The sequence below is a fragment of the Syzygium oleosum genome, unplaced genomic scaffold (genome assembly GCF_021117445.2).
Source record: "Syzygium oleosum isolate NSW1041296 unplaced genomic scaffold, Sole_v2.1 Sole_v2.01, whole genome shotgun sequence".
NCBI classification, from domain to species: domain Eukaryota; kingdom Viridiplantae; phylum Streptophyta; class Magnoliopsida; order Myrtales; family Myrtaceae; genus Syzygium; species Syzygium oleosum.
The window spans coordinates 9,390,210-9,461,079 of NW_026607485.1; the positions used below are offsets into that span (position 1 = coordinate 9,390,210).

General features: G+C 42.8%; 6 protein-coding genes and 1 pseudogene across 11 annotated transcripts; 3 read left to right on the forward strand and 4 right to left on the reverse strand.

The window, feature by feature from the left end:
* The first annotated feature begins 4,343 nt into the window (after positions 1-4,343).
* On the forward strand, positions 4,344-6,880 carry LOC115677671 (auxin-responsive protein IAA14-like). Its single transcript, XM_030600857.2, has 5 exons — positions 4,344-5,023; positions 5,337-5,566; positions 5,693-5,828; positions 6,259-6,320; positions 6,450-6,880. The coding sequence occupies exons 1-5, from the start codon at positions 4,755-4,757 to the stop codon at positions 6,485-6,487; spliced, it is 735 nt and encodes a 244-aa protein (XP_030456717.1). The 5' UTR covers positions 4,344-4,754; the 3' UTR covers positions 6,488-6,880.
* A 5,687-nt stretch (positions 6,881-12,567) lies between these two features.
* Positions 12,568-16,343, forward strand: LOC115677675 (protein transport protein SEC23 G). Its single transcript, XM_030600859.2, has 2 exons — positions 12,568-13,840; positions 14,432-16,343. The coding sequence occupies exons 1-2, from the start codon at positions 12,971-12,973 to the stop codon at positions 16,088-16,090; spliced, it is 2,529 nt and encodes an 842-aa protein (XP_030456719.1). The 5' UTR covers positions 12,568-12,970; the 3' UTR covers positions 16,091-16,343.
* Positions 16,344-17,506: 1,163 nt separating this feature from the next.
* On the reverse strand, positions 17,507-17,941 carry LOC130139056 (pentatricopeptide repeat-containing protein At2g33760-like). The gene has a single exon (XM_056315271.1). The coding sequence runs from the start codon at positions 17,939-17,941 to the stop codon at positions 17,507-17,509; it is 435 nt and encodes a 144-aa protein (XP_056171246.1).
* Positions 17,808-20,287, reverse strand: LOC115677676 (pentatricopeptide repeat-containing protein At3g12770-like; annotated as a pseudogene).
* Positions 20,288-20,411: 124 nt separating this feature from the next.
* On the reverse strand, positions 20,412-23,914 carry LOC115677691 (DNA-directed RNA polymerase V subunit 7-like). 5 transcript variants are annotated; one of them, XM_056309568.1, is made up of 3 exons: positions 23,854-23,914; positions 23,600-23,690; positions 20,412-21,207 (listed from the first exon to the last, which is right to left on the reverse strand). In XM_056309568.1, exon 3 carries the CDS (start codon positions 21,192-21,194, stop codon positions 20,664-20,666), a length of 531 nt encoding a protein of 176 aa, XP_056165543.1. In that variant the 5' UTR covers positions 21,195-21,207; positions 23,600-23,690; positions 23,854-23,914; the 3' UTR covers positions 20,412-20,663. The 5 variants fall into 5 exon arrangements, with proteins under 5 accessions (XP_056165543.1, XP_030456747.1, XP_056165534.1 ...); XM_030600887.2 differs by lacking the exon at positions 23,854-23,914 and adding an exon at positions 23,259-23,417 and having other exon boundaries at positions 23,600-23,783; XM_056309559.1 differs by lacking the exon at positions 23,854-23,914 and adding an exon at positions 23,259-23,436 and having other exon boundaries at positions 23,600-23,783.
* A 405-nt stretch (positions 23,915-24,319) lies between these two features.
* LOC115677690 (DNA-directed RNA polymerase IV subunit 7-like) lies at positions 24,320-27,960 on the reverse strand. The gene is made up of 2 exons (XM_030600884.2): positions 27,803-27,960; positions 24,320-25,216 (listed from the first exon to the last, which is right to left on the reverse strand). The coding sequence occupies exon 2, from the start codon at positions 25,126-25,128 to the stop codon at positions 24,568-24,570; it is 561 nt and encodes a 186-aa protein (XP_030456744.1). The 5' UTR covers positions 25,129-25,216; positions 27,803-27,960; the 3' UTR covers positions 24,320-24,567.
* Positions 27,961-45,614: 17,654 nt separating this feature from the next.
* On the forward strand, positions 45,615-49,865 carry LOC115677720 (protein SIEVE ELEMENT OCCLUSION B-like). Of its 2 annotated transcripts, none has more exons than XM_056318045.1 (7): positions 45,615-45,923; positions 46,302-46,418; positions 46,690-47,120; positions 47,315-47,409; positions 47,553-47,683; positions 47,874-48,344; positions 48,823-49,865. In XM_056318045.1, the coding sequence occupies exons 1-7, from the start codon at positions 45,723-45,725 to the stop codon at positions 49,537-49,539; spliced, it is 2,163 nt and encodes a 720-aa protein (XP_056174020.1). In that variant the 5' UTR covers positions 45,615-45,722; the 3' UTR covers positions 49,540-49,865. The 2 variants fall into 2 exon arrangements, with proteins under 2 accessions (XP_056174020.1, XP_030456795.1); XM_030600935.2 differs by having other exon boundaries at positions 46,329-46,418.
* Positions 49,866-70,870: the final 21,005 nt, after the last annotated feature.

Consider the following 70,870-nt stretch of genomic DNA (forward strand, 5'->3'; position numbering starts at 1 on the left):
AGAAGATGAGCTTAATGTTGTGTCTAGTGTTCTATCTAGTGTAGTCCCTATCTTGCTAATGACCACCATGACCTTCCCATGCATGGAAAGTCACTTGTGGTTTGATCTAAAAGGATTTTAATTTGTGTAATTTTCTATCATATGAAACTTTGCTTGTTATGGACTAAGGATGTGTGTTGGTTTTGGAGAACAAGTTTTAGCTTAACTTCTGCCGATTCTTTTAAAAAAACCAAGGGTTGATCTCACTATAAAACATAAATTTTTCCTCGTGGGACACCAATATCCCAAACTTATTTTTTTCGTCTCACCAATACCTCCAAACTTGTACCAGTAAGTCAAAGTAACATCTCACATAGCGTTGTCTACCCATGTTGTCACGTCGGATTCTTAACGCCCATTATGGACTAAACCGTGATCGAAGGTATTTACGGGTCAGTGGTTCAATTTTGGTGATATAGACGGGACGAAAAAATTTGAGGGTATTAATGTCCTTCCGAGATTATAAAAAAAAAAGGTTCGGATTTTTTTATGGATTTATGTGCATTCATCATTAGAGGAGTGCCATGTGTGCTAGAAGTTAGCTTTGTAACTGAAATCTTTCAGATGTCAATCTTCTAACGGTGAATGCGTAAACTATTTTTTACATCAAATAATGTGAACCTCATGAAAATCCTTTAATATATATTTCTTCTATCTGATAATTTTTGTTTTCCCCTCATTATTTTAATTACAGTCTATATTAAATAGAAACGACAAATCTTTCTTAAATTTCAGTTTCCTTTCGTTTTCAATTTTCAAAAAAGTTTTCAGTTTCTGGAAAATATGAAAACAAGGGTGACCTAACCAGCGCATTTCTTGGTCAATGTTTCCCAAATGGGAGGATTTTCAATAATGAAATGCATCCTAACTTTTTTGAGAGACCTCAGCCCACAGGTTGTGCATCCATTAATAGTATCATGTGCAACCTAATTTTAAAGTGAATTATATATATATATACACACACACACACACACACACACACACACATTGTATTAGCACATCAAGTACTTTTAACTTTCTTTCTTTTCTTTTATTTATTTTCTCAACTTTTGATTACTGACGATCATATCTGAATTTTAAAGTCCTGTAAATCCCATGAATGCACGCAAGCCATTTCATCCATTCGTATTGGCCGGCTCGCAGAGTTACTTGTGATGGGAGATCCGGTGATTATATCTAAAATCTTTCGCATTTAAACCCTAGACCATTGTCCATAGAAACCCACACATATTATTTGTACTTTGATATGCTCGATAATTTGTTTATTACACATTGTAGCATGCTTTCAACTTTCTCTCTGGTATGCATGTGAATATAAGTTCCATACATTGTTAGGTCAGATATCTTAAAGTGATATAAACCTAATCGAGCCCCTTTATTTAGGACCACTTATTTTTTGGTCAATATTTAGGACCACTTACAAGCCTCATAAGTCACTCCATCTCCAAGTAGATGTAGCCTAAAAGCTAACTAGGAAAGGAAGGGAGTCAATTTTCCTTTCTCTAGACAACAACAGCGCTAGGAACAAAAGTAAAATAAAAGGGTTTCTTGTATCCTTATATGACATTGACACAACCAAGCCTAAAAGGCCCAAAAGAGTTTGAAACAAATGCATATCTAAACTATATTTCTCTTTCCGATTTAGAAAGTCCTTTTGGACCGTTGCTATATGAGAATTTTAGGATATGTGGCTAGGACAGAGAGAGGGGGAGACAAGGGGATTATTATGGCAAAAGTTAGGTTAGAAAGAACCAATATAGCGTATTCGATTTGAATGCTGCCAATTATTCATGAATCGCGATGTCTCCCATTCAAAATAAGGAGTAACATTGCGGGTCACACTTGTTATTCTATGGATGGAGCTGAAAATTCAAATACCCAGTAATATTATCGAAAAAACATATAATGGGGAAAAACACAAAAACCTAGAAAGAAACAAGGCAAAGAAATTGGAAGGGGGGGTCTTTATGGGGGCGATGTTGATGGACCAAAGGGCACATCTAGGGTTAGGGATGTTTCTTTCTCCAAGGGGACGTGACCTGTCTTGAAGCCACCACCATACGGTCTTAAACAAAGGCCTCACAAAAACTGGTGATGCTGATAACTCCTGCGCATCAACACTGGCTCAAAAAAAAAAAAAAACACTGACTCATATTATGCTCAGGAGAGAATCCCAAGATCTGTTTACATTGCAATCTCCTTCAAATGGGACTTATCCTTGGTTGCTCCATCCACTTCAGTATTAATGGCGCAACGTATACGTCGCAGATAATCCCGCTTTACCCCTCCGAACTCGATGAGGACAAGAAGTTTGTCGTCATATCACTCCCTTGGGTTACGTCCTTATCCCAGACCGGCCAAGATATACTCTCAAGTCGTTTTTCGAAGATTACGTTCGTATCTTCTCATATATGACCTTACCTTTCTTGGGTTTTGTAAATGGGGGATGGTGAGTACATCGATAAGCTTCCATGCTGACACATTTGTGTCTTCAGTTAAGAGAGAGCCACTGCAGGAAGTGAAAAGGAACTGTATGAGGTTGGAAGAAATTTCACAACATTAGGAGTTTTATACGATACAATAATTGATTTCGAGACAAATTATAGTTTCGCGAGAGAAGATGCAACCTCGCCAGAGATACTATCTCTAATGTATACTCTCATCTCGTGAAAGGAACCTATGATAATCTATCCAAAAGTGGGCTTTTTCTTAACAAACTTTCATCATATGAGGACTAGCAATACAATTAGGAGAAAAAGGATGGCCATACGTGTAGCTCTCTGGGCGATATATAAGACCGGTTTGATATATATCAAGCTAACTAACAAGAGCTAATTAATGCGAAACCAGGACGGAGGAAATCATAATCCTTCAACAAACACGGATACGACAAAACACATAAAATTGCACGTGCACACGCATAATCACCGGGTTGAGCACATCGATCAAGCTTCTCTGCGAATGCCCTAAGAGGAACACTTTTTTGGAGCCACGGCTTGGACTCGAATTGGCAATCAACTCTTCTCATTTAGACCGGATGCTTCCACGTTTGGACCAGAAGAAGTTAGACATGGCAATGTGCACATAGTTGCAGCCATTCCTACTTGCGGTTCATGTTCACGGACATATATGTTTAATCTTAATAGGCAAAGTGTTAGGGCAGGGTCACTTTTATACCCTTGATTGGAAAAACCATCAAATGAGGGAATGCTGGTCAGAGAAATTTTAAATAGAAAGCGACATCTCAGAATTTATTGGGGTGAGAAAGTTGGTTGTCAAGTTGTGCTCTCAGGTTTGGACTTGGTCATGTATCTCCTTCTTTCATGTACAATTGTAAATAGCATTCCCAATTGATTGTTACCTAAATTATATGAGACAGGAAAGATAGACATTGAGAAGAACCGAAGTCATGTAATTATATGATATTTGTTCATTTTTCTTATTTATTGACGTTTGTTGTGGATATAGCATTTTCCTAATCAATTTTTCTGAGCTTATAAGAGAAATGTAGCAACGTAATTCTTATAAAAAAATCAATAGAAAACGCGATCTCTCGATACCGTGACATCATAATATATCACGGAGCTTTCTCAACAAGGTCGCAACGTGAACTTTTTTGAATTATGATTGTATTGATAATGATATACTTATAATATTGACTTGAGAGCTAGCCTACGTGTTAATCCACCTAGGTTTTAAATATGAAGCTCGGTTAACCCTAGTGGAGATCGTTTTCTATTACCAAGATATGTATGTCTTGATGCACGAGTTCTTCTCGTGTGGACATAATCAATTAATCTTGTGTTGGGATGCGGTGAACTTTACATGATATGATGTGTCTCGGATCTTGCAAATAATCATGCAAATCAAAGCCATTTTCCACCTCTTTTTAAGCTATTTAAACACACATAACATTTCCAATAATTTCGTGCGATAACCTTTTCACTTTAGCGCCGCTTTCCTAATCATCGATGAGCCATACCACCAGAGTTGGCAGCCGTTGGATCATTAAAGATCTAATCTCGATTAGGAGAATTTTATTGGGATAATGATAAAATGTAATCATTTCCAAAAATATCACGGAAGGGGAGGTCTTATTTATCAAAAAGTCTTGAATTAGGTCGGAAGGGAAACACGCGATTAGCATCGACAATCCCTCTAAGTATTTATCGTAGGAATCGGTTTCGTACTTGTAGTTGGGATATTCGGTTCGAGACATCAATACAAATTTTTTTTTTTTTTGGGAACGATCTACGAAAGATGGATGAGGATTTTAAAAGACTTGTTGACTCAGGCAAAAGAAGCTGTGAGGAAGGATGGAGGGGACAAGGGAGGGCAGCTCACAGCTCCCTTCTTCCTACCACCTTTATTCCCACTTGCTTAATGATCAATTCTTTAACAATGTTTCCACACGTTAATCAAGTCGGTCCGATTCTCCAGAGATCAACAGATCCCGAGCCGTCTTACGTGTCGCTGCCCGATAGGCCTGGACCCGATACCTCATACACATGCAGTTCCCTATAAACAAACCCTCACATTTATATTATTGGGTCTCTCTCTCTCTCTCTCTCTCTCTACCTCTTATTAACCCAAAAGAATAGAAGAAGAGAAGCAAACAAGAAGGAGGAGAAAAGGAGAAAAGAAGCAGATCGTGAGGCCTAGGGTTTTCCAAACAACCATCTTGATTTTGTGTCATTGCCTCTGGAGAGAAAAAAATGGTCGGCTTGCTCGGCGGCAGCGACCTGAACTACAAGGAGACAGAGCTGTGCCTCGGCTTGCCTGGCGGCAGCGGGGCGGCAGAGGTGGAGGCTCCAAGGGCCACCGGGAAGAGAGGGTTCTCTGAGACCGTGGTGGATCTCGAGCTCAACTTCCAAGCCAAGGACGGTTCGTCGGTGGTGGATCTCAAAGAGGCCATGAAGAGTAAGGTGAAGACTCTTCTTGCTGGTGCTAGCCCCGCTAAAGATCCTGCAAAGCCACCAGCCAAGTGAGTACTTTGCTCTTTTCTTTTGAGTAATCTTTCAGCTAGATTTGGTCCATGTACATCCAACTCTTTTTCACCGTATATTACATGTGCTCGCTATTTTAGAGCATACTCATCTGATAGATCAAGTATACTTATGCAACCTGTTGAATGAATCGTAATCTTTTTCATTAACCGCTCTTGTAAATTTATCTGTTAATTGTTGGCGGCTTAAAGAAAAAGTCAAAAAAATGCAAAACCTTTATCAAAATTCCGGAATTTGTTTATTTTTCTCATCCTAATTTTTCGGGTTCTTTATGAACTGGATTTCATGTAGGGCTCAGGTGGTGGGCTGGCCGCCAGTGAGGTCATACAGGAAGAACATGATGGTAGCCCAGAAGAACGCCGACCCTGAGGAGGAGAAAGAGAAGGCAGCCGCGGCCGCGGCATTCGTGAAGGTGTCCATGGATGGAGCGCCTTATCTTCGCAAGGTCGACCTCAAGAACTACAGCAGCTACAAGCAACTCTCCGATGCTCTTGGCAAGATGTTCAGCTCCTTCACCATGGGTAAGAAACATCATTCTTCACACATATATTGCGAAACCCCACAACCTTTTTTCCTGTCGTTCATGATGTGTTATCAATGTCTTATTTAAAAAACAAAAGTTTTATTTTCGGTTTTTGCTGGTGAAGGGAGCTATGGTGCTCAAGGAATGACAGACTTCATGAACGAGAGCAAGCTGAAGGACCTGCTGAACAGCTCTGATTATGTGCCGACGTACGAAGACAAGGACGGCGACTGGATGTTAGTGGGCGATGTTCCATGGGAGTATGTATTTCTCCCTCATATCCCAATTCCATATAAATAAAACCTAAAAAAATAAAAAAAGCAACCGATACAAAAGATGATGTTTACCATTTATATACCTTTTCTTTTTTCCTTATTTGGTTATCTAATAGTACATCGGATCATAGGTTCTTGCCACCTGCTAAGTTAGTTCCCAAGGAATTTAGGTATACTATTGGACTATATCTTTTGATGAATTATACTAGTGTAACCTTGGCAGATAATGTATCTTGCAGTGGTAGAGTTTATCGTTTAAAAGAACTTTATAATACGCGAGTCATCGGATCTTAGACGATCGACATGGGATTTTGGTAGTAAACTCGTAAAACGCCGGTCATAAACATCTCTTAGGAGGGATCGGTAATTCCAAAGGTTTTTCTCGTTTGAACTCAACTTTATTCCGTTTCAACAGGATGTTTGTCGACTCATGCAAGCGCCTGCGCATAATGAAAGGGTCCGAAGCAATAGGGCTCGGTACGCAGCTTTCTTGTCAATTATTTGGCTAAATTTATCATTTTTTCCCAGTTTTTTGTTTTCGCCATTTAAACGCGAGGAGGCATCTGATTATTATTGAGCTAATCACGAGATCTAAAAAATTTTCAGCACCAAGAGCAATGGAGAAGTGCAAGAGCAGAAGCTGAACACCCAAACTCTGCGCTCACCAGTTTTAGATCCTCTCGAGGCAAACACCTTTTGGCCAGAGATTCTCCATGGATCAAAGGCCATGGTGCTCCTCCTTTACCCGTCCGTCTCTGTACTTTCATTGTTTTAGCTCGTACATAGATATCAAAAGATGTGGTGATTTGTAATGGAACAAGAGGCAATAAACTTTAGCTCGTCTGATGTTTTTTTCCTTTTCTTGTCTTTCATTTTTTTTTTTCATTTTTGTCTTGTTTTCTGTTCTTGTGGGCTTCACTATAATGGCTTGCTTAAAGACATACTATTTTCCTTATTATTCTGTCCCCTACTGTCATCGCTGTCACGGTTGTTGGGTGTTTTATTCTCCAGATATATAAATATTTATTTCCACCCATGAGATTCTTGCTGCCAATTTATTTAATTAAATAATTTTGGGCACACACATATATATTTTCTTTGCTTCATCTAGTACATTATTATTTGGCCAAGAGAGGAGATATGCTGAATCCATGACCCCCCTAGTGGGGGAGGGAACAGGGCCACGTGCATGTTGATGGGCATCCATTATTTCATGGCCATTATTTTCTTATGCTAGCTCGTTTCATACAATAAAGTATTTCATTTCTTTTATATTATTATGGGGAATCGATGCTTACATAATGGAGGTTGATGATTAGTGGCACTTTGCATCTGCCTGTGCTGGTTTAAAAATGGCAATAGGGACACCTTTGTGAGATCACTTGAGTCCGAGTTAGGTCAGTGTTGTTTTCGCAACTTTCCTCACAAAGGATGGACAAATCCCTGGAAATCTGTGGGCTTGTGCATGTCTTGGATCGGGCAATGGTAGTGGCAGCTAGCGCCATGTTCTCTCTTTTGTGGAAATTATAGTTTATGGACGTGTGGGGGTTTTTGTCCATGCTTTGGGATCGATCCAAAGGAAGCGGGCAGTAATAATTTTGGCAGACAAGAAAGGTATATAAATTTGATTCATAAGGTTATAAAATTCTCGAAAACTTTGTATCAAGTTTATACATCGCAAATTTACCTCCTCCAGAAACTGCCGGGTTGAACATGAGGTTTTTGAAGAACACAAATTTGTTTACGCCCTTTTTTTCTCTTCACTTTTCTTCTCTTCAGCTTCTTCTGCCCTTCACCTCCCCGTGGCCACGACCACAGAGCACGCATAGCATAAAGGTGACCCCGCCGCTGCCACCCTGCCACTTAATGTCACTATGGGCAGCCATCGCCACCGCCACCACTGTGCTCTCTCTCTCTCTTTGAGCCTCGGCCTCGTAGTATTACTCTCTATTTGTAACGATCCGACATAGTCACGTGGGTTAATCCAAAAATTGAGTACTTTGAATAATAATACAAATTGGTGGTGACCATTTGGCAGTGGACGTACTTATGAATAACATCACAAGGCCTCAACCATCCAATGTGGCTATTGGGATGTCAGAGACTCCCCCACTTAAACCACTAACATTATGGTCAATTCGAATTTAGCGATGCTCCCGTAATTCGATTATGGTGCAATCCATCCCTTCCTCCTCTACCATCCTAGAAGAAAGCTGGAAATCGTATCTTGTCCGGATCCTTTCACCTTGAGGATCTCGCCCTTGTCAGATTAGATATGGGTTCTATTTGTCCACGAACCACACATCTACTAGAGAGATTCTTGCTCTTATAAGGTATGTAACTATTTGGCCCAACTCACGTGGGTCAAGCTCCCAAAAGAAGTACTCTAAGTAAATGTACAAAAGTTGTAACCATTACATATGGATCTTACTTATGAATGACATTATAAGGTGTTCATTGAAAATGAGATTTTACTCAAGAAGTGATAAATCTTCACCAAGAGCCGAACCTTGATTTTTTTTATGAAAGTGGGTTCTGTGATGATTCTGAATAAAAAATTGTTTTGGCTTTTAAAGTGAAAATGAAGAGACGAACACAAAAATTTAAAATATAAAGAAATAAATTTTGCACATAAATGGAAATAATGAACTCCATTGACTTGATACGTCTTGGGAACCCCCATTTACAACAAATACATATGTATTTATAACCCACTAACCACGATTACAAACAAGCAGTTGCTACTCTTAGTACAAATACTGCTGCGTTCTCCGAGATCTTTGGCATGCTTCTCGTACGTTGATGATCATTATCCACAGAGGTTATAACTTCCGAGGCCACCTGGATAACCAACCATCGCTTGGTAATGCAGCCACCTGACATTTGTGATTCAAGCATCCCCTTGATTTCCACGTCCAACACCTAGTAAAATTTGCAGTGACTGGTCACTCATAGGCTTTGTCGGTAAGTTGTCGATGGTCCTTCATTTGTTGTCGAATACCTTGACATGTAGTTGTCGATTTACCGGAGTCTTTTTCAACCAAACTCTCAATTAACCGATCAAACCTCACCATTTGTCGATTACAAGCAGTTTGTTATATTTTGGTGAACACACTTCACCAATTCAATGTGGGATTTGGGGAATCATACTAATTTCGTGCCCGAGTTGGGATGAAGGTTGGTCCTACTTGTCGCGATGCATAGTGGGGGAGGTGGGCAACTGTGGCGACGAGGTGGAGGAGCGATGAGCAACGGCTGGGCATGTGATGGTGTGGCTAACTGCGGACGCATGGGTTGGGGCCAATTTATTCTTAAACCTTTTAATTTTGCCAATTTAATTCTAAATCTTTTGACGATTGGCTAATGTAGTCCTTCAGGACAATTTTGGCCGAAAATCATTAACGTGGTCGTCAGTCGTCCAACATGGCACAGTCGGCAATGACGTGAATAATTTTTGCAATATTTTATGAAATTAATATTATTATTATTCTTTTTTATTTTTTATCTTCTTTCCTTTCATTTTTTTCAACTCTAAGCTGGCGAGGGCCGCAGTGCCCTCGCCCAAACCAGGTAGGGGTGTCGCGGCCCACGCTTGGATCTTGGCAAGGGCGCGGAGGCCCTTGCTTGTGGCCGACGAGGGCCACGGCGCCCACGCCCCAGACCAGGCGAGGGTTGCTAGCCCTTGCTTGTGGCCAACGACCTTGCAGGCCAAAGTTGGAAAATAAAAAGAAAGAAAAAAAAAAGAAAAAATTAAAAAAATTCATAAAAATTCATAAAAATTGCAAAAATTGTCCACGTTAAGATCTACTGTGCCTTATAGGATGGCTGGCCTCTATATTAGTGATTTTTGGCGAAAATTGGTTTAGAAGGACTGCATTGGTAAATTGTCAAAATGTTTAGGAATAAATTGGTCAAATTGAAATGTTTAGGATTGGACTGGCCACCGTATAGTAGATTTATGATTGTATTGGTAATTTCCCACAAACGCTTAAGCAGTGGTTCCTTACAATTGCCTGTACTAACCTATTACTAATGTAGATAATTTAAAATGGGTCCATACAATATAACATATTATTTATCTGGGAGGTACCCAAAGCCTTATATATATAGAATTATAGAAACCCAATAAGTTTATACTATGATTGGATCGATCATATGCTACAGCATTGGCATGTGCAAATCGCACATAGCTGCACTTTTAAAATATTTGCTCGAGAAAGTTCATCGTTGGAACGTCCCAACGTGAATGATTATAAAAGGCACTTACATCAATTTTTCTTTTCAATTTTGCTAAATTCACGTACTTAATTATGAACTGATTTTCAATTACTTAGAAGGAACGATTTTTATCTCTGCTGATTTTCGTATATTGAGAATTATACATGGTTAAGGATAAAGGGAACCTTGTTACAGAGTTCCAACTTCTTCTTTTTTGCCGTTGAAAAAAGTCGAACGAGTGATGATTGTTTTAACTTCTAAATGGTCGTGTTATCTTTCCGAACTCGAATTATGCTACAAACCCCTCTCTTATTTAATTATTTCAACAATGTTTTCCTTTTTTTGAGAAAAAGAAAAAAAGTAACATGGAGAGCGACAATATATAAGATGTCAATCTCAAATGGCGACTCGTGATAACTTGTATATCCAAATATGAATTTCGCTACGTAATGTCGCAAAGGGCATCTTGTGCTCTGATTCTCGAGGAGCAACTTGAACAGGGTCCATTGCCGAAGTCCGCACCAAAATAGGACTCGTAACAATGCACCCTTCAAAGGCAATTTAAATGCATCATGCAAGATGGCATATGTAATAGCATGCATCAGAAAGCAAATTTGAAGATGTGCCTCAAGAGCCAGCTTATCCAGTGTATCTCAAAAGGCGGCTCTCGGAACGTCGCTCACCAGTCGTACCCCGAGAGGCAAGCTTGTTTTCGTACGTGTCACTACCTTGGTGGTCGATGTACTTCGATTCGATTAGGGATTTCTTGGCTATTTTAAGCACGATTAGCCTTAGGTTTAGTTCCATCTTTTCTGGGTTCAAGGAGCACATTATGTGAAGCTTGATGGGCCTTTGAGGGCTTCCCGGGCTCACATGGACCTTCGAGGGACTTAATGGCAGAGGCTTAGTTGGTCCGTATCGGGCTAAATGGAGCTTAATGAGGAGCCTTTGGACTTTATTTTGGCCGCAACGAAATTGGTATTGGTCCAACATTGGATTACATGACTCATGGCCCATGATTTTTGTACGGAGTTTACTTTAGTACTAAAACTTTTCGACGGATCACTTCAGTGCCACTTTAGTAAACAAAGATTATTTAAGTGCCAACTCCGATTAAGGATTCCGAAAATGCAATGTGGCATCATTTATTATATATTGGTTGATGTGGCTTCATCGGAGAATTTCAATTAGTAACAAACGATGTCGCTTGCCCTTGTTTTTTTCCCCAAATTAACAAATTAGGGCAAAGAAGCAAACCTTAACCCTGCCCATTGAAATTACTTGTAAAATTGCAGATGATTATTTGCAAGAGAGTGAGCGAGAGCCCCAAACAAGCAGATTTGAGGTCGTTGAAGAATTGAGTGATTGACGTTCCAGTTCAAGGTGATTCTTGAAGCAGGGCAAGCAGAAAAGGTTTTATGTAAAGCGTACTGGGGTTGTTGAAGATGGAGTCGTTGGGCACGTATATTGTCCATCGGCTATGTCACGGTCTTCAAGATCTCCTCGAGGTTCTGCAAGGACGTGGTTTTTAGCCAATATGTCTTGTCGGCCTTGTCTTCATCTTCACCGCGAAGTCCTATCTTCAATCCTCCACTCATGGTCTCATCTTCACTGAAAGGCCGCCTCTTTCTCCTCCAAGCTCGAAAAACGGGTCCCTTCTTCGCCCATGCTTCGAACTTCATCGTCCCGAACTGCAGCGAACGAGAATTGGAGCATCATGAAGGCAAATTACAAATTGAGACAGTGCTCTATATATTTCTCCGTCGTGAAAACAGAGTTTTGCTCTTTTTGCTCTACACAGAGAGTGTGTGTTTCCCCAAAGAAAGCTACTTTACATTGTTCACTTTGCTAGGATGGACAAAAAAAATTTCCATCTTGAACTTCAATTACTTTCAAAATGTCGTGTCGGAGCCAATAAATAATTTAAAAAACCACATGGGAATTTCGGATAAAATTTATCACCGGAGGCACTTAAGTAATCACCATATTTTCTCCGACTTGATACTTAATTGATCCGGCGAAAAATTTTAGTATCAAAATGAACGTGATTTGAAAGTTATGGTACTTCTAATATTTTTTTCCACAAGCTTAAGCCATTGAGGATCTTTTGGACAAAGCTAAGGTCCCTTTTAAGTCTTAATGGCTCAAATAAAGCTTAAACCTTTACGCCCCTAGCGATGTTAATGAAGTAACCGGATTAACCTACCTTGAAGTAATGACTCGTGAGAGACATACTACATATGACTTTCCAACCTTAGTTTCCGACATTTTCGATGCGTCGATCAAAACGATTTATTTGATATTATGGATGACTTTATAATTAATTTCAATTGAATCGACTAATCAGATATATTTTTCTTGCTCACAGAAGTTCATCCATGTTTCTGCTTTACGGAGATGACATTTTCCGGGCATTTCTAATAATATCAAGTGTTATTCCTACTTGGGCGTTTCTAATTTTCGGAATTTTAGCCCCGATTAGGAAAGGACCGGAGAAACTGTCGTGTTGCATACGAGGATGTATGTATCATCATCCATGCTGTGCTCTTCGACCGGCATGCGAACGCACGCGCACGGTTGCGACGGATCTGTCACAGAAGCTCCACAGTCAAAAACCCCATCAAGGAGTTTGCTTTCTTAGCCCCCCCTCTGCTTCTTCTCTTCGCTGGCTTGCCCAGAGAGGCTATAGAAATCCATCTTCTTCCTCACTCAGAACGTTCCCTCTCCTGCACGCTTTCTTGACCATCAGGACAACCTCCTCCTCCTCCTGATCCCTCCCGTCTTCTTCCATATCGATCATTTTCAATACCCATCAATCCCAACACCGAGCTCTTCGCTGTCCTCCCGAAAAACCCATGTGAGATCACCCCCCCAAGACCCTCCCTTTCGCCACCTTCGGACTTGCCCAGATGGACTTCGTAGAGCTGGAAGTGATCGAGGGGCTTCGGTGGTCGTGGAACGCGTGGCCGACCACCAAATCCGAGGCCTCGTCCCTCGTCATCCCTCTCAGCATCATGTGCACCCCTCTCGCGCAGTTCCCCGAGCTCCCCGTCCTCACTTACGACCCCTTGATCTGCACCCGCTGCGGCGGCGTCCTGAACCCTTATGCCCGCGTCGACTACCCGTCCCGGATCTGGGTGTGCCCCTTTTGTTTCCAGAGGAACCCCTTCCCTCGTTCCTATGCCGGCATTGGAGAGAACAACCTGCCGGCGGAGCTCTTCCCGACTTACAGCGCGGTGGAGTATGCCAGCCCGAGCGCTAACTCAGGTTTGGGTATCGGTTTTAGCAATAGCGCGGTTTCCGGGTTGTCATTGAATTCGGGTTTTAATGCGAGGGCGGGGTCTAGTGCTAGTTTGAATAGGAATTGGGGTGATGGGTCGTCGCCGAGTACGGCTCGGGCAAACATGGAGCATAGGTTTAGTAAGTTGGAAGGGAAAAGCTGGGGTTCGAATCCGAATATGAACCAAGGATGGGCAAACGGATCGCCCAGGTCGATGCCTTCTGTGGCTTCAGCATCGTCCTTTTCGTCGTTGTCGGTGTCGAGTGGCGATGTGCGTGGAGTGGGGCCAGCATTTGTGTTTGTAGTGGATGTCTGTTCGAGGGAGGAGGACCTGAGGGCGCTTAAGAATGAGCTGTTGCTCGTGGTGGAGCAGTTGCCGGAGAGTGCACTGGTAGGATTGGTTACTTTTGATTCGATGGTTAGGGTTCATGATCTCGGCTTTCCGGAGTGCTCGAGGGTTGTGGTTTTTCATGGAGAACGTGAGCTCTCAGCTGATCAGGTTAGTCGGTGACTCTGTATCACCCTTAACTTTCTACTGTTTTATCAAAGTCCTCTTGTTATTTTGTTTCAATTTATAAGTAACAAAATAGAAAAGAAGAGGCGGCGGCAAGAGAATCTTCGATACTTTAGAATGTAACAAAAGTGTAGTTAGAAGAAATTGGTCATGGGATGAGAACTGTGAAGGTGAAAGTGTCTTACCACATTCTCCTGTTGAAGATAGTAGGATATTGGTTATTTATACTGTTGAGGGTTATAATTTGTGTGTTTGTTAAAGTTCTCCAGAAGATGTAGTTATAACAATCAAGTACTAAACTGTTCTCTTAGTTTTAATAATCACCGTTGAACTAAGTTGCAAGCTGCATTTGTAGACCTTCATGAGCTCGAACACTTTGTGCTTTTATATATGGCATACATGATTCCTCTGTCAGAATTTGAACAAAAGAGGATAAATAAGAAGATAGTAGATTAACGGTCGCTTGAGACTGCATGAGTTGATTTTATTAATAGAGTTATTTCACCCTTGCTAGTTGCTGGGCATGACCTGGTAAATTCTCAGGGGATGACAAGATTTCTTTTTGCTTCATCGCAGGTCCAACAATTCCTGGGTGTCTATCGCAAGAGATATCAACAACCTGGAAAGCCGCCAATTATTCAGAATCAGGGGTATTTGCTTCCAGTGTCTGAATGTGAATTTAGCATCACAACTGCTATTGAAGAGATCCATTGTTCAACAGCAGCTAGGCCTGCGTTTCGCCCTCTGAGATGTACAGGGACTGCGATATCAGTTGCACTGGGACTTGTACAAGGGTGCTTGAGCAATATGGGGTCCCGGGTCATGGTATTCACATCAGGACCTGCCACTCTTGGCCCCGGGATAGTCGTTGATCCTGATCGGAGTAATTCCATCCGAACACACAGAGATCTCATCAATGGTTATGCACCGTACTATTTGAAATCTTGCAGCTTTTACAAAAGATTATCACAGAGGTTATCTGATGCGTCCATTGTTCTTGATTTATTTGCGTGTTCCCTTGATCAAGTTGGAGCTGCAGAACTAAAAGTCCCTGTTGAGAACTCGGGTGGATTCATGATGCTGGGGGAATCTTTTGAGTCGTATGAATTCAGAAAGTGTTTGAAGAACTTCTTTAGTCGCGACGAACAAGAGAATCTGAAAATGTACTTTGATGTAACAATTGAGGTAGTGACAACACAAGATCTGAAGATTTGTGGTGCTTTAGGACCCTGTGTTTCTCTTCAGAAAAGCAATGGTTTAGTGAGCGAGAACGTGATCGGGGAAGGCGGTACTAATGTATGGAAGGTGGGCACACTCACAAATAAAACATGCATAGCTTTCTTCTTCCAAGTGGGTGACGAGCAAAAGATCCAGCCAGGAACCGCATTCTTCATTCAGTTCATAACAAGTTACCGCTATGGAAACTCGGGTATTAGGAAGAGAGTGACAACCGCTGCGAGAAGATGGGTTAGCAAGAACTCCCCTGAAACTGCCTCAGGGTTTGATCAAGAAGCAGCAGCTTCAGTTATGGCTAGACTTGCCATCCACCGCATGGAGAGCTGCTATGCTCGAGATGTGATTAGATGGTTGGATGATGCACTTATCCGTTTCGCTTCTAAGTTTGGAGACTACATACAGGAAGATCCATCTACATTTCGCTTGTCTTCAAACTTCTCACTATATCCCCAGTTCATGTACTATTTGAGGCGGTCGCAGTTTATAGATGTTTTCAATAGTTCTCCAGATGAGGCAGTTTTCTTTAGACTGATGCTTAACCGTGAGGGTGTAGTGGGATCTCTTATCATGATCCAGCCCACACTTTTCCAGTATTCGTTTGAAGGGCCCCCGGTTCCGGTTCTACTAGATGTGCGGTCCATCTCTCCCGACGTTATATTACTTTTCGATTCTTATTTTTATGTGGTTATTCATTATGGGTCTAAGATTGCCCAGTGGAGGAAGCTTGGCTATGATAAAGACCCAAACCATGAGAATCTGAGGAAGTTGTTGGAGGCACCAGAAATTGATGCGGAACAGTTGGTGGCTGAAAGAGTTCCGCCACCGAAGCTGATAAAATGCGACCAGCACGGTAGTCAGGCGAGGTTTCTTCTTGCTAAGTTGAACCCATCAGTTACTCAGAACTCCACCTACACCGACGGGTCGGATGTTATTTTGACTGATGATTTGAGCTTGCAAGTTTTTATAGAGCACTTGCAGGCTTTGGCAGTTCAGGGGTAATTTTCCCCTCCTTTTTTCCTTCCTTCCCTCTCTGGGCTATTTTTTTTGTTTTGTTTGCTTGGAGAAATGTCACTGCATACTAGTTTTGTAGGCAAATGGTGAGATCATGTATTGGTAGGCGTAGGTACAGGTTTGCATTCGCTGCGGGTATAAGGTTGTTGTACATTTTGTAAAGGTCTATAATTGTTGCTCATCTATGGTGTTACAGCTTGTTTTGTTGATGAATGAGATGAGACCTGTAGAGTTAAATCAATTTGGAGGAAACGTTTAACAGGAGAATGTCATTTCGATTTCTATAAATTTGCTGAGAATGATGTGGGTTAAACTTCAATCTGTGTTGGTTGGTGGTTAGCTGAAAAACTGTGTGTTCGGCCTTCGGACCGAGATGGATCGACTGAAAAACCATGGCTGCGCACAAGCTTTGAGCTTGAGGTGAGATCTACATTTATCGCTGCAGTTTAAAGGTGCCTTGGCAGAATAACAAAGTCACAAAAGGATAGTTGCAGGATGCTAATCGACCCCGTAGAGCAAAAGATCAAGATTAGAAAAAGCGCGAAACACTAACAGCAACATTACAAAAGGTAAATCTTTCTCAAAGTGATGCACTATTTATCAAGATCAAGGTGAATTGCGATGATCAAGTGGAGAATGGCATAGATAAAAGGAGAAGAAAGAAATCTAGGGCCAAAGTTCTTGACAAGTCTTGCTGACTGAGCGCTTTAAAGATGACCGAAAACGTTTCGCATTGGCTAATTTCATGACAGAAGCGAAGGAAGACATCATCTATGCCCAAGAAATCTGAATAAAGCATCCCCCGAAGAGGTTGGGAAGAGAATCTTCATTCTGTTATGTTAGACATCAGGTTACAATGACTTTGAGAACCCCCAATTCTGACAACTTTTTTCACTCTGTCCAGATCTTCTAATGACGGTTTCGCACAGGGCTAGAACGACCACCAGCACTCGTCTTTGTATTAAAGCTAATCAATCATCCTTCGACGTGTCGAGAAATACAATTTTGTTCTTAAAGAGTTCATTTAATCCAAACCCAGATTTCGCCCACAAAACTGGATTACCTAATGCGCTGAGAGGACAAGCTTACGCGACCCTTGGTGGCCAGAAAAAGGTGGTCAGACAAGGGTCGCCACTAGCCACCAAGATACATGCAGTAACCTTTAAATCTCTCTGACCCTTCGAATATCAACATGCTATCAAGCTCTTTGTAGAGGTCTATGTGAAGATAATGGCGCAACAGGGTCCTCAATATACCTCTCCATTAGATGAAACTTCAATCCCTCTGCATCAGCAAGAATTGGGAATCTGTCCGCTTCAGAGTAATGCATCAAAGGGATGTCTCGGAGGGGGTTCAAGGTCCATTTTTAAACAGATGAAGCATACTCAAGTTCACAGTGGTAGATCACCAGTAATCCTTGCATGAACAAGAGCCAGCTTGGAAGTGATGGAACCGGTTAGCATCTCTCACCACAATCCGCCTGTGGTATATGTCCGAAAGAAACTTGAAGGTTGAGTGACAGTCATTGCAAATGCGAAGGTTCTTGCTCACAGTAATCACTGATTCCGGATCTGTCCTCATTATTCCGAATGCAACTGCAAGCTTCTCACTATGATAATTCAGAATGTGATCCTTGTCTTCGTCTTCAACGTCATGAAGAACGCACGACCGGTCCGGCAAATACCCTCTCATCTTCATCTCAACAACCAACCGGTCCATATGCCTGTAAACTTCACCACCGTATGGATTTAACTGGTCGGCCGTATGAAATCCTATTGCCTCTCGACCAAATTCTATCACGCTAAAAGCTGCAGGTTTGCTTAGTCCTCTAGTTTTCATGTTTTCTCTCAGCTTCCCAACTTCTTGCCATCTCCTTGATGCAGCATATATATTTGACAAGAGCACATAATATCCTGGATGTTCTGGCTCAATCTGAAAGAGATTGTTTGCAGCAATCTCCCCCAATTCACTGTTCCCATGAACTCGGCAGGCTAATAGGAGTGCTCCCCAAACGCCATCATTCGGTGACGCCGACATACTTTTGATAAGATCAAAAGCTTCATCCAAGAGTCCAGCTCGCCCGAGCATGTCAACCATGCAAGCGTAATGTTTCGCCTCCGGCGTGACAGAAAGCTTTGACATATCTGCAAAACACTTTCTGCCTTCATCGATCAAGCCGGTGTGACTACATGCAGAGAGAACGGATGTGAAAGTGATGTGATTCGGCGTAACACCTTTCTCTTGCATCTGCAAGTAGAGGTTCAATGCTTCTTCTCCGCGCCCATGCATGCCATATGCTGAAATCAGCACATTCCATGAGCTAACATCCCGTTCTTTTAGATGAATTTCATAGAACATCTTACTAGCAGTTTCCAAGTTCCCACACTTAGCATACATGTCCATTAGTGCATTTTGCAGTGTTATGTCAACTTTCATCTCATTCTCGAGTATGTAGTCATGGATCTTCTTCCCAAGATGGCGGGATCCCAGGAAAGCACATGCAGATACCATAATCAATGCCGTCACGGGATTAGGTTGACACCCAGAATCCTGCATCTGCTCAAACAGCAACAGAGCTTCATTGGCCTGTCCATTCTGTACATATCCCGAAAGCATGGAGTTCCAAGAAATTTTGTCTTTGTCCTCCATCCTATCGAAAGCCATGCGCGCGAATTCCAGATTCCCGCATTTGGTGTACATTGCGACAACTGAATTCCCAACACAGACGTCCCCCAAAATCCCATTCTGGATGGAATACGCATGCACTGATTTAGCACTCGTAATATCCCCCACCTGCCCAACAGCGGAGGCAACACTAACCACAGCAACCGGATCAGGCGAAAGACTCTCCTCTCGCTGCATCCTGCAAAGTAGCATCAGTGACTCCTGAGGCTGCTCAGCCTGCTCATAGGCAGTAATCATGGTGGTCCAACAAACGAGGTCCCTCTGCGTCATTCCATCAAACACCTTGCGCGCATAACTGATTTGCCCGCGTTTCGCATATGCGTCAACCAAGGCCGCCTCCACATACATATCGGAATCAAACCCAGTTTTCACGGTCTCCCCATGAACAACTTCCCAACCGCGCGCGAGCGGCTTCGAATGGGAACCGCACGCTTTGAGGACAAAAGGGAAAGTGTAGTTATTGGGCAAGATGCCACCTCTGCGCATAAGGGCATAAAGCTCCAAGGCATCCGCGCAATGCCCATTATTGGCATACGCCCGCATCATCGTATTCCACAGGAACGAATTGGGTCTCCCGCACTTAGCAGTAATTCCGTCGAACAAGGACCGCGCATCATCTGGGTGTCCGAATTTGGAGTATTTGATGATGATCTGAGCGCTCAAGTGCGGGTCTTGCGCGACGAGGCCGCACGTGGTGAGAGAAGAGTGGATTTGCTTCAACGAGGGAGCATCGCCGCGGGAGTTCTTGAGGAGGCGATCGTAGTGGGCCGCCTCCAAGCGAGATGAAAAGGTTCTTGCTTGAAGCTTGCAGAGGAGCTCCAAGCGACGCTGCACTCGCATTCCCCTTCCTTGTCCCGCGCGAGAGGTCCTTCTCTCATTATAAAATTTGCCTATAGCCGAATAAGAGATTAGTCTCGCTAGACACCCATATAATATTTTCCCGAATTTAGAGAAAATTGACATAATTTGTTCTTCTAGTTTTTCTGTTAAAGCTGGCTAATGAATGGAATAGATCATGTGCTGGGTCACATATCTCTTGAATCGAATCGGCCACTCGGTGCTCGACCCTAATCTAATCCAAATTCATTCAAATAACTCATGATTCCAATGCATTATTAAAGAGTTGTCGACGACCGTTACCACCACCACCACCCAACTGCTATTACCACCGCCACCGCCTCCATGTCTCCACTCCACGATCTCGGTCCCGACAGAAGCATATATGATAGTAAATTGAACTCTAGAAGAGACTGGATCAAGAAGGTCGCAGCAATGAGGAGAAAAGGTAAGGAAAATGGACTTGGAGAAGCGGGCAAATAGCCGTCAGGTTCAAATCCTTGATGTTCAGACATGTTCCCCCACTACAGGTGTAAAACTGGTTCAACAGGGGAGAGGCGGTCGATGTGCTAATCTAGGAACCGTCGGTTTACCAAAACAGGTAACAACGACGAAGAAACAGGTCAGCTCCATACAACAAGCTCCTATAAAAGGAGCCACCCCTTAGTCCGCAGCAAATGCATCATCAAAGTACCTCATTAGAAAGGAAACTCATGGAAACCACAGGTGGATCACTACTGAGAAGAGAACATACAGAACATCAAGGAGGGGAATCTGAACCACCGCATATCATACAAACATCACTGTTTAACTTGCTAAAGCCAGTCAATAAACGGAGTGAATTAACGGGTCCGGTGGCATCTGACCGTAATGCTTAAAAATATTAACTAGCTAAAGCTAGTTGAACAGGTTGCGGTATGCCACTCCCTCCACAGGTCACAACCAGCAGAACCATTAGAAAATAGAAGAACCCATTCAAAGTGATTCATTTACAGAGGAAACCGCATCATAGAGACATGCCAGTTATGTGACAAGCTTACTATGAAACAGGTCCTAAGAAATCACCGTCCAAGCTGACCAATGCCTGAAACTCCCTCTCCACCTCGAGCCACTTTGTTCCGATCACCATGAATCGGACAGTCACATCTTTACCAATCTTGGAAAGCTTGTCGTTCAGGAAGACAGGATTCTCCCCAGGCACATACTTGTAGTCAGCCATCTTCAAGTTGGAGAGGTAGACATTCTCGACAGGCCCGCATCTCAAGAAGACCCCGTGCTTGAGGACCTTGTGCACGACTCCGTCCAGGATTTCTCCCCGGAAAAGCTTGAAGGTGATGCCGCTGAAGACCACGGGGAAAAGGACGTCTCCAGAATGTTGTCTCACTTTCCCTTCGCCGATGCTTTCCAGGGTCATCACAGCAAGGAAATAACCCAGGTCCTTTGTTGCCTTCTTACACGCGAAGTCGTCTAAGAGGCGTATTAGGATGGACCTTTGCAGCATTAGTCCCCTTGCGTCCAGGTTTTCTGCCGAAATGATCACGTTCCACGGCAACTGCACCTTCAGAAACATTTCCGAATGCTATCTGATGAACATTAACAGAGGGATTAGTTTAATCTGCAATGTTTTAGGAAGAGCCATTTGATGGCACAAAGTTCAAGATCATGACATGACAGTGCAAAGTTCAACAACCTAATCATTAAATGAACTGGTAATATGACGCTACCACATTCAATAAGATACCCTTGGATGCTCTCAACTTCCGATATGATTAATTCTAGACATTTGAACAAAATGTAATCAACACAACCCATGCACAGTAGTTGAGGTATTGGAGCTTTTGTCAACAAAATCCAACCAATGAGATCATCTCAAAAAGTATGGCGAGTTTTACATCACTGGATTGCTAGACCCTCATGAATCATACCTTGGGAGAGCTAGGATGTAGAATTGAAACTTGAGACAGGAGTAAAATCAAGCAATGTTGAGAAGAGAGAGAGAGAGAGAGAGAGAGACCATGTGTGTGTTCTTTGGTCCACAACTCCGATAAATATAGACCTATACAAATTTGAGGAGGAAAGGACTTGACAAAATTTAAAGAGACGGGACCAACTAAGCAAATGGAAGTCAACGACAATGCATAAATAAGCAGGAATAACATGCGATGCAATAGCATATATAAGTGGCCATGCCCCTGGTAAGGTCCACATTGGCAATGCTAGTACAAAATTTGTCGATGATAAGACAGCTCCGGTAATACAATAGATCAGGAAGATAAAAATTAGACAGCAACCATGGACACCAGAGGATCACAATTAACAGTACCATGAAGTCATCATTATCAGTATAATCATCCAAAGGAATTATCTACTTCATTTTGCTACTTTTCTTCTTATCAATTCTCCCTCCAACATCTTTTCACTTTCCCTTTGCATTCATCTAGAGATATACTTACCAATGCACGCTTGGTTGTGAAGCCTCATCAATAACTTAGAACATGGTACAGTGAAAATTATGATGACACTGGAATCATTATCATGGTAAAAGTCCACACTTCAGGACAGAACAGATAATAATTCAGGGCATACCTTCCAGCATACCACTTCTACTCAAAAACAAGTTGCACACGGTTTTGAGTACGCAATTGAAGCATATATACGTAAAAGTGTACAGAAAGTGAGAAAGCAAACCTGATAATATGACTGGATGAAATGCATAAATTTTGAAAGATTAAAAAAATAAACATTGCTAGCTTAGAAAGGGAATAAGTAAAAAGAAAAAAAGAAATATTGAACTCAGAATAGGCAAGACTTGGAACAAGCAAAGCCATAATACTGAGAGAAATCACTGAAGCTATAGAAAAAGCCGGAGATTCTTTACTGGTTTTGCTAAATAAGACTCATCACTGCATACAGACTGACAGCCTCAAGAAAGAGATAGACTTATAGGAAAATCCACAAGGAGTACACTTATAGCCTCTCTCGCCAAACTCATTTTGCCACAGACGGGACAAGGGTTTCACTGCCTAGCTTACCTTGGCACCTGAATTCATATCATTACAAGCAATTGCTCTCAAAATGGACATAACCCAAGCAAGTCAGCCGATAAGAATGAAGCATTGTCCACTCATCCTCAATGAGCAGCAACTTAAGTAGAATCAAAATCCCACAAACCCATCATCATATTAGAAGCATTTCAATCTCTATTAAAGAAGGAACTCTCACTAATGGAGCTCATCGACAAATGCGCCGAGTTAACAGCAGTGGTGTTCGACTCCAGGGTGGGTCGGTTACCCACCCTGAAATCGGGAACCGACCCTGTCTGTCCAGGAACCGGACCGGTCAGTTAGGTCACCAGGTGGACTGGGACTGGCTGTATTTTTTTTTTTCTTCACAAAAAAACAGCCCTCCAGACTTCCAGCGTTGCAAAATGAACAGGTCACAGCTTACCAATTCTAATGAGCCAAGCAAAGAACCACTTCACCGCCACTTGATACACAAAAAACACCTTCCCTCTTTTGCCTGCGATCAACCCGCAAAACCTCAAAGCTCAGACTCATTCCCCAGATCCTCAACACCACAATCGGCCTCGCCAAAACATAAGGAAAGATAAAACCCAAAAAACCAAGAAATGCACCTCGTTCTCGCGTGCAAAGAACAGGGCTTCCTTGCGTGAGGGAAGGTGTTCTCGCGTGCACCTGTTCACTAGTGACGAGCCTGAACGGCGAGCGGCGAGAGCGAGAGAGATGAACCGAGGGCGTCCCGCTCCTGGGTCGGACCGGGACGGTGCTCTCCCCTAGTGAACAGTCGCAAAACTAAGCCATTCCATTGCCGACAAAAAGCAGCAGAACCGAAGAATAGAAAAAGGGCATGCAGAAGCCATCGCACCGGAGGAAGTAACCGACCGGACCCAAGAAAAACCACAGAACAAAAAAGCGGAACAAGAACAAAAGGAATGATTTTGAAACGTGAAACTACCTTAAAACGTCCGAATTCACCGAACCCAGCAAGAGAGCGAGAGCGAGACTGTAGCTGCGAAAGTTTGCAACGGGTTGAGAAGTGACGTGCCCTGAGAAAGAGAAAGAGAGAAAGAGATAGAGAGAGGAGGGCAGTGTATGCAAAATCTTTCAATCAAGCCGTCCAAAAGAAGAGAGAGACCTTCACCCCTTTTAGGGCAAATGCGAAGCTTTTGTGGACAACGAAAACCTTGGAAAGAAGAGACGACGGCGAACCGTAGACTGGCGCTCGCGAGGAGCAGGCGAGGACCGGGCAGCGATTTGGCTGAGGAGCAGCGGGGTAGAAGAACAAGAGGAAGAAAACGTAAACAATTAATAAGGAATAAGCTAAACTTACAAATTTCGGACAAAATTGCCCCCATTCCAATTGCCCGAGGCGAACATTTGGCCAGCTAGCACCGGCCCTTATTTGACATTAACTTGATCGGTTCAGGTCATTATTTAAAACAAAATCCACGCCGAGTTATATTTGAGAAAATGAGTTCGCTTTAGATCCTTATTTGAAAGGAAATGCACTCGAGTGTTTGTTTGGTAACCTCATAAATCTACAAGGGCCTGGAGGATTCCCTGGCCCTATACTCGTACCAAATTTCAAATAGCACATCTAATTTGCAAACAGCGAGAAATTTTGAGCGTTGTAATTTGTCCTGAAAGAAAATTCCGACATCTATCAATTCCTCTGTTCTTAAACGCCAGTACAATTAAACACCCAATGCCCGCATTAAGCAAAGCTGGGTGAGATTGTTAAAGCATGTATCCGTTATCATCCCTGACCTGAAGACATGCCATGACAAGCCTCAAACACTACAATCCCACTAAAAAGGTCAGATCTCAGAAGCTTAAAGAAAGCACAGGAATCACCATTCGACTTTTTCCGATTCCGAGATCTCAATAGAGATCACGCGAAAGCAATCCTATTTCTAAAACTATTTACAATTCGACGTCATCAGGTCGAACCAGCGGAAGAGGCCCTAGAGACTCTCCATCTATACTAGCGAGGATGGCAAACTCATTCCTTGCATCCCACCTTCTCCCTATCCATCTAACGCTGAGCACCGCAAAACGAACCACAATGCCGGCTTCTATTTTACCGAGCTTGTCATGGAGAAACGAAGGGTTTTCTCCAGGAATGAAGCTGTAACCCGGCATTTTAATAGCTGATAGATACACACATTTTATAAGTCCGCTTCTGAGGAACAAACCCATCCCGGTTACGCGGTCCACAACCCCCTGCATGATTTCTCCCCGGAAAGGCATGAAAGTGCGGCATTTGAATATCACACGGAACCACGGATACCGGAACTCCTTGACTACTTTTGAACTGATGCTTTTAATGGATGTTATGGCCAGAAAGTAGCCATGATCCTTGCTCGCCTTTTCCCGTAATAAGTACTTCAAGAGGCATGTTATTATTGACCTTCGAGAAATCAATCCATTACTGTCTGGCTCACCAGGGCAGACATACTTGACCAATTCCACTTCACAAAGCATGTCCGATATCTACTCAAAGATGATCGATAGCATACCAACAGGCAAAGTCTTGAGCATGCTCAACCAACTGGATACTTGTCAAAATGCACTGTAAATCAAGGGAATACGCAGGGTCAATTAGCCAAGAAAAAATGAAGACAAATGAAAAGTTAACAAAGGATTCAAGATAAATGCACTTAAAAGATTAGTTTAACAGGTCTGTTTTAGGAGGGCTCAACAAGCGAATTAAGTCATTACTGAACAGTCCTCATTACCTCTATAAGTTACCGTCTTCATCACCAGAAGGTCACGATGAATAAACAGAGAAACTCCAACATAGGAAACAGATTTGGAATAAACAGTTCAAACATATTTGTCTTCAACCCGCTAGAAAGGAACTTATGCTCAACCTGCTAAATATTAGTCCACTGAACTTTTAAGCCAAAGTAATCCAAGCAAGTAATTTAGATCGAGCTTTCTATGACTACAGCAGCTTGACAGAGTAATTTGGGGAATGGAAACAAGCAAGAGGCTGCAAACCAGAATCTTCCCTGATGGTCCTCAGAAGAGGCTTGGCATTAGAACACCTTCTTTGGAGAAGGCAAGTAATTGATGCATCGCATAACAATAATTTACCGATCAAGGCCCAAGCATAGAAGTTCAAGTATAAAGACTCCACAAAACATTTTCTATCTGAAAAGGATTCCAATTGAAGGAGAATATGTAAAAATTGATAAGCTTAAGAGCTACGGTAAATATCTTTAGTCTGAGTATGAAAAAAAACCATGCAGAAAATGAAAAGGAGAATCAGAGACAACCCAATTCCTCAATTGGCTGGAGCCAAATAGTTAAACTCTTGATACAGATAACTATAGTTAGGCAGGATCCAAGACCTAAGCAGCTCATGTGGTTCACCGGTTCCACAGACTAGACCATTTAATAGAAATTCATTATCAACAGAAAAAAAGCATTCTTTATTTCCATTTCCAAAAAACGAACAAGGAAGAATTAATTCAGAAGATCAAAGCCCAGCCAGAACCACACGTGCAAGTTTCCACCATAATTGTAAATATAAATGTAAATATCGCTGGAATTAGGCATTATATTCACTAGATTCTTATATGGACAACGTTTGGAGAAAGGATGACTAGAATAGATTGGTAAAGGCCTAACTCTATTTATTCCTAAGGTCAGGAATAGCAGCCTTAAAGCTTCTCCTACTATTGGCAACCTAACTGTCAGGAAATCACTTCTATCACTTCGAAAAAGATTATCATAGGCAATGATAGCAGATATCATATGATTGGTTTGAGAATAGCTAGTTCGGACAAGAGGGTTTGTACCGGTCTAGTGTTAGTGCCCCAACAGAAATCACCAAAGCTATAGAAGAAGAAGGACAATCTTTTACTGGTTTTGTGAAGTGACACAAGAAAATACATGTACAAAAATTGAATTCAAGACCAAATTAAGCTCTCAACTGGTGGTAGCCACTAGCCAGATAGTTCAATTTTTAAGTGCAGATAATTATAGTGAGACATGCTCCAAACTTATCGACAAGTAAACTTAACTGACATGTCCAACCGCATGTATATCTTACAGAGTAAAGACATTGAAAAATTAGATGGTCGAAAACCTTTATTTAATATCTAGTTCAGAACTCACATTTCTCAAAATAATTAAAAAAAAGAACAAATCAGAAATGACAAAACTCGGAAAATATGAGTCAGAGCATAGCTATGCATACAAATAAAAAGAGAGAACTTAGCAAATAATTCATTTTAAAAAGGTACATCAGTAGTGTATTATTCCTCCCTAAACTGTACTCTGTACATAGAAACAGGCCGAAGGCAAATGAGATCGAAAATAAAAAAAATTTCTTAGCACAATCTCGAGCCAGTTCATTACACGCAAACCCAAGCAAGCAACAATAGGCCACTTCTTAGAGAGCCCAGGGATTTGGCAGTGGATTTAACAAGTCACCTACCGATGCTTTACGCATTATACCCACTCATTTCAGACAACCCTTAGATTCTCTCTATTACCGTGGCCACTATGACTGAAGCAATTCAAGTCAACCATACGGGTCATTTAGAAAACAGAACTAGCAGACTCTAGAGCAGACTTGCAGTTTTTCCTTTCAAGCAAGAAGCTAACAGTTAAAGCAGCAAGTGACTTTCTAGTTTCCTTCCTTCCCATCCTCAGCAGTGGTCAGTTGAAACTAAATTAACAGAACTTAATCCTTCAGCTAGTGTTTCTTTGTGCACTGAGCCAAACACCCATCAATCTGAGCTCCACCAAACCATCTACTAGTACTCCTACGTCGCATACTTTCATCGAACAGCTACCGACTAAGCCCACATCCTGCAAATTCTACCCACGTCGCTAGAATAACCTAATTCATCATCTGATATTCCTATTTCCTTCTTTTTCCCTGTCTAGGTCATCGTAGTTCATCTCCCTCCATGAGCAAAAGGGAAAACTTTCAAATTTCAGCCAATACCCTCCATTTCTCGTCGTTAACCAACGATTATTAGAAGCAAAAAATCACACCCCACAAGCAGTTTCGCGGAATCTACGGTAACTCAAATCAGTAGGCAAAGCAAGAATCGATTCAAAAATCCCTCGACAATTGCGGAGCGATCTTGAAGGAATTGAGCTGAAGTAAATAGAACAGATCAAGTCTCGATCGACGAACCTGGTCAGCGGCGGGACGAGGATTGTTGCTCGGATCAAGAACGGGGCAGCAAATGGCGAACGAGGGTCGGTTGAACTTGTCTTTTCTTTTTCCCATTAATGGCGTGCTTCCAAAAATCTATCCTCTCTTTTTGTTTTTCCTTTTTTAATCCACATACCCTCTTTGTTTTATTTCAATCGATTACCTCAAATTTCTTTAATTCAATCGCGTACCTCGACTTTTCAAATTGAGCTCAGAAAATTTGTCCAAACAAAAAATTGAGCTCAATGTAGTACTTCCGTCAAAACGAAGGTGTCATGTCATACGATCTTTCACTAATGTAGCTTGCTTACTTTTTTCGTGACGAGTGCTCGTGATGGATCAACTTAGATTTTAGGCAACAATTAGGATCCAAACCTTAAACTCGATTTACTTAATTATCTCTTGAAATGCACATGACCATCTATCCTAAAATGTGGTTCCTTGAAGCCACTAGTTTTCACGATAACTTATAAAGCACTATCGAGATGACTTATCTTACATATTCTAATAGTTCTACATCGTTTTTGAGGCGGAATTGGAAGGAAAGAAAGATCCGGTGGTTATCAAATTAGATGAGGAAGTTGAGAGTATAGAGAAGAAGTTGGTAGCGACGTAAGCGGAAATAGAGGACCTGACCAAACAATTGAAGGTGGCTAAAGGAGAACGGCTTAAATTTGATTTTCACAAATTGAATGAAACTTAGTGGCCAAAAGGACAAGATGAAGTTGTATCAGACCAAAAACTGAACATTACATTGTGGGGTGGGCCGTGACTGGGATTAACCAAAGCTCAATTGCAAGAATGGCGATGAGCAACTTGGGCGACTGTTTTGCCCTAATTTCTCCCACAATGAAATATTTTTCACCGAAAATTGTTCTTCGACTTTTAATTAAAGGAGACCAAGGTGCTGTGCTGACTCCGGACAGGAAATATTCAGGTGAATGTGGGAATCGACAACTCTATACAGAATGGGACTGTATAGATGCAAATTGTGTCAAAATTTAATTGAGGACATAACTCGGAAAATACAGACTCGAGAATACAACCAAATGTAAACAAATTATGTTGGAATTTAATTGACGGTACATTTGAGAACACAACAGACACTATGCCGTAATTCAATTGATAACACAGCATGCGGGATAGAGATTACATGCTAGAGTTTAATCGATGGCTCGAATCGAAAAGCTACGGCTATGGAAATAAAGTGCAATGTAGGAAAATAAAGTACTGAAAGATAATAAATTTGTTTGATTTATGCAGGAGTCTTTTAGTAGACGACTAGTAGTATCTATAATGATCTAGTTGTAACTGCTTTCATACAGTTCCTAGCGTGCCTCTCAACTCCAAAAGTCTAGCGCTTGATTCCATTGATTCCATTTTTGAATGGTTATCCATGATCCCATAACTGTCCATACACCTGTTCTTGAATGATGACTGAAACTGCTCATCGGTAACTGTCCCACTATCTTGCCACTCCATGATCTTGTCTTCCAAATCATGACATGTCCCCTAATTTTATTTTCAAATGGTAACTATTCCCTCCAGACAGGTACGTACATTCATCTTCAAATCCAATTGCTCTGTTTTGTGCTTGTGCTTCTAGTCTCTTTATGCGTATCCCTTCCGATTATTCTCATGTTTCCCAATTGCTTCATCTCGAATGAGTTGCTATACACATATGCTTCTCATGCTTTCAAAGAGTTCAGATGGCATTATGTTGTCTGCCCATTGCCAATATCTATGTCGATTGTTGTTGGTATCTTGTCATCATGCATTGATAATTGACCACGTGCCACCAATGTTTATCAATACCAATCAACAAAATATCAACCTCTCGTCGACAAGATATGCGTACTCACATATTACTCATGTGACTGACCATGCTCACGTGTCAAGGACATGCTTGCTCATGTCTACGACCAAATCATTTTTTGGAGCAAACAACAACTAACTGAATCCTGGTAGCTACTTGCGTCTACTTCCACAAACCTAGCCGTGATTATATTGAGATGTCGACGGGATTATTACTGATTTACCTATTTGCTCGTTAGAGTTTTCTATTGTGTACTTTGCCTGTCTTTGCACTCATCGAAGGTTGACAAATTCAAGACAATATCATCATTGCTCAACCAATAGGACTCTTTTAATAGTGATATTTTATGATTTTAAGTGTTAATTAGTGGTTTACTAAGTTAGATAAATTAAAGGAAATCAAATCGGTTCGAAATTACTGATTTTGAAGCTTTAGATACAAATTTGTAATTTCACCAAGCTAGGGAACTAATATCCAAAAGCTGGAAATTCTGGGGGCTATTCACAGTGAAGATTGGAAGTTAGGGATAAAAAATTGTAAAATGAGAAATTTTATTGGGGGCAATTATGTAATTTTAGAAATCTGGAAATATAGGAAATTTGTTTTAATTTTGATGATCAAGGTGAATTTAATCAAGGCCTGGTCTTAGAAATGAAAGTTTCACTAATTACTCAAATTATAGAAATGTTGATTTTCTACGGAAAATTGATCTCAATGACTATGAATTTGCATAAGTATGATGATGGCATGTTGTTTAGACGATGAAGATTTATATGTTGAAGTGTACATAATTGTTTGATTGACACTGTCTATATGGAAAATGTCAATAGATTAGTCTGTTATTACTCGTAAATGTGATTATTGAAATATATGTAGCATTTGTTATGTACTAGTGATTTGCAAGTGATGATGCTACGTACCAAAGGACAGTTGTTTATGAGTGGGTTTGCGAGTGATTATAAATGGACATTTGATCTCCATTGCTGAAACGAAAAAAGGTCAATAGGTTTGTAGCATATTATTTGTAAACGGGGTTATTGAGATATACATGGTAGTCATGATGTTATTTGCATGTGAGTGATTGATGCAGGAGCATCAGGCTTTATTGATCAATTCAAGTTGAAGATGTCGATATGCAAGAATAGTTGTCAATAATCCGGAAAGTTATCGATTCGGTTGACAAGTTGTTGATTGACTATTTAGGTTTCGATACTCAAATTTGTTGTTGATTTCGAGACTCCCTTGACTATCTAATGACCAGAGGGTGTTCTTGTCACGCCCCGTACCCCACGAATGTAACAGCCTGAATTTCGATGTAATTCCGGGATCAATAAATTGACCATATTTCGCATTTCATTTTAGTAAGTCTCGCCCAGAGCTGATCACTCTCGGGATACTAACCAATGGAGTATGGCTAACTAGGAAAATGCTACGTGGACCAGGGACCCGATCGTGAATTGGGCACCGATCTCGAGAAATGACGAGAGAATATTATGAACCAGTATGGACCGATCTTAGGAAAGGTAACGGATCTGGTTTGGCCAAGGCCAACGATGTACCATCGGATCGCAGGTGATTCTGCAAGACCGAAAGTACACGTGGCCAACCAGTCTTGAACTTGAACCGAGCGATCGTGACCTCTGGAACTAATGATAATTTCTCATTCTATCAATGATCGAGACCATTACGATATGGATAGCCCTAGGTCGATACGCGTAACTCCTAAACAGCCGCCTGTTAGTGAGAGACCCTGAAATTGAAAGTTTAGCGAGTTTTGTTCACGGAATTGAGCTTGGATTTCGAGGTCGATTTTCGAAGGCTTAAGAGACTATTTTTGGAAATTTGACGTCATATTACGCTGGCCACACACGTTTGGGGTTAGTACGAGTGAAAATTGGAATTTCGGTCCGGGGGTGAGAAATTACGGTTTTGCCCCTGTGGGCACCGAGGCCGGATTCGGAGGCCGTTTGAGGTTATTTTTCGCGGCCAATGTCATTTTGGGGTGGCCATGCACATTTAGAGTGGTTTTGGCCAAAAAGTGGAATATCGACAAAAATTGGAAAAATAATATTATTTTATTCCCGAAACTTTGCAGTCAGTTTTCGAGGACTTAAAAAGTGAATTTCGCGATTCTGACGCCATATTATGTTGGCCACGCACATATGGAACGCGGGTGTGCGAAAATTGGAATTTTGACCCGGGACCGAAAAATTACCAAAATGCCCTTGGACCCATTTTTGGTAATTCCGAATTTTGGATTTAATTAGGGGACTAACCAAGGTGAGTTAGGGCTAAACCAGGTCTGGTCAGCTTGGGTTAAGGATCAATGACCATTTTACCCCTAAATAATTGGATAAGAAGGAATTATAGCCATTGGATCAAGGGCAAAATTGTCCAATAGCCCTAGATCTTGACACTTGGAATCCACTCACCCATTGTTGACTCACTTGGACCAGACCATTTCTCTCTCTCGTGAGATTCATTCGGTCATTTCCCCGGAAAATCTTCTTCTTCTCTTAGTTTAAGTTCGCAGTTCACGTTACGCATTTTACGGTGCTTGTTCACGCCGGCATACCAGGCGAGAGCTGCGGCCACCTACCACCGCACGCCCAAGCACCCTTGGACCTTCCTCTCACCTGTTCGGCCATCCATAGTCCCATTTCCAGCCCAAACAGAACAAAACCAGCAGCAAATCGCCTCCGCCGGTGTCGCCGCGGACCGCCGGCTTGCACCCGGAACGCCGCCGTCGATCCTTACCGCGCGTCGGTGATCGACCGCCCGTTCCTGTTGTCCCGAGTCGTTAATAGGCGAGTATAAACCCCTAAACCCTTAATTAGTTTAATTGTGCATTTTTAGGGGTTAATTAGGCCTAATTGAGGGTTAATTAGGTTTAATTGCGCGTGTGATGTTTTGTATGGGTCATTAGGATCTAATGAGATGTTTTAATGGTGGATTAAGGCCCAAAACAGCCCCTGTTCTGGTACTATTCACTGAGTACCGAAATTGTGTATTTTTGTCTAAGTTTTGTACTAATTGAGTTCAATGGTTAATGACTTAGAATTGGACATTTTAGGGGCTAATTAAGCTTATTTGAAGCTTAAGTAAGTGTATTTGGTAGTTGGGTGATTAGGGTATGTGATTAGGCCTTAATGTGATTGTTTAAGTGTGAACTAGTGACTAAGGCTTAATCGCCTCAGTGCTTGTTCATTAGTACCGAAATTGCACAAATTTGTCTAAGTGTGGCACTAATTGAGTTCAATGATTCAAGACTTGAAATTAGGCAATTCAAGTGTTATTTGGACTTAATTGAGGCCTAATTAAGTGTATTTGGTTGTTGGGTGATTGGAGTTTGAGATTAGAGCCTAATGAGGGTGTTTAATTGTGGTTTAGTGGACAAAATGTGTCCTCCCCTGGTACTGTTCATTGAGTACCGAATTTGTGCAATTTGTTCAAGTTGAGTACTTAGTTGAGTCATTGGTTGATGGCAAGGAATTAGGCAGTTTTAGGGGTTATTTAGGACTTATATAAATCCTATCTATTGACCCCGTACCAATGAGAATGAGGACTAAGTCTAATTTGCCAAGGCGGGCCTTAGGCGCATTACATTGAATTGTAATAAATGTGCGGAATCAATGTTGAATGGGTTGGGTGAGAACGGAAATAAATTGATTGTATTGAGGATGAGTTGAATGCGTCTAAATCGAGCATGAGTATGTTTGGTATATTAGTGTGGGAGATCGACCTTGAGTGCCTTGGCTTGTATTCATCTCTCGTGACATTGTGTGGCTGATTTTGTGGAGTGCGATTGGCCAATGATTGGTTTGAAATATGTGTTTGAATTGTGAATCGCACGTTGGGCCACACGGTATTAATTGGGCCAATTGAGCACGTGCTGTGATATTGAGTGATTGGATTTCATTGGCGCTCGTGGTGCATTGCATTGCATAACATGGACACGCATTGTGTATGCCAAGAGTGTGGCATGTGGTGAAATTGTGCGAGAATGCGTGTCTTCCATGAGCATGTGATCACCTAAAATACCCTGAAGCGTTATATGCTGGGTTCAGATAATAATAAGTTGTGTGATCACCTAAGGACCTTCGGGTCGATACCGTCCTCATGCACTTTGAAACAGGACGATGCCCGGTACGTCCGGAAGGCGACCATCCTCATGCACTTTGAAGCAGGCTCTGGTTCGCAAGGAGACAGTGTTGCGCCTCATGCACTTTGAAGCAGGCTAGAGACACTGGGCCAGATCGGTTGCTGCGCCTCATGCACTTTGAAGCAGGCTAGACGCACCGGGCCGTGAAAAATTGATGACTCGAGTCGTAATAATAATGAATTGGGCAAGTGTGCCAGTGTGGGCCAGTGGGCCGGAGAAATACGCATGACATGTCGACGATATTTGCATGCATGAACATCCATAGACTGGCATACGAAGGTGTGAGAATTAGTGCATGAGCATGTAATTGGCATACGGGTGATCATGCGTGCCACGTATGTGCCGTGATTATTATATGTTGATCTGTCTAACCTGCAGGGTCTGAGAATGGTTTGATTATTGTCGTGTTGTGATTATAAATATTTGTTTCCGGTCAGGAGATTGCATGCTAGCCTAGCCTAAGTTTAGGGGTTGAACTCGCTGAGATTCATCTCACGGTTGTGTAAACCGAAACATTTTCAGACCCCCAACCGTAGGATGCCGAGGACACCACCACTTTTTGGGATGCTGCATTTCATCCGGCGGTCGTTGAGCGTGCACCCCTGTGGAGACGGAGCAGAATGGAGAAGTGGCTGTTTGGGTTATTCCCAACTGTTGGTGTTTCCTTTTTGGTTGTCGTGAACACTGTAAAAAGAGTTTTAAAATAGTAATATAAGTATGTACATATTTTCTGCGTTGATCGTTGTTTATTGGATGGCTATCCTTGGCTCATATTGTAATTGTCTGGGTTTGTTTATTTTATACTTCCGCTTGTGCTTGATCTCTGTATGGGCGTGGGTCGGCGACGCTTCCTGGAACGTCGCAATTTATCGACCGAAGGTGGGATGCTCACGCTTCGTGGGGGTACGGGGCGTGACAACGAAACGCTAACATCCCACGCAAAGATCGATTTGATTGTGTGTGACGTCCCAGGAAGCGCCGCCGACCCAAACCCAATCAGAGAACAGACACAAGCGGAAACCACGTGTATATATATATATATATATATATATATATATATACACACACACACACCCGTACAGATAAACACCTGAGACCACAGATAAAACATCATACAAACAGGAATGTACATTTCACTACTCACTGAAAACCCCTTTTTACAACGTACTTTATACAGATCAAAAGATTTAAACGAAGACAACAACTTCTGGCAGCCACCAGATCAAAAAGGACTATGGCTGAGGAAAGGTGGGTCAACTACAGGGAAGATCGCAGTAAAAAAGGCACTAGCTTCCCTATAAAGAGTTGGGACCTAAGCTAGAGCTCCCAATTCGGATCCGACGATTCTGAGGACTCCCCTGCTGGTCTCTCTTGAGGCTCGGACTCTTCGGAATCCATATCCGTTGCTGCTGCCTCTTCGTCTTCAGTATCCGGTTCAAGCTCTGGGTCAAGATAAAGTCCTAACTCATTATCGGGTCCTATCTCTACATCCGATCCTACCTCTGCTACTTCCCCATGGTCTTCATCAGAATCTAGATCCATGTCCTCCGGTTCATCTTCTTCCTCGGTAGCTTGGTCTAGGTCTTCAGCTATCACCTGCGGCTCCTGTGGCTCCCCATCCATAGGCTCATCAACGCCATCTACATCGTAGACATCATGAGGATTGATCACCTCGCCATCCGCATATATGGGTTCCATCCATCCATCCTGACCAATTGGCACATCAAAAGTCCTAAGGGGTTGCCCTAGGTTTCTGTCGGCATCCCTCAAGCACCAAGCCACATACTCCTGAGTCTGATGAAAATATTCACCCACGTTTACAAACACCACGGACCGGTATCTTACATACGATTCCCCATTTCCTGCGGGGTATGTACTTGTATACTGATGTATCTGTATAGGTATTCCAAAAAGCGGTGGATTCGGCATCCTTACGGCTGGGGGTCTGAAAAGGTGGGTTATTACAACCGTGAGACGAATCTCAATGAGTATAACCCCTAAACCTAGGCTAGGCTAACATGCATTCTCCTGACAGGCAAAACAACATAGTATGCAAACAATGACTTGGCTCTCGGCCCAAATAGAAAATAAAAATCATTCTGCAGGTTAGGCAGTTCATTAAAATTCTCAAGGCACATGCGTGAATACATTGGTCACACGTGCACCACACGCATGCTCATGCTCACAGTATTCATCTCGCATGCCGGGTCATGTATTCTATGCATGCAATGTCAATGTCATGCCATGCTCCCATTTCGGTTCACTCTGCACACTGTCTCAATTATTGATAGTTATTATGACTCGAGTCAACACAATTCCCGGCCCGGTGCGTCTAGCCTGCTTCAAAGTGCATGAGGCGCAACACCGATCTGGCCCAGTGTCTCTTGCCTGCTTCAAAGTGCATGAGGCGCAATACTGATCTCCTCACGAACCAGAGCCCGCGTAAAACGCATCAGGATGGTCGTCTTCAGGACTAACCGGGCATCGTCCTGCTTCAAAGTGGATGAGGACGGCACACCCCGCGTAATACGCTTCAGGGCGAATTGTGATCACACATACACACACTGCCAGTTATTATTTGAACCCCGCGTAAAACGCATCAGGGAATATTATGTGATCACATGCTCATGGCAGACACGCATTCTCGCACAATTTCAATTCATGCCTCATACTCGGCATACGCAATGCGTGTCCATGTAATGCCACACCATGCACCATGAGCATCAAACAATAACTCAAGCACCCAATCAATTCAATGCCACAAACACGTGCTCAATTGGCCCATCTAATACTGTTCTGCCCAGTACACAAATCTCAATTCAGCATTCGACTCAAGCTACAATTGGCCAATCACATACTGTACAATTCAGTCACACGAGTACACAACATGGCATTTCACAATTAAGCACAATTAATCACCAATCAATCAACAGCCAATCACTCCGGGTAATCATGTCCATTCAGCTAGCAATTCTTACTGCCCGTTATAATCCGGTACATTTCCCCAAAATACGGACAGCCACTATTCCATTAATCCGAGCCCAATAATTATTTATAATAATTCCACTAAATTCCTCGAATTTTATTTCCACCAAACAATCCTCAATCCAGTCCGAATTATACACTGATACTACCTAAGCCAGTCCAAAATACACCGATAATACCTAAGTCAGTCCAGAAAAATGCACTATCAGTCATAATCCGGGTTTAGGAGGTATACTCACTTAAATTCTAGACCACGACGACGAGGAGCGGCGGCCGATCACCGATGAACAGTGAAACCGGCGGCGGTGTTCCCGGTGGACGGCGTACGGACCCCCGTACGGACCCTATACGAAACCATACGGATAGTGACGTATGGCGACGTACGGACGGCTGGTGGGTCACGGCGGCAGCAACCCGGCCGTTTGAGCTCCGGCGAAGCTCCGGCGTTCCTTGGCCGGAACGGGAAAGAACGAGAGAGAGAAAGAGAAGGAAGAGGGGATGGTGGCGGTGGCGATACAAGGTCAGGCGGGGCAGCAGCACCGGCGGACGGCAGCGGTCCGGCGAGCTCCGGCGTCCTTGGCTCACGGACGGCGGGAGGAGGAGAAAACGTGGAGGGGGCTGTTCTGGGGTGTCTTGGCCGAATGGGGGGGGAGAGGAGAGAGAAACTGGTCTGATCTGGTCAAATAATGGGGCTGGTGGGCGCCAAGTGTCGCCGATCCCGGCCATTTGACCAAAATACCCCTAATCTAACGGTCCTCATTCGTTCCTATCCAAAAATTGAGGGCAAAAGTGTAATTAGGTCCAATAATTCAGCTGATAAATACTCTTACCTATCCCAAATATTTTCCCAAAATTCGGAACTGAAAACGGCCCAGGGTCAAAATGGTCATTTTTCCGGTCCCGGGGCGAAATTCCAATTTTTGACTATATCAACCCCAAATGGGTGTGGCCAACATAATATGGCGTCGGAATCGCGAAAATAGCCTCTTAAGCTCTCGAAAATCGACTGCAAAGTCCTGGGAATAAAATAATATTATTTTTCACTTCCGAGCCAAAATTCCAATTTTTGACCGAAACAACTCTAAATGCGTGTGGCCACCCTAAAATGACATCGGCCGCGAAAAATAACCTCAGACGGCCTCAGAATCAACGTCGGTGTCCCGAGGGGCAAAATCGTCATTTTTGACTTCCGGGTCGAAATTCTATTTTTCGATCGGACTAACTCCAAACGTGAGTGGCCAGCGTAAGATGACGTCAGAATCGTGAAAATAGCTGTACAAGTCCTCGAAAATCGGTACCGAAATCCGTGTCAAATCTCGTGACCAAAACTCGCTAAATTTCCAATTTCAGGGTCTCTCACTAACGGGCGGCTGTTTAGGGGTTAAGCGTATCAACCTAGGGTTATCCGAGTCATGACGGCCCCGATTATCGAGAGAATGAGAAATTATCACTAGTCCCAAAGGTCGCGATCGTTCGGTTCCAGTTCAGGACTGGTTGGCCACGTGCACTTTCGGTCTTGCAGAATCACTAGCGATCTGATTGTACATCGTTGGCCTTGGCCAAACTAAATTCGTCACTTTTCCTGAGATCGGCCCACGTTGGCCCAAAATATTCTCATCATATCTCGAGATCGGTATCTAGTTCACTATCGAGTCCCTGGTCCACGTACCGTTTCCTAGTTAGCCATACCCCACTGGTTAGTATCTCTAGAGTGATCAGCTCTGGGCGAGACTTACCAAAATGAAATGCGAAATAATGTCAATTTTATTGATCCCGGAATTTACGTCGAAATTCGGGCTGTTACACTTCTCATCAATTTCTATCGGTGTTTGGTGATCTCCTATGATGACTATTTGGCTCCCAAGAATGACGATCGAATTTTGAGTGTAATTTTTATTACTTTGTGTCTATTCAAGTGTCATTAGTGAGTCTTAAGTGTATTGTAGGTTTCAAGAGTGAAAGTTTAGGTCTCTAGGTGTTTTAATATTTTCTAGTTCCTAGGTCTTTATTGTGTTTTCTAGTTCCTAAGTCATTGATGTTGGGTAGTTCTGTATCTTCAATACTAGTCTATTTCCTATGTAATCCCTCTATATAAAGAGAAGAATTCTCAAATGTAAGTAAGTGAGTTTTTTGAATATTGGGAATATATGAGATTTTCCTTCATGTGAGCGAATTTCTTTGGAGAGTGGATAACTCCTATCTCGGCATATGTATCATTGGAAGGTTGTTTCTTCCTTGGTGGTGAGCCAAAGAAGCATTGTATCCTCGGCTGGTTGTCACGCCCCGAACCCCATCGAGCCCGCGACATCCCCTACTCCGGTCGAATAGTTGCGACGTCCCAGGAACGTCGCCGACCCAACCCAAACATCAGAGCCACATGCGGAAGCGGATATAAAAACCCCGGAAAAAAAGATGACGACAACGGGGTAGAACACCACAATAATCAAACAACAACATCTTCATACAGCACCAAACAAGCAAACATTATATTACAGACATAATTAACAAACTAGCATCCGAAATCACCGTTATAACAAAAGTTCAGGGTTTGGTTATCTTAACTTCCCTATGGGTCAACCCGATTTACACCACCCCTAAAATACCCTAGGGAAAAACCTAAGGATCGCCTCCTTCCTTCATATTCCCACTTCGCTTGGTTCGATCCTTCGGAAGACCTCTTAGGCATCGCCTGCAATTCCACCGGGCACCAAAAGCGGTTCCTCGAACTTCCAAAAAGAAGAGGCGAACTTCCCGGGTTTATGGCTGGGAGTCTGAAATTGTGGATTATACAACTCTGAGACGAATATCAATAAGTGTACAACCCCAAACCCCACGTAGGCACTCACGTACCGCCAGACAGATCACGCATCTCACACAACGATCAATCAATCTAACAATCACACACGAACCTACCTGGAATTCCTCATGCACGTCCCTGCACGTTAGTCAACCACACAGCCAGTATGCCACAAAAATACATCACAGCCGCGCGCGTGCCCTGATTATAGAGCAAAACCCACTTGAGCACGTCCCATACCATGCCTAGCAGTTTTTACCCCATAATCGAGCATCACACCACGCGATACAAACACGCTTGCACACCAACTCACACCACGCGTCACTTTCTCAAACCTCGCACCTCAAGCCAATTCCCGCTCATTCTCAACTTTTCCACCACTACCACGCCCGCATAAAACGCATTAGGCCAAAGGTCTTCTGACCTCGTCAGGCATCGTCACCCCGTCGGGCTGGGCATCATCACCTCGTCAGGGACGGCATCGTCTCGCGTAAACGTACACGCCTCAGGACGGAATCCTACACACACTTTCCTTCTACCGCGCCCGCGTAAAACGCATCAGGCCAACGGTCTTCTGACCACGTCAGGCATCGACACCTCGTCAGGCTGGGCATCGTCACCTCGTCAGGGACGGCATCGTCCCGCGTAACGTACACGCCTCAGGACGGACCTTTCCAACCAAACCACATTTCCATATCCTCGTTCCACTCAAACCACACTTACGCACGACCAGCAACCACATGACCCAACACAATTCCACATTGCACGCACAATTCACAAGTCACATACACTTCGCAAATATACATTCTCACCATGCAAGCACACCACACAATCATACACATATAACACGCGATCCCAAAGCACAATCACACGTTCTTGGCATGCGAACATATTGCGCAATCGCACTGCCACACCATCACACCTCACGGCCACACACGTGACATATACAACCACACGTACACAACCCGAAACACAATCCCAAATCAGCAAACTACCACAAATCGCACAATCACGCACAAATTTCCATTCAAGGCACAATCCCAATAATTAATCGCACAAATTAATTCCAATCAAACCTCAACATCACAGCCCTAATCCAAGCTCCCTAAACCTCAAAATTCTTCGCCTAATCAGTCCGCAACTACCAAATAATCAGTCACTCAAATCAGTCCCGAACAGCCCCTAAAAAAGTCACAAAATCGCCTAAACCGGGTCCAAACTGGGCAGTTGCACAGTGACAGAAATCTATTTGAAATAAATAGTAAACCAACTCCAAAAATTATGAAATTTGAATATATTGTACAAAACATCTCAATGAACATTTTCCGTGAGAACTCGAAACCCAGTTCTAACCGTAAACACCTCGTTTTAACACTCAAAGTCAGATGAAATCCGGTTCGCTCAGACAGCCCCTCAGGCCATCAAAATACAACTCATTTGGTACCCAAATCATTTTGGAAAATCTTGAAATTTTTATGTGTTATAGCCACAAATGTCCCCAACAATTTCCATGAAGGAAGTATTTTGAAAATAGGCCTGGAAAAATTTATAAAAATTCGAACAGACCCGAAGGTCGGGTGAACAGTAAATCGGGCAGTTTTATTTCGGTCCAAAGATGGACTTCCGAATGGAATCAAATGATTTCCAAAAATTCCCAAATTAAAATATGTTATACTTCAAGATGTTGGGAACAACTTTCATGAGAAACCTTCCTCAAATTCGGGCCACACAAGTCACAATAAAAATAACAAAAACCAGCGACGCAGCAGCAACCTAACTGGAAATTAGCCAACACACACCACCGAGCAAACCAGCCATTAAACTCACCATAAACCGAGCCCTAAACAAGCCTAACAATACCCGAGGTCCTAGGCGACATTTGGGGAGGTCACTTACCTAAGAAAGGCGAGACGAACGGGCTGGATGGGTGGCTGAAACGGGCGGAACAGCAGCAGCGGCAGCAGCAATGGGAGGAAATGGCTAAGGAAGAGAATGAAGGAAGAAAGGAGGAGGAAGAAAACGTGGGGAAGGGGCTGCTGTGGGTGGTCTGGTCGAATGGGGCTGGGAGGAGAGAGAGAGAGAGAGAGTCAGCTGGTCAAATATGACAGCCCCAAGTGCCACGTGTCGCGATCCTACGCACTTTGACCATTTTACCCTTGATCCGACGGTCTAGGTTTAACCCAATCCAATAATTGAGGGGCAAAATTGTCCAAGGCCCAATAATGCAGCTAAAAAAACCAATAATAATAATCCCAAATAATTTCCCAAAATTCGGAACTGAAACGGGCCCAGGGGCAAAATGGTCATTTTTCCGGTCCCGGGGCGAAATTCCAATTTTCACACATACGGGTTCCATATGGGTGTGGCCAACATAATATGGCGTCGGAATCGTGAAAATAGCTTCTTAAGCCCTCGAAAATCGACTGCAAAGTCCTGAGAATTAAAATATTACTATTTTTCACTTCCGAGCCAAAATTCCAATTTTTGACCGAAACAACTCTAAATGCGCGTGGCCACCCCAAAATGACACTAGCCTCGAAAAATAACCTCAAACGACCTCAAAATCCAACATCGGTGTCCACGGGGCAAACCGTAATTTTTCCGACCCGAACCGAAATCCATTTTTTGCGAAATGGGTAGCCCCAAGGTTGGCCAAGCCAAAAACGTCATCGGCCGCTCAAAATTGTCACTTTCAAAATTCTCGATTCCCGGGCCCGAATTCCAAGAAATGACTAAGATCGAACAATCGCGACTTTAGCTTATCTCTGGCTAACGGGTGGATCATTGGGATTATGCGCTCTCGACCCGTGACCAACACTAAGTCAAATTACGTTTAAGTTCACTTTACCCGGGACGACCTCGGTTGTCATATAATTGCGAGGGTCTGTCACTAGTGCCCTTCGGACACGATCAATCAAATAGACCGGTCTCGGTTGGCTCAAAACATTCCCTCGTCAATCCATATGGTCGAAGATCGAACCCAGGTCGAGTTCTTTGGTCGTGCGAACTCAATCCCGTAATGGCCTTACCCCTAAGGTTAGCACCCCGAGAATGCGCGGGTCCTGGGTGAGATCTCATTATAAGTGCATTGGCCAAAATATTCATTTCTTAAATCCCAGGAAAAGGATAAAAAATTCAGATTGTTACACTGGTGATATTCTATAAGCCCTAGTGGTGAGCTTCTCCTATCTTGAAGTCCAATATCCTCGGATGGTGATATTCTGTAGGCCTTGGTGGTGAACTTCATCAATGCCGATCATGATCCTTGGTTGGTGGCGCGTCCTGTATACCTTGGTTGTGGTTGTATTTTATCCTACTTTTATTCCATCACCCATTGACATCCATTCCAAAACACTCCGATTCCATCGACATCACTCATAGTGACATTTGCTCATCCCGCAACCGCATTAGTCATGCCATGTGATGAATACCTTTGCCATGTTCCATCTATCAGAGAGCGAACTCTCTTGCATGAGTATGTGTATAAGACTCCGGATAAAGACAGATATTCTACTGTCTAAACATGAGTTTCTACGAGGTTGAGAGGACATGAAGTAGTATGATTCATACGCGAAACATTATGGCTTGTGTAGCCTGATATTGATATGGCTTGCGTATCCCGTAATGGCTATGTAGTCCGATGTGTCTTGTGTAACTTATGATGTGATATTATGAAATAGCATCATGCGGATGTACAGTAGTATATTTATCTTCGCTAATGTAGAGGACACTTATGATAATTGGGCCGAGAGGCATGACCAAGAGGTATTTATGATTTTGTTCCCATGTGTTGGTGGTGATGATTTCTAGTTAGTCGAGATGGTCCTTGCCAATAATGAGTTGGGAATAAGTGAGCTATTATGTGATATTTGCGCATCAAGAGATTGATACATTCATTTGTGTGCATTTGAGTGCGAAACTAGATGTTAGCTCATGGCATCTATTTTATTCATTGCACAAATGATTATAATCAATTTATATAATGTATGATTTACCTCTTAAATGAACTTAAATAATATGTTTGAAAAATGTAAGTGAATCCTTGTTGTTTAAAGTAAGTTGATCTCTTATCACTATAGTGCGCAAGCGATGAGGAAATTTGACATTGGGTTAGTTAATGCTTGTAATGGCTTTTATGAATATTGTTGGTGGAATATATGGGACCTTGATAGATCTGTGAACCTATAACCTATGTTATGATACATGATCACAAAATACGAAATGGTTAATATGTTAGATTGGGACTGAAATACAAATTCTTGAATCATATACAATACATGTAGGTAGTATTCTTTGAGTGAACTAATTATTCTATGAGCATATAAACAATAAAGGGATAAGTTTAGTATGTATTTACTCTTGCCAAAGTGATTGGTTTTTTAAAAATTATAGTGATTCGTAAAAGTAATACGTGATAACTTGTTGGTTGTATTATGTTGTCGTGCTCCTAGGTCAAGTGGTAAGATATTTTCCTACCTTAAACCTAGAAAATTCATTTACATTAGATTAGCGCTTTCAAAGATGGATTGACAATTGGATCAAAGTGCACAACAAGAGTATGGGAGAACATTTCGTATTGGGAATCTTCGATTATGTATAGAAAAAAAAACGAAAATTGTATATTTTTGTTTGAGGTTAAATTATACGAAAAATTGAGGTCGTGACCACGACAACCTCATATTATAAAATCCTTATCCAACTTAAAAGCAGGAATGCAAATTCAACATGGAATATATTTCCATGATTTTGCCTCCTCCAAAGATTAGGTAACAAAGTCAACTTTGTTTTTTTTTTTTTATATCGGTTGAATCGTCACACACTTTGATTCTAGTCAGCTTTCGTTCATAGGCTCAAACTCGATTGTAAATATATATATTTACAATCTCCACTACTTGACGTTTACAAGTTACAATCATTTTACTGGAATCAACCTTGCCATTCTCCCATAGCTCCGCATTGGTTTCTCAACCAATAGAGGCGCCTTCCATATTTAATCTGCACTTGGAATTTTCTGTAATCGTAAATGGCAAACGCCGTGCCCGGCATGCAATTTGGCGAAGAGAAATGCTTACGTGACAATTCTTAATCTACTGCGAGAATAACAATATGTTTTGGGCCACAAAATATATATAAAATAATTAAAAATTGCTGTGGATTCCACTTTTTCAAGAATTTGTGGCTCATAACAAACTGTTATTTTAATAGTAGCCCAAAAACTGTTACACTAGCAAAGCCCATTTACGAAATCCTCAAGAGTGAGGCTTCGAGCTGTCTTTTTCAGTGTTTGTGCCCCTCCTTATTAGAGGGAAACTTCTAAGGACAGCACTTTTCATGAGGAGAAAATTTGTAGGCCGTCCCTTATGTCCAACTTCCTTTTAACGATATATACCATGTTTGACTGATTAAATTAAAACCTCAAAATTGTGATTGGTATGGGCTTGAGATAGTTTGCGCTAAGTGTCTGCTTAGTAATCCATTAACTTTCTCTTGGTAATTCATCTTTGGAAAGGGCGACAATGACGCTTTGAAAGTTGTCTCCGATCAGATAGGAATAGACGTTATGCTTCATGCAACCGAAGTTGAGTGATGCGTAGCTATGAAGGAGCTAGAGGCGACATGACTCGAGCTGAGGTCAGGCATGGAGCAGAGCTGGAGTTGGCGAGAAACTCGTGGAGTCTAAATTAATTAAAAGCATGGAATGTGCTTTAGCGATGTACGTTTATATTCGTTACAGCACTTGACCCTTCTTTCCCTTCTATTTATTAACCTCTCTGCCCATTCAAAGCATCGCCATCGCACCTGTCACTGCCCCCACACCTCTCAGGTGATCATATGCCATTGTCATCTTGTCGTTCTCGCTTTTTAGCTTTAACACTGTTTGTTTCGACTTTTAAGCTTTAGCCTCGTTCACGTTTCTCTTTCGCGAGAAATGAGCGAGCCCACCACGGAAACAAGCACCAGAGATCGATCTTACCGGCTCATAAGTTTTCGTGTTGCGTGGGCTTGGAGTGTTATAAATAGGTCACAAGGGACCTGCAGTTTATGCTCCCCACAAGCCTTCCTCCTTCACTTCACTCACTCCCTTGAAACCCTTAAACTTTCTCTGCTTTCTCACGTTCTTTCTTCTTTTTCCCTGCGCATGGAAATGGCCGGAAGCAACAGCTTCATGACCAGTTTACTTGCCCTTCTCGATCACGACAAGTTCATGAAAGATGTCGAGAGCAAGCCATGCTGTAGGACAGAACAAGTTAATGTCAAGTGTTACTTGAATCTCGTCGAGAAAATCCTCAACCAAGCCATGGCCACTGTGGATGATGTTGCTAAGAACACTCAGCCAAAGGTAGATTAGCGGGCAAGCAAATTCAGCAACATGCTCTAAGTCTCTTTTCCATTTACTTGTCAGTAGTAAATTTTCTTCTCAATAAATGCCAAAAACCTAAACCTAACTGGTTCATGGGATTTACAAGGTATTCCCTGGACTTTTAGGTGGCTAGCCTCTGCTTTCGTGCCCTTGAGTTACCACCCAAAAAAAAGAAAATATATTCAAAGTTTTGGATGATTAGTTTCCACGGTTAATTGGATTGTTCTTAACGCGTGATAGTTTTTCGTGGCAATATTTCTTTGCTTCTCAAATTGATTCCAGGTTTCGCTCTTGTCCAGCTAAAGTTTATAAAGATACACATTACATACTCTTATGTTCATAATATTTCATGATTAGGACTCACAAGCGAATTCATTTTTCCAGGGTGACCAATGTCAAAGCAAAAGCTCAACCTCGCTTTCTTTAGAGACATCTATTCCTTTGTCATCCACCATCAACGAACTATGCTATCAGGTAATCTCATATTGAGAGAGCTATTCCTCTCTCACAAATGCGGGAGCTCCAGACCTTTTTAGGTTTCTTTTTAAATGACTTGAAGATTAGAAAATTTGCATATTATATACAATTGATATTAAAGTAAAAGCTACCTTTTCTGCAGCGCTAAAATTGTTCATTTTATCAGAAAAAGATCAAATTAAATACTTTGTCGCGTCCTTTACTATGGTATCCTTCTCGATCTTGTTACTTCCCACATTCAAAGTCGAAAACTACGTACCCACGACAGATTACTTGCAAGGCCCGGACCAACGATGTGCACCAAACAATGGCATCGCTTTTCAACATGTTGTCATCCTTTTCATGGGATGCCAAAGCTGTGCTGACACTCCTAGCTTTATCAGTGTACTATGCCGAGCATTGGCGTCTCGCTCAAATTGAAGAGTCAGACGATCTTTTAAGCATAACGGCGATGTTGAGAGGGTCACATGCAATTGGTAAGTCCTCCAACACACAGCGGATCAAGGCTTTTGTGACGCTTAATAATCTGATCAAGGTGACTTTGGAGTTCACCAAGTGCGCTGTTGAGTTTATGAACTACTCCAAAGATTTTGGAGAATTCTCAGCATCAATCGACATATCAGCCCGTTTTTATTACATCATTGTCATCGTACTTGGCTGCTCAGTTCAGTTCAGTGGCTTGATTAGCATGAGCAATGAGTATGTTATAACCTTACCTTTGCTTTTGACTACCTTTGTTAACAGACTTGGAATTCATTCCAAGCTCTCTCTCTCTCTCTCTCTCTCTCTCTCTCTCTCTCTCTCTCTCTCTCTCTCTCTCTCTCTCTCTCTCTCTCTCTCTCTCTCTCTAACTGTTTCACATCAATGTTCAATATATTTCTTGATGACTTCAGGTTCCTAGGGCAAGATCTGTGGACCTTCTCGGACCGGGTCACGACAAAATATGAATCCTTCAAGAAAGAAGTGGCAAATCTCAGAGAAAAGCACTGTAAGATCATCATTTGTTTTCAGACAAAATGTAGTTCTCATCATGGGAGGAAGCGTTCATGCATCTCCGCCAGATTCCTTTTTGTGTAGCCAGATTTTCTCTGTCAGATCTATTTATGGAATTTAGCGATTTACATTATGCAGCGGAGCAAATTTCATATGAGAAGATTAAGAAACTTTCCAAACATTGTACTGATATTGTGGAGCTTATGGCTGCGCTGTTTTGCACCAAGAACGATTTTTCAACAGTTTATCAATGTTGCAAGAGGAAAGCGGTTAGCTTCTCAGCCGCGAAAATTTTCAGTGACCTTTGATTACTGGTCATTACCGTATATCAATGTCCCGAGAAGGGAATGCACATCCACTTACTAATAATTAACTGAATTTGAAATTCTTAAATATTTCTTTTGTTGGCATTCAAAATGGAAAAATAACAGCATGGTCTTTGATCACTACATGTTATAGGTAAAGGTGGAGAAGTTCAAGGACAAGATTGTGATGCTGCTTATTTCGGACTTGAACTTGTTGGATGAAGATCGAGAAACCCTTACCAGCATCTACAGTGAGTGCACCTTCCAATGTAGTAACTACAAAATTATGTGGGTTCCTATTGTGGAGGAACATCACGAGGTGATGCAGAAGAAGTTCCTGGACAAGAGATCTGAGATGCGTTGGTACACAAGCAACTCCATCGTCAGCAAGCCAACAGCAAAGTTCATCCGGAAGAAGTGGCAATTTAGGCAGCAGACTAAGGTTGTCGTGCTGAACCAACAGGGGAAGGTGGTGAACATAGATGCAATGGCGATGATACGCCTTTGGGGACAGGAAGCCTTCCCTTTTACGGAGTCAAAAGGCCAGGAACTCTGGAACAGGCAAGGGATCAACTGGTTCAAGCTCGTGGTGAACAACATGGTCTTCCCTGATGTCGAACAAAGCGTAAGTTACAAATGCAATATGATTTTGATTATCTAGACCACATTTTCATCACCCATCTCTAGATGGTCGGATCTCCCTCCTCTCAGGCTTCTAATTGGCGTGTTACAAATTTGGACATGCCACTTGCATATATTTTTACTTTGGTTCACATTTAGGTGATGCCGCGCAACCGAACAATCACAATCTAGTTGGAGATCTTCTTCCAAGTAGGGAAAAAAAGAAGACTCTAATGGTTTAGTCTTTAACACGCTCGACCGAGCACAAACTCGCACACTATTGGCAAAAGGAAGTAGAAGAAGCGTCTATTATTACAGACTTTATTTAAAATTCACCTGATCTAAAAATTTAGATACGTCTAACGTCACACGTATCGAATTCACGCAGGAATCATTCGCAAGATATATATTAAAAACTTTCTGATTTAATCAACTTATAATCTTGTCCTTTCAACATGGCCTGTGTCTTAATTGTTGGCCAGTTTGAAAGGGAAGAGCTCATATTCTTGTACGGCTCGGCTGAGGACACCCAGACTGTCCAAAAAATTGAAAAATACCTGAGCGAGATCAACGGCTACTTTGGCCCCTACAAGGCCCTCAACATCAACACCAAGAGAGAGAAATTCCTGACCCGCCTCGAGAGCTGCCTGTCCTTGAAGATGCAGGCCAGTTCGGACGTCTATGATTCCCGAGCACAGGAGCTGCTCGAGCTCTACACCAGTTACAAGCAGTGCGGTGGGTTCGCTGTCATCGCAAGAGGGTCGAGCGTGGTCATCAACACTCTTCTCATGGATTTCGAGACAGTGCTGTCGCAGCACCAGAAGTGGGTGACTCAGGCACAGGCTTTCGAGGCCGGCTTCAAAAGGTACTATGAGGAGGTCGTCAAAAAGCCGAGCTGCCACCGTTTTTATATCCCGAACGTAGTCGGCAACATACCGGAGTGCATCAAGTGTGCCAAGTGCTCTCGGTACATGAAGACCGCCGTTACCTTCGAGTGCTGCCATGGTGACCAGCCGATGAGGCCAACTTGCCCGACGCCTTCGTTTGGTGCTCATGGATTTCGAGACAGTGCTGTCGCAGTAGCAGAGTCGGTAACATACCGGAGTGCTGTTGCAGAACCAGCGTCGGCAACATACTGGAGTGCTGTCGCCGCAGCAGAGTTGGCAACATACCGCAGTGCATCAAGTGCGCCAAGTTGAAGACCGCCGTCACCTTCGATTGCTGCCACAGTCACATGCCGATGAGGCCGTTTGGCGTCAGGCAAGATGGCTTTTCCACTGCCATAGCAATGTTCTGGACTTCTGTTTACAGCTCATCTCCAGCAATATTTTTTTTTGTCAACTTGTTGCTTGCTTTCACATTCTTGATTTTCTCCACCGCCATTGACTTCCACAGCTCGCATTTCTTGCTGCTCCGTCCATCTAGAGTAGTCTAGATTGGACTAGAGATTTCTTTATCAAAAATAGATCACAATTTCCAACTGATAATATCGAGAGCTTTTACTGTTATTTCCATCTCCTACGATCATTTCCATTTATTCCATGACCTTCTTCTATTTGTTAGAGCATATAAATCTCAAATTAGGCTTCATCTAATAATTTAACCTTTTAAAATACTCGATAATTGTTTCATGAAATTTTACACAATCCCCCGTTCATCCCGTAGCTTGACGGATTTGGCCGACCCTAGACTCTCATTGTCGAAATATCTCAACCATCGTCGGTAAAATAAGATAGATCAAACATATCATGCATGGATATCCTGACTGTTTTTTTCCTCAAGGTCACACACAGCCAAGCCAAATCCATTCCAGCGTGAAGCTTTGTCAGCTTCTTCTCTTGGGCAAAATACACCGGATCTAGCCAAATACTTGATTGAAGGCAAATGTCTCGCCACACATGCACAGCTTAGTCCATATCCGGTTGTCCACTATGAACCTTGGTGACAACACATGCTCTCACGATCCCCAAAGGCGACCACAGCACACAGATAGAAACCGTAGCGACTCCGATCCAAAATTGGCTGCACTCGGTGCATTAGGCCCAGTGGAGCCAATAGGATGGATCACGTCGAGGCCATCCTAAACTCACACGATCCGACGGATCACCTGCACTCGGCTTATATGCTACAACAGTGCAGCCAATTAGTTAACATGTGAGTGAGGACTATTAGGGTTTGACGGCTCTGTGCTCTCTAGTGTCTTCATGAAGAGTGTCTGAACGTAGTAAATTGAAGTCCTTTGTTAAGTTTGCACGTATGGGCTATAGATTCAGCACTTATTTTCTTGTTAATGTGTAGCGATAAAACACTGTTTATAATGCTCCGTTTATTTTGTGGAAAATAAACGATTTGAAAAACATTTTTCTAAAAATGATCATTTGTATCGTTTGAAATAATTAGCCAATAAAAAATGTATTCATTATCAACAATAATTTATGTCTTTCCATTCATCGTTTTTGTAAGCAATAGGAGCAATCTGTTTTTAGAAAAAATGTTTTTCAAATTATATATTTTTGAGATAATTAAATTCTTCAATTAATTAAACCAAGAGAGCCTTACACAAGGTGTGATAATGCGCCATCTATCACCACATCCTTGAGATTGGAGTCCATATGCGGTCCACTGAGAACTTTTCATTTGTGATTCACTAAAGAAATCGCTCTCTAATTTCGGAATCAATATGTTCTATCTTGACTTGCACTATATATGTAAATATGACTATGTGAAGCCGGAAAGAGGGTAGAGAAATAGGAGGTAAAACAAGTCAGAACTTAAATAGATAGGTCACTCGCCACCCATAAGAATACACCTAAGGGACAAGAGCAACAAGAAAAACTTCTTGTTCTCAAGCCAAAGCTTAAATAATTTATGAATCAACCAAATCTTTTATTTTTATTTATCATAGCATGCTTATATAATTTGAGCATGGAACAACCCTCCAAGCATGAGTAATTTCCTACACCTATTGGAAAGACAAAACCTAATAAAGTCCTAGAAACTAGAACTTTGATTCTTGGGATAACAACAATGGGGAGTGCCATAACATTCGTATGGCGATCACTTGAGTGTCATCATTTGTTTTTTCTCACTTAAGGGTCACAAATTTGAAAAATCAATCACTTAAGTGCCATCGGCGATTTACCTCACCGGAAAATTCGACGTGGACATGGTCATCTTACATATCAGCATCGGTGCCGACGGGGATAATTGTAACATCCTGAATTTCGACCCATTTCCGGGATCCGCCGAAGTGGATATTATTTCTCATCTGATTTTAGTACGTCTCGCCCGGAGCTGGCCCCTCGCGGGATACTGACCAATGGGAAAGGCTAACTAGGAAAACGGTACGTGGACCGGGGACACTGTTTATAATGCTCCGTTTATTTTGTGGAAAATAAACGATTTGAAAAACATTTTTCTAAAAATGATCATTTGTATCGTTTGAAATAATTAGCCAATAAAAAATGTATTCATTATCAACAATAATTTATGTCTTTCCATTCATCGTTTTTGTAAGCAATAGGAGCAATCTGTTTTTAGAAAAAATGTTTTTCAAATTATATATTTTTGAGATAATTAAATTCTTCAATTAATTAAACCAAGAGAGCCTTACACAAGGTGTGATAATGCGCCATCTATCACCACATCCTTGAGATTGGAGTCCATATGCGGTCCACTGAGAACTTTTCATTTGTGATTCACTAAAGAAATCGCTCTCTAATTTCGGAATCAATATGTTCTATCTTGACTTGCACTATATATGTAAATATGACTATGTGAAGCCGGAAAGAGGGTAGAGAAATAGGAGGTAAAACAAGTCAGAACTTAAATAGATAGGTCACTCGCCACCCATAAGAATACACCTAAGGGACAAGAGCAACAAGAAAAACTTCTTGTTCTCAAGCCAAAGCTTAAATAATTTATGAATCAACCAAATCTTTTATTTTTATTTATCATAGCATGCTTATATAATTTGAGCATGGAACAACCCTCCAAGCATGAGTAATTTCCTACACCTATTGGAAAGACAAAACCTAATAAAGTCCTAGAAACTAGAACTTTGATTCTTGGGATAACAACAATGGGGAGTGCCATAACATTCGTATGGCGATCACTTGAGTGTCATCATTTGTTTTTTCTCACTTAAGGGTCACAAATTTGAAAAATCAATCACTTAAGTGCCATCGGCGATTTACCTCACCGGAAAATTCGACGTGGACATGGTCATCTTACATATCAGCATCGGTGCCGACGGGGATAATTGTAACATCCTGAATTTTGACCCATTTCCGGGATCCGCCGAAGTGGATATTATTTCTCATCTGATTTTAGTACGTCTCGCCCGGAGCTGGCCCCTCGCGGGATACTGACCAATGGGAAAGGCTAACTAGGAAAACGGTACGTGGACCGGGGACCCGATCGCGAATCGGGCGCCGATTCCGAGAAACGGCAGGGAAGTATTTTGGGCCAGTGTGGACCGATTCTGGGAAGGTGACGGATCTAGTTTGGCCAACGACGTATGATCGGATCGCGGGTGATTCTGCTCGACCGAGAGTGCGCGTGGCAAATAAATCCCGAACCTGAATCGAACGATCGTGACCCCTGGAATAATCAATAATTCCTTGCGCTATCCCGGTAATCGAGACCGTCACGACTCGAGTGACCCTAGGTCGATACGCGTAACCCCTAAACAGCCACCCGTCAGTAAGAGGCTCTAAAATTCTGAATTGAGCAATTTTGATCGCCAAATTGGACCCGAACTTCGATGTCGAAATTCTATGGGTGTTTGCGACTATTTTGCAAGGCCAACGTCGTTTTGGTGTGGCCACATACATTTGGGGCTAGTCCAGCTGAAAATTGGAATTTCAGCCGAAATTGGAAAAATTACAATTTTACCCCTTTGGATTCCGACGTCGATTTTCGAGGTCGTATGAGATTATTTTTCGAGGCCGATGCCGTTTAGGGTGGCCACGCATATTTGGAGTGTGTACGGTCGAAAAATGGAATTTCGACCTGGAAGTGAAAAATTTACTATTTTGCCCCCCAGACTTTGAAGCCGACTTTCGAGGGCTTAAAAGATTATTTTTGCGAATCCGACATCATATTATGTTGGCCACACACATTTGGGGTTGGTACGATCGAAAAATGGAATTTCGACCCGGGACCGGAAAATTACCGTTTTGCCCCTAGATCCTGTACTGGGTATTCCGAATTTTGGATAATTTTGGGCAATAATTGAGGATTAAAATAAGTGAATAAGGAATTGGAATTATTGAATTACCCATTTGCCCCTCAATTATTGGATTGGGCTAATTATGGACCGTTAGATCAAGGGCAAAATGGTCCGAGGGCTAGGATCGCGACACGTGGCACACCTTTTTGACCATAAAAGACCCCTTTGACCCATTTCTCTCTCTCTCCTCCCATTTCCTCCCCCATCAGCCGATCATCTTCCCCCTCCCACGCCACTTCCTCTCTTTCTTTTTGTTTTCTTTTGGTTTGGCCGTGAGAGGCCCCCGCCGGAGGAACCGCTCGTCGGAGTGCCGTCGCGCGCGAGAGGAGCGCCGTTCGCCGCCACCACCCTCACCGACTAGAACCTCTGCCGTGAGCTGCCGAAACGCCGCCGCCGATTTCGCCGTTTACCGGCAATCGACCGCCCGTTCCCGTCGATTAGAATTTTGGAGAGTGTAAATAGGTTTGTGGAAATCCTAACCCCTAATTAGGATTATGTGCACTTTGGACAAGTTTTAGGGGCAATTAGTGGGGGCTGATTTGGGCTGATGTTGTGGTGATTTTAAGGGCCTAAGGTGATGATTTAGGGATGGTTTTAAGGCTGTGGAGACTTGATTTAGAGGTTGTATGGGTTGGATTTGCTTAATGGTGCAAGATTAATGATTCTCGGATTACTGATTTTACTGTACCTTTGCGCTTTGTTATTTTTTTTGTGATCATTGTGGGCCGAATCTGAAGAAGTGTTCATCATGAAAATTGTTCCCAACATCTTTAAATATAACATACTTTAATTTGGGAATTTTTGGAAATCATTTGAGGCCATTCGGAAGTCCATCTTTGGACCGAAATGAGTCTGCCCGATTTACTGTTCACCCGACCTTCGGGTCTGTTCGAATTTTTATAAATTTTTCCAGGCCTATTTTCAAAATACTTCCTTCATAAAAATTGTTGGAGGACATTTGTGGATATAACATATAAAAATTTCAAGGTTTTCCAAAGTGATTTGGGTACTGGATGAGATGCATTTTGATGGTCAGGTGGCCTGACCGGACGGGTTGATTTTTGTCTGACTTCTAGTGACAAAACGAGGTGTTTACGGTTAGAACTGGGTTTGGAGTTCTTCACGGAAAATGTTCATTGAGATGTTTTGTACAACATATCCAAATTTCATAATTTTTGGAATTAATTTAATATTTATTTCAAATGGATTTCGGTCACTGTGCAACAGCCCAGTTTGGACCTGATTTTGTATATTCCCGGTTTTCTCTGTGACATTCCGAAATTTCCGCCAATTGGATATTATGAAATAACTGAGTTTTATGAAATGTGCTCGCAGTAAATTCTCGTCCGGAACTGATCATTCCTGGGAATGCTAACCATTAGGGAAAGGCTAATAGGGGAATTAAATTCGCGCGACTAAAGAAAATTCAACCGTGAATGGACTTCGACCATTAAATCGCGTAAGTGATATTTTGAGCCACTGTTGGCCGATCCAAGGATAGTTAGGGGTCAGTTCGCCACTGTCCTAGTAGTGGATCGCGGGTGATTCCATAGGACCACGAAACGACGTGACGAATGATTCCGAAATTATACCGAACGATCGTACCCCTCGGATCAAGTGATTGATCTTCACGATTTTAATGACAACCGAGGTCGTCACGCACCGAACGGACTTGCACGTGACTCGATTCAGTATCAGTCATGAGTCGATTCTACGAATTTCCCCAGTAAGCCGCCCGTTAGCTCGAGAAACGCTCGAGTTGCGTTTAATAGAATTTAATTATGGAATTTTTGCCCAAATTGGACACCGGAAAATTAGGAAGTCACGCCGGAAGGTTAGGACGACGTTGCACGTGACACGTGTGAATTTTTGGTGCGCTCAATTCCTTCGGAAAAATTCGATTTGGACAAGAAACGGAGAAAGTGACCAAAATACCCCTAGGATTTATTAAAGGGTATGTTTTAAGGGTAAAGGGCATTTTGGTCATTTCTGCATTTAGTCAAAATTTACTATTTAGGTCAAGAATGTCATCTTTCTCACCTCATTTTTCTATTCCTTTGCCGTGAAACACCTCCCCCAAAATTGCCGTGAGCTCTCCCTCTCTCTCCCGTGAATTTCCTTGGCCATTCTTCTTCGTGCCAGCGCCACCGCCGCTTGCCACACCGCCGGACCGCCACCTTGCCGTCGCCGTGCCGCCCTCCAACCTCACCGTCTCTCTCTCTTTCTCCTCTCTTTCTCTCTCTTCCCGTGACCCATTTCCGGCCGTGCAAGACCACGCCGCCGCCGGACCGCCGCCGTGCAAGCCGGAAACCACCGTGAGTTGTTCGCCTTCGCCGTAGAGCGCCACCGCTTTCCGTTCTAGCCGTTTTAGCCTAGAACGCGGTAAGTCATACTCTAATCCCGATTTAGGATTTTGGGTATCGCCGAACAATTTGATTTTGGGTGAAATTGGACTTGTGCGGGTGCGAAATGTTGGGGCTTTAGACCAGGAATGTGTGGCGGGCCTTAAGGAATTAATTTGGAATTTTTGGAGGACGATTTGAGGGAATTTTAAGCTAAGAATCACTGTTCACGAGCTGTGATTCACTGTTCACGAGCTGTGATTCACTGTTCACGAGCTGTGATTCACTGTTCACGAGGCTGTGATGCTCGGTTCGGGACGCAAGTTGGATTTTTAGAACCGGTATTTAACGGCGAGGAAGTCCCATGAAGGACCGGAATCAATTTGGCGTCGTTTGGTGGGAGAAAAATAGAAATTTATGTGTTTTACGTGTGTTTTAATTATAATTGAGTTGTGGTGGTAGAATTGTGTCTGCATCTGTGCAATGGGCTGGTGTAAATATGTTTGATTCGTGCACGTTTGGGTTCAATTGAAATGATTGCTCAATTGACCATGAGATATGCTGAGTTAGCCAACGCGGGTAAGTCGCGCCTAAACCTAATTTAGGACTTTGGGTATCGACGGGTAATTCCGGACAAAATCAGTATGAAATTAGGTGCGGAATTACATGGATAGGGAGTGGAAATTTTATGGCGGGCCTTAGGAATTAATTCGGGTAATATTTATTGGAAATTCAGAAAATGGGGGCTGCGAAATACTGTTCATATGCTGCGAAACACTGTTCACTGGCTGTGGATTACTGTTCACGGGGTTGTGATGGTCCGATTGGGATGCAAGTTGAATTTTTGGAGCCTAGAAATTATGGCGAGAAAGTCCCGTGAAGGATCGAAATTAATCTGACGCCATTTGGTTGGAGAAAATTGGCAATTTACGTGCTCTGGGCATGTTTGAATTATTCTGGATGGGGTTGATTTAATTGAGTATTTGTTTGTGTGTTATATGAGGTAACTCGAGGATGAAATGAGGATGTTTCGAGGCTAGAGTGAAACTGAATAGAGTGTCAGATGTTGTGGGATGGAATTGGCAAACTTAGGGCTCGATTTAAGGCCAGGTAGTGTCAGTTTGGTGTGTGGTAGTATGGTTAGATTGTGATGTTTAATAGGCATGGAAATGTCGAAATTATGCCTATGAACGTGGCTGTGATTGTGGGCCCATGAGCAGCCTTGTGTGTTTATTGAACTGTGGTTTGATGGATTGAAATGTGCTTGATTATGTGCACGCGTGGGCCAGATTGAATTAATTGTTGAAATTGGCCATGTCGAATGCTGAGTGAGCATGTTTTACGTGTTAATTGATGCGTGCACGGGCCGCGTGTGATGAGCCAGTTGATTGTGGTAAATGCTTGATGAGCATGTACATGGGTAAGAAAGAAAAGTGGTGTGGCTTGTGATTGTGGAAGTTATGTGAAGGTGTGTAAGTGCGAGAATGGGATCGGGCCGAGCATCATAAGCTCAGGCAGCGATCACGTAGGTCTGTTGCATTTGGCACAGGCTGAGGCTTGAAAAAGCAAGAATGAGAATCGGTCCGAGGCACGATCAGCTCGGGTGAGACCGGGATTGGACCGAGGCATCCTAAGCTCGGGTTCCAATCACGTAGGCCTGTCGCATTTGGCGCGGGCTGAGTTGGGATCGGGCCTGGGGCGTGTGATGCTCAGGTCGCAATTGGGGCCGGAGGCGTGAACGGGTACGCGGGCCGAATGTGGTGAATGATCGCAGTGTACCTGAGGCGTGTACGTTTACGCGGGTCACTGGCGAGTGATGTGGGAAGTGATGAGTGGCCGCAGTGTACCTGAGGCGTGTACGTTTACGCGGGTCACTGGCGAGTGATGTGGGAAAGAGGAATTGAGAACGGAAAGAATGTGTGCGAAATGAGAATTGTACATGCGTGTGTTTGCATCTGATGTAATTGTGATCGAGTGCGGGTGTGCGCATGATCAAGCCTGACCATATTAATTGATGTACCTGTGTTGTGATGATTTGATGTGCGTGAATGTGTGTTTGTGCTATTGTCTGGAGGTACGTGATAGCCTAGGTTGGGTTTAGGGGTATACTTACTGAGAAGTGTCTCACGGTTGTTTTCAACCAAATATTTCAGAACCCAAACCTGAGCCGTGAATAATCCGCCACCACCTCCAGTACGTTTCGGAGTTCCAGTGCATACAGAGTATGAGACAGCTGAGTTTCAAATGGGAGACGGGATGATGTGGAGTTAGATTCTGAGTGGATGCCAAGCAAGGGGTGTTAAAGGTTGTTACGGGTTGGATGGCAGGTCATCGGTTTTTGTTCTTACTCTTGAAGGGTTCAAATGTGTGCACCGGTAAACTAAGGCTTGTATTTTGTAAATATGGTGGTACAAGTTTGACCGAGTAATGGATATGTATATATTCTCCCAATGTTTCCCCAGTTAAATTTTTGTTCGGGTGTTTTATGGATTTCGTGTGCGCAATTAAATCTCTGATGTTTAGATGAGGTCGACGACAACCTGGGACGTCGCAACTGATCGACCGGAGGCGGGATGTCGCGGGCTCGACGAGAGCTCGGGGCGTGACATCCTCTCTCTCGGACCGAGTAGTGGCTGTCCATTGAGGTTTAATTGGGCCTTGTACGGCTAATGTGTGGTTTGTTCAAGAATTGCCATGTGTGAATGGTTGGGCCATGTAGTGGCTGATTTGGGTATAAATTGTGCTCGATTGTGTTAAATTTTGTGATGCCTCGTTTGAGCGACTCGGTGGTTGAATGGTACTTTGTCGTGCTCAATTGTTTAATGCCATGCCGCCTGATTTCGTGTTCGAGCAATGCGGTGTGTGATTGGCCAATCATTGGTGTGAATGTTTATTGCCCAAGTGCGTGAATTATGTTTTGGGCCACATGGTACTAGTTGGCCAAGTGCGCATGTTATGCGAATAAGTATGGGCAATTGATTGGCTATTTGAGCACGTTGATTTGGCATGTTTGTTGAAATGTCGTGCTGAAATTGAATGCTCATGTTGCATTGTACGACATTGCATGGCCATGCATTGTGTATGCCGAGAATGGGGCATGAGATGAGATTGTGCGAGATTGCGTGCCTGACATGAGCATGTGATCACCTAATTGCCCTGATGTGTGTTATGCGAGGTTCAGATAATAACTGGCTGTGTGTATGTGTGATCACATTTCGCCCTGATGTGTGTTACGCGGGGTGTGCCGTCCTCATGCACTTTGAAGCAGGACGATACCCGGTACGTCCGGAAGACGATCATCCTGATGCGTTTTACGCGGGCTCTGGTTCGTGGGGAGATCAGTGTTGCGCCTCATGCACTTTGTAGCAGGCTAGACGCACCAGACCGGGAATTGTGATGACTCGAGTCGTAATGAATAATAATAATGGAGCATGAACCAGTGTGCAGTGTGAGCCAGAATGAAACATGGCATGATGATGACATTTGCATGCATAAGAATGCATGAGCCAGTGTGCGAGTATACAAGACTCGGTGAATGGCATGCGAGATGAACACTTTAAATATTAGCATGCGTATGGCGTACGTGTGAAAATGTGTGCCACGTATGTGCCGTGATTATTATATCGAACTATTTAACCTGCAGGGTCAGCAAGGTAAGCGATCCGGGCTCAAGGGCCTAGGTCATTTGATTGACATCATTGTCGGTTGTTGTGTTGATTGCTTGTCGGGAGGTGCATGTTAGCCTAGTTTCGGTTTAGGAGGCCTACTCACTGAGATTCGTCTCATAGTTGTTTAAACCCCGTTTTTTAGACCCCTGTTAGAGGATACCTGGTGTACCCGATCAATATAAGGATCCGGAGCCCATAGAGCAGGATCCCGAACAGGTTGGCGAAGTCGAGCAGAAGGATTCGGAAGATGAGATAATCGAGGCTGAGTCCGTGTCATCAGGATCCGATCCCGATTAAGTTTCCTAGGATCAGTCTTAGCCTCCCTTAGGTCGGGCCGGTAACCCTTTGATTGTAGCCCCACCTTAGACTGCCCCCTTGGCCACTTAGTCATTTTGTTAGTAGTGGCCGTCGACCCGCTTTTGTTTGGAGATTTGTATTGGTGTATCGCGGACATTGTATATGTTTTGAAGTTCAATGCAAGTCTTGATTGTTAGGCTTTTAATTGTTCGTCGTTCCTGCTACCCTTGGTCATGTATTGTTTTGTACGGGTGTTGTAATTATTGCTTCCACATGTGCCTTATGCTCTGTTTTGGGAGTTGGGTCAACGACGCGTCCTGGGACGTCGCATCAAAATCGACCGGTACGTGGGTTGATCGCGCTTCGAGGGGTTTGGGGCGTGACAATAATTTTGTAATTTTTTTTGCTCACTTATGTGCCACAAATTTGAAAAATCAATCACTTAAGTGTCATCGATAATTTGCCTCGCTAGAAAGTCCGCCGCCAGCCTAGCCTAGATTTGGAGAGGGCCTTCGTGCCCTCTCCCGCGGCCAACGAGCTGCGATGGCCTTCGACGAGGCCATCATGGCATCACTACCCGCGAGCGATGCGGCCTCACCCAAGGCCGCAAAGGCCCCCACCTGCAGCTGGTGATGGCCCTCGCCAAGAGCCTTCATGCCTGCTGGTTGAGGGTGAGGCCTTTACGGCCGGCTCATAGAAAAAAAAAAAAGAAAAAAAAGGAAAATCAAAAAATCAATTTAAAAAAAATCCATGTAGAAAGATTTGTCAAAAGTGGCACTCAAATGATTGATTTTACTCCGATGTGGCACTTAAGTGAGCGAAAAAAAGTTATAGTATCAACCGACTGCCATACAAAAGTTATGGCACTCATGCTATTTTTATCTCTTGACTCTTGGAACCTTCATCGCAATTAAGACTCTAAAGACCTAGGAACTAAGAAATGTAATACTGAAATTTGAGACATTGAAAATATGAGACATATAGTTGGTTGTAGGTGAGTTTTGATTATTTCCAAAGTTTATGAATTATTGACCTTCAAGGAATGCTCTGGCATCAAACGCTTCTATAGTGTGTAAACTTGTCCCCGAGTTTCCTTTGTTTTCATCTTCTTGATAGGGAGAAAGATCCGCAACATTGAATGTTGCCGAAACAGCATACTCACCAGGGAGTTCAAACTCGTAGGCGTTGTTTCTAATCCTTTGTAGTCCTTTGAAAGGTCTATGAACCTTAGGCTTCAGCTTTCCATGACGACCCTGAGGAAATTTCTCCTTTCTGCTTTTTAAAAAGATGTAGGCTTTTGATGCTTGTTTGCTCTTTCTTGATACTTTGCATTATGCTTTATGATCTTTTCCCGAATCTGCTCACGAAGCTCTTTTAGATAATTGGCATGTTCCTTAGCATTTCTACTAATATGTTTTTTTTTTCTCAGCATCTCCACTAAAATGTTGAGAAATGGGAAGAGGAGCTAAGTCCAATGGACTACTAGGATTTTTCCCATACACAACCTCAAAAAGACTTTTTCCGGTTGTTTGGCTTGAAGATTGGTTGTAAACGAATTCCGCTTGAGTCAAAGTCACGTCCCATTGATGCAGGTTACTTCAATTAAGCTCCTTAAAAGTAAATGTGGCAATATGGGTTAGAGACCCATTTATTGACTCAGTTGTAGTGGCCTCAATTGAATTTAGGTCGCTTAAAATTTTAAAAACAGGTCAAAATGGATTTAAAACATTGAAGTCTAAGTTTTCGATTATGTATAGGAAAAAAAAACAAAAAATATATATATATGTTTGAGGTTAAATTATTTATTCTTTTGAGTTTCAAATTATATGAAAAATTTAGGTCTGAGATCAACAACCTCATATAGTAAAATCCTTGGCCAACTTAAAACAGGAATGCAACTTCAACATGGAATACGTTTCCCTGATTTTGCCTCCTCCAAGATTAGGTATCAAAGTCAACTTTGGATTTTCCTCATACAAGTTGATATATATATTTTAACAATCTCCACTACTTGACGCTTACAAGTTAAAATCGTTTTACTGAAATTTACAAGTTAAAATCATTTTACTGAAATCAACCTTGCTATTCTCCCACAACCTCGCATTGGTTTCTCAACCAATATAGGCGCTTTTTGTTAACACCTAAATTTTGATTACCCATTTAGTAAATGGTTAATATCACGAAAAATTCAAAGCTGATACACTTATGGTAAATTTATCCCAAACTAATTTTTTGACCATAAAAAACCCAAACCGATACACCTATGACAAATTTACCCTCCGTAAAATTAGATTAATATTACGAAAAACCATAAACTAGTAAATCTTTGACAAATAGAGGGGTAAAATCCTAAACTGGCACGTTCGTCAACTGCCACGTGTCATCCAATCCAGTAATTTGATAGTAAAATTTAGGGAAAAAACCACCAAAAACCCCAAACTTTGCCATCTGTGACACATTTACCCCGAACTTTTTTTTGTGACACCAAAAACCCCGAACTTTGCTTTTTGTGACACATTTACCCCAATGTATTTACTCCATGGGCATTTTCGTCTTTTTTGCTTTTTCTTTTTTTTTTTTTTTTTTTTTTTCCTTTCCGGCGAGGGGCCTCGCCGGATCCGGCGAGGCTGCCCATCGCCGGCGTCGAGCGAGGCGGCCCTCGCCGGCGTCGGGCGAGGTCCGCCTCGCCCGGGCGAGCGAGGGCGGCCCTCGCCCGATCCGGCGAGGTCGACCCTTGCCGGCGTCGAGCGAGGGCGGCCTCGCGAGATCCGGCGAGGGCGGCCCTCGCCGGATCGGGCGAGGGCGACCTCGCTGACGCCGGCGAGGGTCGCCTCGCCCGATCCGGCGAGGGCCGCCCTCGCCGGCGTCGGGCGAGGCCGCCCTCGCTCGCCCGGGGCGACCCTCGCCCGACGCCGGCGAGGGTCGACCTCGCCAGATCGGGCGAGGGCCGCCTCGCTCGCCAGGTGAGGGCGAACCTCGCCCGACGCCGGCGAGGGCCGCCCTCGCCGGATCTGGCGAGGACCGCCCTCGCTCGACGCCGGCGAGGCCCCTCCTCGCCGGAAAGGAAAAAAAAAGAAAAAAAAAAGAAAAAGCAAAAAAGACGAAAATGCCCTTGGACTAAATACATTGGGGTAAATGTGTCACAAAAAGCAAAGTTCGGGATTTTTGGTGTCACAAAAAAAAGTTCGGGGTAAATGTGTCACAGATGGCAAAGTTTGGGGTTTTTGGCGGTTTTTTCCCTAAAATTTAACAGAGAGTAAATTTGTCACAGGTGTACCAGTTTGGGATTTTTTGTGTGTTATTAACCCTTTAGTAAATTATTGCATAGAAAATTAAGGATTAATATTTAACCACTAAACAAAATATTTGCATTAAATTGCATGGCATTAGACATTAAGAACATTTGGATTAATAGGGTTTATTAGAATATATTTTCCCTTTTTATTATTAAAAAAAGGACACGGAACGGGGACCGGACTGGGTTTGACCTAGCACACACTTCTCTTCTCCGGCCTAGCCTCCTTCCCTCTCTCTTCCTTTCCCTTCCTCCTTCTGCACAGCAGATGAGAGCAGAGTAGAGCAGGGAAGGACGCGACGGGAGCAAGCAAAGCTTAAAAGAAAAAGAAGAGAGAGAGTGGTAGGGGAGGCGTCTGATTAGAGGGAGGTGGAAAGGAGTGGTCACTAGTGGTTAAGAAAGGAGACTAGGAGGCCGACCCAGAGAGAGCCGTGAGCAAGAAGGAGTCTCGGCTGACGCCTTGGCCCTACCTGAGTCCAGGTCGATGACCTCTTCTGACTGACGTCCTCAACACCAAACCGGTAAGTTCCCAATCCATGATTTGTCCTACTTTTTCCCGAGGATCCCGACTTAGCAACACTAGGGCGGTTGGCTTTAGCTTGATTCACTTCAGGCTCGCCTCCTTGCCTCTGTCACTGAGCTAGGTAGGGACGACTCCTCTAGTGACCAAAGCTCGCCTCCTTTTTAGCCCCTATTTTTACCTTCCTCGGCAAGCTCTGTTATGTCCTGTTTTGGGCACGCCGGGCTGAAGTTCGTGGCCGTCCAACACGCACGAACTCCAGCCTCGTCGGTCCATTGTGCGGCCTTTGTCTGCTCTATTAGTTGTTTGTCGAGAGTCCTGGCGCTGGTTCGAGTCCCGGTTGAGCTGGAATGCCCTTGTTTCAGAGTGCGCCCTACCTGTTTGATAGAATGCCGTAGTGAGATCTATTTGTCGAATCTTCATCCCCGGCCGAAATTGAGTCGTCTGTGCACGTTGCATCCCTTTATGGCATCCCTATGATGTTTAGGGTTCCGGGCAACAGCCGTTAGTCATCGGCCACGACCCAACCGCCACCATTGTTTGGCTTGGTTTTGACCAAGGAGGGTTCCCTCGGTCGGCGGCGTCAAAGTCGACCAGGGAACGGTAGCCCAGGTAGAGGCCAGGCCCTTGGCCTGAGCTGGCTGAGATGACGCCAATAGGCATGGCCAGGTTGAGACGAGCGTCTCAGCTGTCCCTGTCGAGACCGCTGGAGCAGGGGACGCGTAGGGAGCTAGGGCCGACTAGGGAGGTGTCGGTCAGAGCCGGGTCGGGCGAGGAGCCGAACCCAATTCCTTTTTTCTTTCTCCTTTGGGCTTAGTTAGTTTTAAATTGATTAGGACCAGGCTTGCTTTCTTTTTTAGTCTTTTTTTTCTAGGTTTGCCGGACTGAGCCCAGTCCAGCGGTGGACCCAGGCCAGCGCGCCCAAGTTGGTCTCGACTCGGGTCCGAATTCGGAGATCCAACCCGGGTCCGTTTATTATATAAAATATTATATTTTTTGAAAATGAAAAAATTTAAATTGGGGTATGGAATTGACTTTTCTTGCCCTTTTTGTGCGATTAGTGCCATGCTTGACAGCACGTTCTTTGGTTTGCACGTTTTGAATTGCATGTTTAATTCGACCTTGCATGTCATCGATTAGAGACATGTGGCATGCAATTTGCGAAATTCTCGAGAGTGAGGCTTTGAGCTATCTTTTTTAGTGTTTATGCCTCTCCTTATAAGAAGGAACTATCGCGACCTACCCTCGCGATGTACCACCTAGGGGTTCAGCTAATGGATTGTTAAACCTAGACTTAACTTGGGCTCCTAAGCCATTACCAATTCGTAACATATGGTTCAAGTTCTTAGATTTTCAATTAAAAGTCGCCACTAATCAATTTATAATGAATTGATTAGAAACTCAAATAATGTATAGGGAGATATATTTTATTCCTACAAATCAGAGATTATGAGTATGGAAACTTGATTACGCTAGATTATTCTAACGCCATTTCGGTATCTTTTTTTTCATGAAAATTCTTAAGTAGGCAGCTTGGAACTTCTTAACATGTGAGATTTTCATGCGGGTGCGCAAATCACCAAATTAACATCCAATAATTAAAGCATTAAATAAATCTCAAGATAGGGAGAATCACTTACCTCGAAGATGTGATATCCTAAAAATTCGACCCAATTTGGTGATTTATGAAATTGTGATTTCTTCGACGCTCTATTAGTTAATTCTTTTCCTGACCTGATCACTCAGGGAATACTAACCAAAGGGGAAAGGCTATCGAGGAATTTACTTCCAACAACCGCCCGTTAATTTGATATATACTATAGTTGTGATTGATTGATTTCAGCCACGAAGTATGATCCGATTTTGAGTATCGAATGCTCAAGGATTTCACACCCAAACCATAGGACGTCGCCTCGTAATTTTTACGAATTGGCCATTGAAAATTCTAATTTCGGAAAAGGATCAAAGAATCGGAAATTCAACGCAAGAAATGGAAGTGAACCGAGCAAAGCCCGTTGGGCCTTGTGTTCGAGAGGGCCGACCACCAAGGCTTGATAAGAATGAGTCGGCTCGTAATTTGGTGCTCGGGTCGAGGATAAAATGATAATTTGGGGGACAAATTTAAGAAAAATTTCAAAAGAAATTGGAAGATTTTTGGGGGTAATGATTGACCCCGCTCTCCTCTCTCTCTCCTCTCTCTCTCTTCCCCTTCCCCCGCTGACTTCCCCCCACGCCTGCTGACCACCCACCAACTCCACCCAGTCCTCTTTTCCTTTTTCTTCTTTTCTTCTTCTTCTTGGCTTCTTCGTGCTTCCGCTTCTGCTTCTTTCCTCCGGCTTCTGCTTCCGCTGGCGGCTGCTGCTTCTGCTTTCGCTGGCTGCTGCTGCTTCTGCTTCTGCTCCTGCTCCTCTGCTGCTGCTTCTTCCGCTTCTGCTTCTGCTTCGCTGCTGCTGCTTCTACTCTTGCTTCGCTGCTGCTGCTTCTACCCGTCGCTGCTTCGTTGCTTCTGCTTCCTTCAGCTTCTTCATTTCCAACCGCCGAACCGGTCCATTTCTCGTCGGAAACAGCCTCGCCAGTTGAGCCACCGCACCACCGCCGACCCATCTCCCTCCGGACCGAGCAGCACCGCCCAAAACTGCCCCAAAGTCGGCTATTTTCAGCTGGAATTCCAGCTCCGTCGCCTGCTGGTCCGCCCTCTGTTCATCACCTCGCCGCCGCAGCTGCTAACCACCACTGTCTAGCCACCAAGCCACCACCACCAGCTGCCGTTCCACGCCCGGAACAGCCCCAAGTAGCCCCGACCAGCCACCACAGCAACCGCTCCTTCGCCGCGCCCGGATCATCGCTGTTCATCGCTCGTAGCGCAAAACTGGAGCCGCCACAAGCGAGCCCTCGTTGTCGCCGTCGTTCTCGTGTTAACGCCATCATTAAACGAGTAAGTTAACCCTTAATCCCTCGTTTAGGGTGTTAAACTTGCTTAGGGTAGTTTAGTCTATGTTTAAGCTAAGTTTATGGTTAGTTAAGTGAGATTTGGGGATATGTTATCATCAATTGATAAGTTATCATTAGTTGTGGTGATAGGATATCGATATTTAATTGATAGGTTATTAGTGATTTTAATGATCGCTTACAGGTGAAATCGGTGAAAGGCTGTTGGTGATTGTCGATAAGTTGTGTTTGTTTGGGTGATAGGCTATTCCGATTTAAGTGATAAGTTATTGCTAAATTGTTGATAAGTTATCAATTATTTTTTTTTATTATTATTTTTTGAAAATAAATTATTTTCATAATTAAATATTATTTTATTATTAAATAAATTATTTCGGATTTAAATATTAATATATTATTATTAAATAATTAATTTCCGAATTTTTTTATTGTTATTTCGGAAAATTTTTAATCTCAAATTATGATTTCTATGCTTGAATGGTGGCGATTATGCCGTGAATCGTCGTATTAATTTGATTATATGACAAATTATTTTGAACGGAAGTTTCTAAGGAAAACTTATGAGATTTTTGGAATTAAACTATTTTATTGTTATGCCAAGAAATGATAGTGATGCTTTGTGGTTGATAAACATGTTTGGCATCGAAGCTTGCAAGAATTGATTGATTGTTTGCATGGGTGACCGCTTGGTTTGTTATGCGGCATTGTGTGAGCACTATTCATGGATGCATAGGCTAATTGAAAAGATAATAATTGGCCGGAATGCTTGTGTGCTCGTGTGGTCACACGTCGAAGTCGTCGTGCTGTAGATCGCTTGACCATGCCCGATTTATCGAGGTCTGCTGCAGATCGCGCTCGATTTTATCGGATGCTTGGAGATTATCTGGATTGTCGATACTCCGGATGCCGAATCGCGGCCCGATGGAGGATTAAATGCTCCTTACGGGATACCATCTTACTGTAGATTGTTTTATGTTGCCGTATTGGAATGCCGTCTTACTGTAGATCGTTTAACGTAGCTGTGCCCGACGGGGCGAGATGGAGCTCGGTCATGCCGGAAGACTGCCATCTTGCTACAGATCGCTTGATGTATAGTGGCCCCGAGGGAGCGTAATAGCTGGAATACGTATGATGCATAGTGCCTGATTATGTGATAGTAACTGCTAGGGATAGTATGGGACGTGCCTAAGTGGATTCTATCTTATAATCGAGACACGCGCGCCTGTAATGCATTGATGCATGGGAAATCTCTTTAAATGTTTCGAGCATGTGACATGTTCATTTCATCAATGGGTGTATCAAGGCAAGGTAAGGATGTCTGTGGTTGTTTAATGATGTTGCTGTTGATGCTTTATTGCCTGATTAGGGACCTCGAGGCGAGTTGGCTTCCTAAGTGGGGCTTAGGCCTTTAACTTACTGAGATTTTATCTCATTTGTTGTTGTTAAACCTTTTCAGGACCTTAGCATGTCGTTGCCCCCTATGCGGTTTGGAGTACCGCAGATTTTGGTTGGTTCTTGAGGGTTAGGCCTGGAATCTGATCTTTTGGATGGAGTAGATTAACCCTAGCCTTTATCTTTTTACTGGCTTTTTTGTGGAAACACCCGAAGTGGCTTGTAAGTATGTTCCCAGGGGTTAATCAAGTAAATATTAAAACGGTGCTTTGGTTGAATGATGTGAACCGTTTTCCTACCTATCCCTGCTTATTGTGGTTGTTTGGGTGTTGGTTGTTATTGCTTCCGCATGCGTAATAAAAAGAAAAATGAAATAAAGGGTCAGTGACGAGTCCTGGGACGTCGCATCATAACGACCATAGTGGGATGTTGCGTGCTCGTAGGGTTCGGGGCGTGACAGAAGCAATGTGAGTATCTGCAATGTTAGCTAGAAAATCACATCATCAATCATAAAATGATTTCTAATTAGCAAGTAATTTCATTCATTGTATTTTTTAGTTTTCTCTTGATTTATATGAAGACTAACCTATATGCATTGACGTGCAAAGTATGACGTGCAATTAAATAAACCTAACATGCAAACTATATGACATGCAATTAAATGTCCTAATTCTAATGATGGGCATATAATGTATATTTTTTATTTTTTATTTAATTCGAAATTAAAAATAACTATTATCTAAACATGCAATTTTAAACTAAGGAAAGCTAATTAACCTATCCTAGAGTGATATTTTTGGTATCTTCTTTTATAAAATTCGGAATTAAAAATAACCCTAAATAAATATCAAGATTAGGATAATGTCTAAATTAAAATAGGAAATAAATTGTTACAAATCCTAATTTAAATTGGAAATTATTCTATCATTCTAGCATATATTCAAAAACAAATCTAAATTATTCTATCCTATTGAAAGCAAGTTATGTAGATATATTCTAAACATGCAACATTATCCCTAAAAAATCAATTTAAATTCTACCTATTGTTTTGAAATTTTCTTTTAAAGAAACACATCAAATAAGTGATAAACACAACCAATCCTTACAATCCGCAAGATTTGTTTTATCATCTTTAAATTTGAAAACAATATAAACCAACAATCATGTCCATATAGTTATGGATATTGATGGAAAGCAACTCGTTTTAAATTTGGAAACGAAGTAAAATCAATCATCGTATCCAAATAGTTATAGATAGGGTGAAAGGTTTTTCGTGCTGCCGAGTATCGTATCTCATAGTTAGAGCTCAGATCGTCGTCCAGGCATGTTGTTAAGTTAGGGAAAATTTCCTAACTTAGGGTGATTTTTAAATCTTGCATATATGCATGCATTCACTCAAATATATCTAAAGATCTACAATTGATAACATATCATCCACATTAGACATTTAAATATTTAAAATGACATTGAATAATATTCTTATCTAATTTGCAGATAACTTCCAAATTCAAACTTGACTTCGGATCAGGTTGCAGATCACGGGATGACCAATGGTGGTGGATCGGTGGTGGCACTCGTGGTGGCTTGACGGTAAGCATATCAGCTGGTCGCGACGAGGCTCGCGGCAAGGATGACAGGGACAGTGGCTCCTCAGTTGGTTAACGTGAAAAAGATCAGTACGTCGTCACCGGTTGCGGGGCAATAGTAGGGATGGGGAATGGCACGGCGGCGGCAAGGGAGTAGTGGTGTCACGGAAGTAGCAGCAGCATCGGGGTTGAGCAGGGTGCAACAGCAGGGTGGTGTTGGCTCGATCACGGCGTCGTAGAGGAAGCGGTAGTGATCGTTGCGGGCTAGCTCAGCAGCTGCAGGGACTCGTCAGTGCTGAGGGGCAATTGGGTTGGACGGTGGTGGCGTCGAGGTCAAGCTCGGTACGGCAGCGGCAACAAGGATCAATAGCAGCGTAGTCGAGAGTAATGTAGGGACGGCAGTTGGAGGTGCGGTGTCGTTGCGTGGTAGCAGCGACGTTAGGACTCGCCGCGGTAACAGAGACTCACGGCTACAGGTCTAGCCGTGAGGGAGGCGGTGGCGGCAGCGAAGGCAAAGAGGGGCTCGATCACAAAAGGCTCTGCCCCCCCCCCCCCCTCCCCCCCCTCTCTCTCTCTCTCGTGTTTTGCTCATGTGATTTCTAAATTATGATTGCTAACCTCGAATTAAGAGGCATAACTATGTTCATACAGTGTAAACCTAGATTTATCTCACTATTGCAGGCTTAAATTAAGCCCCTTTTCCAATGTGATGGGCTTTAATAACCCATGGGCTAAATTATAATCAAATTAGACTCATTTAGGCCCGTCATGCCTTGTAATTTTCAGCCACTATTCCTCTAGCCTGTCCGAGTATTACTTGATGTGCAGGCTGAATCTGCGCAACTGATTTGAGTTTATTTGCCACCACCGGTCAAATGCAATTAAACTATATGCTTCTAAACTGTATGATATACAATTTAATTTTAATATTTTTGTTAGGGGTTAAGTATTAATTCCTAATTTTCTATGCAATTAATTTTCTAAATGGGACGTAAAAATTTAGGTGTCAACAGAAACTTCTAAGTACATCATTTTTCTTGAGGGAAAAATTTGTAGTCTGTCTCTCGTGTCCGACTTTCTTTTAATTATATATACTATGTTTTCTTGACATAGGTAAATGACTAAACCGTTTTATCGAGCTGAGGTGTCTTGTCCATCATTTCTTTTTTGATAATGTTCATTTCTAATTAAAAGACTAACAAAAACCTTACATTAAAATCATATTTAAGAAAGGCATGGTCCAAAAAA

Excerpts from the sequence above, each read along its gene's own strand:
- LOC115677691 (XM_056309568.1), bottom strand. The coding sequence starts at position 21,194 with ATGTTTCTGAAGGTGCAGTTGCCGTGGAACGTGATCATTTCGGCAGAA.
- LOC130139056 (XM_056315271.1), bottom strand. The coding sequence starts at position 17,941 with ATGAAAACTAGAGGACTAAGCAAACCTGCAGCTTTTAGCGTGATAGAA.
- LOC115677690 (XM_030600884.2), bottom strand. The coding sequence starts at position 25,128 with ATGCTTTGTGAAGTGGAATTGGTCAAGTATGTCTGCCCTGGTGAGCCA.
- LOC115677671 (XM_030600857.2), top strand. The coding sequence starts at position 4,755 with ATGGTCGGCTTGCTCGGCGGCAGCGACCTGAACTACAAGGAGACAGAG. Across the intron at positions 5,567-5,692 it reads GTTCAGCTCCTTCACCATGG|GGAGCTATGGTGCTCAAGGA; the intron begins GTAAGAAACATC and ends TTGCTGGTGAAG. Across the intron at positions 6,321-6,449 it reads GTCCGAAGCAATAGGGCTCG|CACCAAGAGCAATGGAGAAG; the intron begins GTACGCAGCTTT and ends AAAAATTTTCAG.
- LOC115677675 (XM_030600859.2), top strand. The coding sequence starts at position 12,971 with ATGGACTTCGTAGAGCTGGAAGTGATCGAGGGGCTTCGGTGGTCGTGG. Across the intron at positions 13,841-14,431 it reads GTGAGCTCTCAGCTGATCAG|GTCCAACAATTCCTGGGTGT; the intron begins GTTAGTCGGTGA and ends GCTTCATCGCAG.
- LOC115677720 (XM_056318045.1), top strand. The coding sequence starts at position 45,723 with ATGGAAATGGCCGGAAGCAACAGCTTCATGACCAGTTTACTTGCCCTT. Across the intron at positions 45,924-46,301 it reads CTAAGAACACTCAGCCAAAG|GACTCACAAGCGAATTCATT; the intron begins GTAGATTAGCGG and ends TTTCATGATTAG. Across the intron at positions 48,345-48,822 it reads TCCCTGATGTCGAACAAAGC|TTTGAAAGGGAAGAGCTCAT; the intron begins GTAAGTTACAAA and ends ATTGTTGGCCAG.